General features: G+C 33.6%; 5 protein-coding genes across 10 annotated transcripts; 2 read left to right on the top strand and 3 right to left on the bottom strand.

Annotated features, from left to right (window-relative positions):
- Positions 1 to 1,883: 1,883 nt before the first annotated feature.
- Positions 1,884 to 7,332, top strand: LOC110708012 (putative chloride channel-like protein CLC-g). The gene is made up of 7 exons (XM_021886108.1): positions 1,884 to 2,298; positions 2,428 to 2,628; positions 2,746 to 2,923; positions 3,464 to 3,726; positions 4,000 to 4,269; positions 4,417 to 5,545; positions 6,835 to 7,332. The coding sequence occupies exons 1-7, from the start codon at positions 2,150 to 2,152 to the stop codon at positions 6,964 to 6,966; spliced, it is 2,322 nt and encodes a 773-aa protein (XP_021741800.1). The 5' UTR covers positions 1,884 to 2,149; the 3' UTR covers positions 6,967 to 7,332.
- An 843-nt stretch (positions 7,333 to 8,175) lies between these two features.
- LOC110708010 (calmodulin-binding receptor-like cytoplasmic kinase 3) lies at positions 8,176 to 13,897 on the bottom strand. Of its 2 annotated transcripts, none has more exons than XM_021886107.1 (7): positions 13,655 to 13,897; positions 12,107 to 12,875; positions 11,565 to 11,881; positions 10,044 to 10,203; positions 9,867 to 9,956; positions 9,058 to 9,356; positions 8,176 to 8,818 (listed from the first exon to the last, which is right to left on the bottom strand). In XM_021886107.1, the coding sequence occupies exons 2-7, from the start codon at positions 12,420 to 12,422 to the stop codon at positions 8,612 to 8,614; spliced, it is 1,389 nt and encodes a 462-aa protein (XP_021741799.1). In that variant the 5' UTR covers positions 12,423 to 12,875; positions 13,655 to 13,897; the 3' UTR covers positions 8,176 to 8,611. The 2 variants fall into 2 exon arrangements, with proteins under 2 accessions (XP_021741799.1, XP_021741798.1); XM_021886106.1 differs by having other exon boundaries at positions 12,107 to 12,799.
- A 5,246-nt stretch (positions 13,898 to 19,143) lies between these two features.
- LOC110708009 (probable sucrose-phosphate synthase) lies at positions 19,144 to 27,612 on the top strand. Of its 3 annotated transcripts, XM_021886103.1 has the most exons (13): positions 19,144 to 19,608; positions 19,807 to 19,896; positions 20,538 to 20,764; positions 22,169 to 22,232; positions 22,316 to 23,029; positions 23,931 to 24,044; positions 24,242 to 24,373; positions 24,477 to 24,653; positions 24,775 to 24,828; positions 24,919 to 24,981; positions 25,094 to 26,017; positions 26,103 to 26,230; positions 26,981 to 27,612. In XM_021886103.1, exons 1-13 carry the CDS (start codon positions 19,426 to 19,428, stop codon positions 27,258 to 27,260), a joined length of 3,150 nt encoding a protein of 1,049 aa, XP_021741795.1. In that variant the 5' UTR covers positions 19,144 to 19,425; the 3' UTR covers positions 27,261 to 27,612. The 3 variants fall into 3 exon arrangements, with proteins under 3 accessions (XP_021741795.1, XP_021741796.1, XP_021741797.1); XM_021886104.1 differs by lacking the exons at positions 19,144 to 19,608; positions 19,807 to 19,896 and having other exon boundaries at positions 20,639 to 21,537; XM_021886105.1 differs by lacking the exons at positions 19,144 to 19,608; positions 19,807 to 19,896; positions 20,538 to 20,764 and adding an exon at positions 21,552 to 21,699.
- A 1,303-nt stretch (positions 27,613 to 28,915) lies between these two features.
- Positions 28,916 to 33,328, bottom strand: LOC110708008. 3 transcript variants are annotated; one of them, XR_002508628.1, is made up of 4 exons: positions 32,694 to 33,328; positions 31,321 to 31,685; positions 29,598 to 29,631; positions 28,916 to 29,194 (listed from the first exon to the last, which is right to left on the bottom strand). XR_002508628.1 is itself a non-coding variant. In XM_021886102.1 (3 exons), exons 2-3 carry the CDS (start codon positions 31,682 to 31,684, stop codon positions 29,130 to 29,132), a joined length of 429 nt encoding a protein of 142 aa, XP_021741794.1. In that variant the 5' UTR covers position 31,685; positions 32,694 to 33,325; the 3' UTR covers positions 28,916 to 29,129. The 3 variants fall into 3 exon arrangements, 1 of the variants encoding a protein (XP_021741794.1); XM_021886102.1 differs by lacking the exon at positions 29,598 to 29,631 and having other exon boundaries at positions 32,694 to 33,325; XR_002508627.1 differs by lacking the exon at positions 28,916 to 29,194 and having other exon boundaries at positions 29,328 to 29,631; positions 32,694 to 33,325.
- A 7,117-nt stretch (positions 33,329 to 40,445) lies between these two features.
- LOC110708007 (heptahelical transmembrane protein 1-like) lies at positions 40,446 to 47,085 on the bottom strand. Its single transcript, XM_021886101.1, has 4 exons — positions 46,500 to 47,085; positions 46,244 to 46,333; positions 41,356 to 41,413; positions 40,446 to 41,271 (listed from the first exon to the last, which is right to left on the bottom strand). Exons 1-4 carry the CDS (start codon positions 46,751 to 46,753, stop codon positions 40,606 to 40,608), a joined length of 1,068 nt encoding a protein of 355 aa, XP_021741793.1. The 5' UTR covers positions 46,754 to 47,085; the 3' UTR covers positions 40,446 to 40,605.
- Between the last annotated feature and the right edge of the window lie 8,942 nt (positions 47,086 to 56,027).

Raw genomic sequence — 56,027 nt, 5'->3', positions numbered from 1 at the left:
TATATATATATATAATGCTAACATTTCATATATTTTACTTTAATTATGAAGTTAATAAGAATATTTAACATCATTTTTTTAGCTCAGTATATCTACCAAGAGAGATCATTATTTTTGTAAAAAAAATTATTTATATTATGCACATAAGAGCAAAAAGTTTTATTGCTAAAACCGTGCATTGCACGAGACTAACCTAGTAATTAACTATTTATCCGCCCCCCCAAAACATAGTTATGCTTCAGACGAGAGCCGTCAAAGATTGTTTAGTATATATACAAGAGATAGCAATCTAGCTACGTACTTGGGTTGTCATAAAACAATCCTAACACCTTACTACTTTTCATAAGATAATACTAAATATTTTAATAATATAATTCACTAAATCATACATTTTTATATCATTTTTTTTAAGTGTTATATGTTCATCACAAACTTTTATATGTGGCTGGTCACATCGTGTGGCCAACCATTATGGAGGTTACTTTATTAGTGTTATAGGGGGTTATTCACTCGGTCAGGGATTATTCGCTTGATTAGGGGTGACTTGGTTGGTCAGGAATTACTCATTCGGTTAGGGGTTACTAAATCGGTTAGGGATTACTTGATCGATCAGGGTTTATTCATCAGTTAGAGGTTACTTGGTGTGTGTCAGCTGGCCACACGGTGTGGCCAACCGCACACAAAAGTTGCAGTTTTTTCATAACACGGATATAAATCTACATATCTGGATAGGGTCGAGGATCTGTTGCCATCCCTTCATATATTTCTAACATTACAAGGACTTTCGTGATTGAACGGGTCGGAACCACCCCAAAATGGATCTAGCATAAAAGCAAGAGTCCTTATCATGTTATCAATATACTACGAGTACTCCTTATCAATTAAAGAAAAATAATATTTCACCGAACCCCACATGGCCATTTTTAATGAAATTGAGATGTACAGTACAACATTGATGATCTTTGACCTTATTAGAAATATTAATAAGCAATTATCATGCCATTCTTATTAATCCAAAAATACACCAAATACCAAACTATTTATTTATAATTAATTTTTTTAAAGGTAGAGAAAACCACAAAATGATAGAATTACAAGTAGTCTAATGTAAACAAGATTGGATCCTTAATCTTAAACACAATTTCACTTTCGTTTTAAAACTATAACCAACTGAATTAATTGATATTCTTAACTCCAAAGAGTCCAAACTAGAAAAGATACAACTCATACAAGTTTATCTTTGTGATCACGGGGACAAAAATGTAACCTTTGTAATAAAAATGGGTAAAATCGCTACTTGAGGCAAAACTATTACCTTTTTTTTTTTTCGAAAAGGCAAACCCGCTACTAAAGGTGGGCAACGTGTTGTGCTGGGCCGCTGCGGGCCGTGCCTCGTCGTGCCCGCATCTTGGCGTGCTGTGTCGTGCCGTGCCGGGCCACCATTTAGCACACCCCCGCCCAAGGCACGGCACGGCCCATGTGCCTGGCGTGCCGTGTCGGGCACTGCGCCGCCCATAATTTTTTTAATTTTTTTTGAACAACTTTTAAAATAGATATACTATTTAAATAATTCTATTAATTTATGTTTATGTTTTTTTATATTATTATATTATTATTCTTATGTTGTTTTATGGCCATGCCTGGCGGGCCAAACTACCATGCCGCCCGCTGATTTGTGTCGTGCTTGTGCCGGATTCTTAAAATCGTGTTCACGGCACGGCCCACTCCTCAGTCACCGTATCGTGCCGTGTTGCTGGCGGCCTGGACCAATCTCGTGTTGGGCTTGTGCCACCCGCGGACCGACACAGCCCATGTTCACCTCTACCCGTTACTTTTACCTTAAAGTAATAATTAATAAATTGAAAGTTGTTTATCACGAAGATTAACCAAGAAAGTCTCGTCCATGGTATACTTGCTTCCTCAACCACTCTCCTTATTTTTGGTAAAAAAGATAAGTCAAGTGATATTCACGAATTTGTCTTTTGTACGCAAGTGTCTTCTCTACTTGATCAACCCCTTATAACTCCCAAATTTTGATTCTACGGCTTCAAATTTCTGGAAATTCTGCAAATTTTTGTTTCCTTGTTTTTTTTTTTTTTTTTTTTTTTTTTGAAATTTTTGCTGTGAAATTTTAGCAAAAGTTTCAACAATGACATCACACATTAATGGAGGAGATGAAGAATCACTCACTGAACCTCTTGTGAATTCCTCTAGGCGTCAATTCTCTCTCAGCAACACCAATTCTCAACTTGCTCTTGTTGGTGTCAATGTTTGTCCAATTGAAAGTCTTGATTATGAGTATGTTTATCTAATTTTATATTTTTCTGGGGTTTTTGCAAATTTCAGAGGGTATTGGGTTTTTGGTTGTTAGTATGATTATTTATAAAGATTGAATTTTTTTGGGTTATTTTTGGTTGTTATTTGCAGAATTATTGAGAATGATTTTTTCAAGCAAGATTGGAGAAGTAGAGGGAAGATTCAGATTTATCAGTACATGTTCATGAAATGGGCATTGTGTTTTCTTATTGGCTTAATTGTCAGTCTGATTGGGTTCTTTCATAATCTTGGTATTGAGAATATTGCTGGGAAGAAATTTGTTATCACTTCCAATATGATGTTGTATAACAGGTTAATTTCCCTATCATTTATTTTTATCCTTACATTATACTAGTAATTGGTTTTAAGGTTTGTGATTTTGGACTGTTTGATCAAAAAATTTACTGTAGTACTTTTGCTTTAATGTAGGCATTTGTCAGCATTTTTGGTATTTACAGCTTGTAATCTCGGGTTAACTCTATTTGCATCATTGTTTACGGCACTTGTGTCGCCGGCGGCTGCTGGGTCAGGTATACCTGAAGTTAAGGCTTACTTGAATGGTGTGGATGCACCTGACATATTTTCTCCAAGGACTTTGATAGTTAAGGTTAGAAAATTCACTAGGATTGATGCTTGATTGTTCAACTGAAGTAATTGTATTGATTTGCATCACCCTTTATGAACGCTTAAGCTATTTTGACATAAATGCAAATTAGATAATTTCTTGTTGATGCTTCTTTTTGATATCTTGGGGGCATGTTTGATGACTACTAGTCTGCTACATTTTCTGCATTGGAATACTGTATATTGCTTCAGCAAGAAGAAGCATCCTTTCCTTCAACCAATCAAGACTTGTGTGGTACCTAGTTAGTTTGGAAAGAATGTAAAAGGAAAAAGTTTCAACTTGTAGCATGCTCACATTGTATCTAGAATAATAAAAATTGAAGTGATTATATTTCACATTTTTTTCTACATAAACTCTATTTCCGTAGGCTTGTTATTAATGAGTTTGGACAGAGATATTAGCTCTTTTTGAGGATAAAGCTAGGAATGTAGAGCTTACCTGGATTTGTGCATATTTTATGTGCAATATCACTTCTGGTTTTATATGGAACTTTCTTCTCACATAAACATTTTTTGGTTACAGATTATTGGCAGCATCACTGCTGTTTCATCTTCCCTTATGATTGGAAAAGCAGGCCCCATGGTGCACATGGCTTCATGTGTTGCTTCGTTGCTTGGTCAGGGTGGATCAAGGAAGTATGGTCTGACATGGAAATGGCTTCATTATTTCAAAAATGATCGAGATAGAAGAGATCTTGTAACATGTGGTACCGCTGCTGGAATTGCTGCTGCTTTCCGTGCTCCTGTTGGTGGTGTGCTATTTGCTTTGGAAGAAATGGCTTCTTGGTATTGTGGATACTTCTATTGTTCAGTTTCTTGAAACCCTCTTATCTTTTCGTTCTCTAATGCCAGTCCATCTCACTTATCCCATTATAAAAGTGTACTTTAATATCCAAGCTAGTATTATAATATGCTTTTCAATGTAGGCTAGATTCAGAGTTTCTTGATGATTATAAAGCCCTCAACTCTATACATTTTTCTACTTCACATGGATGAGCATATTTTCAAAAATTGGGGTTACTTTTCAGACTAACTTTTCCTTGTTATTCCAATCTTCAGGTGGAGAAGTGCACTCATGTGGAGAGCATTCTTTTGTACAGCAGTTGTTGCTATCATGCTTCGAAGTTTCATGGATTTGTGTTACAGTGGCAAGTGTGGACTCTTTGGTACTGGCGGTTTAATAATGTTTAACGTCACTAAAGAGAATGTGGTATACTACCTCTATGATGTGCCATATGTGCTGCTGCTTGGAGCCATAGGGGGCTTATTAGGAGCCTTGTACAATTTCATCCTAGAAAAGGTTCTTCGACTTTACAATTTTATTAACAGGTAAGTCCTGTTTTTTCTTACCAACAACTAAACTAATATTGGAGACAGATAATTGATTTTTGGTTATGGTTGATTTGATCATTTTGGAACTAAGGCTTTGTTGTTGTTGTTGGTTTGTTGACCCTTCCATTTGATCTACATTTTCAGGAAAGGCATTGTATGCCAAATAATTCTTGCTTGTGTAGTCTCTTTATTCACCTCCTGCCTTCTGTTTGGACTTCCATGGTTTGTAGCTTGCCAACCTTGTTCAGGTGATTCGCCTGAGGCTTGTCCTACTATAGGCCGATCTGGTAACTACAAGAAGTTCCAGTGTGCACCGGGACACTACAATGATCTTGCCAGTTTGATTTTCAACACAAATGATGACGCCATTCGAAACCTATTTCGTCACAGCACCGATTCTGAATTTCATGGCACATCCATGCTTATATATTTTGTAACTTGCTTTTTCTTAAGCATTTTTAGCTATGCTATTGTGCTCCCTTCTGGTCTCTTCATACCTGTTATTGTGACGGGTGCATCGTTTGGGCGTTATGTTGGGATGTTGATTGGTTCAAAGTCGAGTCTGAACCATGGTCTCTTTGCTGTGCTGGGTGCTGCTTCATTTCTTGGAGGGTCTATGAGAATGACGGTCTCATTGTGTGTTATACTTCTTGAACTAACCAATAATCTGTTGCTACTGCCACTTGTAATGTTAGTCCTACTTGTCTCTAAGACTGTGGCCGATAGTTTTAATGCCAATATATATGACATCATGATGAAGCTGAAGGGCTTCCCTTACCTAGAAACCCATGCTGAGCCATACATGAGGCAACTGAATGTAGCTGATGTAATTACTGAGCCACTTGAGTATTTTCATGGGATCGAAAAGGTTGGAAATATAGTTGATTCTCTCAAAAGATCAAGACACAACGGGTTTCCTGTGCTCAATGTACCAGAAGAATCTGCAACTCCTGTTTTGTTCGGCTTAATCCTTCGAGCTCATCTTATTGTGTTGCTGAAGAAGAAAGCTTTTGTTCTTGCACCAGTGTCAGCTGGTGCTGATGTACTTGAGCAGTTCTCTTCTGTGGACTTTGCAAAAGGTGGGTCCAGCAGTATTGATGACATTGAAGATGTAGAATTTACAGACGAAGAATTGAAGAAGTTTGTTGATCTTCGTCCATTTACAAATACTTCACCCTATACAGTTGTGGAGACGATGTCTCTAGCAAAGGCTCTTGTACTTTTCCGAGAAGTTGGTCTCAGGCACATGCTAGTGGTACCAACGACAGCTGATGTAAGTTGCTTGTTCTCCTCTTTGTCCCCACTTTTCCAAAGATTATATTTAGTGTATTATCGATTGTAGCTCCCCCCCCCTCCCCCACCATTTCCAGCCCACCCAACAAAGAAAATACAAGCTTTCTTAAACCATCAATAAATAGTTAAGCTAAAACCTCCATACTTAAATTGCATCATCCTTGCAGAAGATTTGAAAAGAAAACATCTTAATTGCATAGTTGGTCCTTTTTATGAGGTACTTGGTCGAATTGCATATGTCCACTTCTTTTGGGGAACTTTTCACTTGTTACAACCGCCGCAGTGAGAAAACACTCCCCGGGGAGGAGGGGACTAGATAGGGTTCGCAAGCATTGGAAAGTAGTCAGTTTTCCTAGGAATAATATTGGTGGATATATGCTCTTTAAATTTCTCAGCTTAGTAGCAGTTGTTTAAGTCCCATATAAATTTCCCCGAAAAATTATTGGTGGATATATGCTCTTTAAGTTTCTAGTAGCAGTTGTTTAAGTCCCATATAAATTTCCCATATCTCACTGTGCAATCAAAATTTCTGTTGCTTGATACTCCCTCCGGGCTTAAATAGTTGTCATTATGTTAGTGTAATTTGAACTAGCAATTTCATGGCTGAAGTTAGACAGAGATATGTTAACAAGAGATGATAGACCAGTATCAATATTTCCCAATAAAAGAGCATATTGACCTAATGATCATCAGCTTGAGCTTATAGATGCCCATATGCTATATTTTGTATTTTGGACTTTCATAAATGCTCAAAGTACAAACATCTTTAAGTTGCGTCTCTGTTGTGTCAAAGCAACATTCACACTCTTGCCAATATAGATTCATCCTTAGCCTAGAAAGACTAGTAGAGTACCTTTCGAATAGACTTAGACTAAACTTTTAACTGTTATAACCTAACACTTCAGTGACTTCACAGTATAACAATCTTGTCTTCACACCCACATTGTATAAAAAGTATATATTCACTGAAAGACAATGTTATCATTTTTTGAAGTGTTAGGTATCCAGTAGTTAGATGTTTGCCCATTTTCTTTCGAAAAGAGGTTAAACAAAGAATTTTGATTATGGAGGATCCTTACCTTGAGGTTCAACTGCATGTTTATTAGTTTGTCATAGTTTCCATCCAAAAACACGCTAAGTTTTAGTCTGGGACCATGTGACAACTAATCCCTTTGGCAAGGACTCAAAAATTGGGATGAATTGAATAGCTTCCGTCTATTACTACTTATGTTCTAATGTCTTTTAACTGAATTTTACGACTTGGTGCAGAGACCACCTGTTGTGGGGATGTTGACAAGACATGATTTTATGCCAGATCACATATTGAGTTTGCATCCTTCCCTGGTGAATAAGAGGAAGCGGTTAAGATTCCAGCTTACTCCCTTTGCAAAATTCTTTTAGGCATCATCTCCCATACATTGGAAGACATCTTTTTTGTTCAGATTTGTAGTTATAGATATCTAGCTCAAGCAAAAACTTGTACTTCTCAGTATCTGTAGATTTTTGACTAATTCCATGTGGTTGAAGGGAACCAAGGTTGGAATTGAATTTTAACGCTGCAGCCTTGATGGCTGGATGTGCATTTGTTAGAAAGGATGGAGAAAGATGTTTAAGAGTTGTCGATCACTCGTCGCATTTTTCTGGTTCCTTCTGAAGTTCTGATATTTTGTAAAGGGGAAATGCAAAGGTTTTTTTACTTGTGCATTCTTTGGCTGGCCATTGTATCACTCTGAGCATTTGATTAATTGGAAATATTATTCTTGATCATGGTAATGAGTAGCAACTCCGCGCTCAACTGCTTTGTGCTGATTAAATAATGTATTAACTAAACTAGGTTAGTATCTGTGTGATGCACGGTCTATATAAAATCTATTTTTATAATTTGTACATTTTTAAAAAATGGATAAATATAATAAGAATTATGTACTTTGTACAAAAATATCTGTACTTTTGAAATTTTATTTTCAACAAAATTATGATATAATGCCTGTTTAACATCGTGTAATACATATTTCAATGTAGGAGTCTATTTATTAGTGTGCTACTTAAAATTATTTCATTTTTTAAGGATAAATTGATAAATTGTAGTTGTAATGTGGAAGCTTCTAATATTCAAATTTCAAAATTATCAAATATGATAGCTCCAAAAAAAATAAAAATAAAAAAATAAAAAGAGATAAAAAAAGATGACATCATCCTTGCATTTAGGCGGGAAATTTTTTATTATGAGAGTGACGTGTGGACGATAATGACGTCAACAACGTTTTGTTTTAGTAATAGTTTATAGATGTCATTTTCATGAATGAAGTCATTAAAAAAAATAAAATAATACATAATAATAAATTTAAAAAGTGAAGCTCATTTAAATAACAAATTAGTAGTGGCTTATTATTAATAATAATAATAATAATAATAATAATAATAATAATAATAATAATAATAATAATAATAATAATAATAATAATCTAGTAGTAGCTAAACATTGGAGCACAAGTAATAATACAAGTAATTTTTTGTGTTGGCTTTGGCTACTTAGTATTTGTCGGGTTACAGATTTTGACAACATTCTCTCTCCCAACTTCTTAAATATCGTGCAAAAGAATATCAATCAACAAAAACAAACCAACGTAGTTTTATAAAAAATTCAATCATTCATAAAGAAGTTGTGTCAAATTACATATGACCATTAGGTTTGCCCCAAAAAAAGAAAAAAAGACCATCAGGTATACAAAAAAAACCATATTTGTCGAAGTCGGGTTACATACAGATTTTGACCATTAGGCATACCAAAAAATGAGTAGCTTAGGTACACCCTTTGTAATTGTTATATTACATATTATCAGAGTTACACTAGAGGACTCTATTGAAGCAGCAAATTTCCATATTCCTTGTATAATGTAATATAACATCCCAATGAATGGTACTTGTATTTCAATAAATGTTGAAGCATACAGATCAAGCTACTTCTCAACATGAAACAAATGTGCGAGAAGAGGAAATGCACCATTATACGTCGAAGTAGGGAAGCATGAAAATCCCTCATCATCTACCCTCGTCTTGACCTCTGATACTCCATCCTTATAGCCCACAATTGTTCCCCAACCGATTTCATGTCTGGCCGATCAGCTTTTCCGGGTGCAGCACATTGAAATGCTAAACAAATGATCTTCTTGAGTATTTCTACATCTACGCGTTCATTCATTAGTGGATCAACCAGCCTCAGCACATCACCTTCATTGTAGTTAAAGAAAGCCTGCAGAAAGTTTTTTTTTAAAGGTGGCATTTTAGGATATCGAGATTTGCATATCTTCCACATAACATCCTGAGTTAATTTGGGGGGTGAGGGGAAGGGGGGTAGGGGGTCGGGATGAAGGGATACTTCAAAGATTTATGGGGTTGAGAATTAAAGCGAATATATGCAATGGTAAGTTCCGGTTTTCAGTCAAACTATCACAGAACCAAAAGAATCTGGCAAGAAAATAAGAGGCTTACCCATTTGATGGTTACCCTCTCTTCAATAGGTTTTTTGGGTTCCACAGGATGACGTCCAGTCAGAATTTCTATAAGCAAAACCCCATAAGAGTAAACATCACTTTTCGGGGTGAGCTGAAAGGTCTTCATATACTCCGGATCAAGATATCCGACAGTCCCTTTGACCTTGGTTGAAATATGAGTCTGCTCACCCTCAGCAGGACCAACTCTTGCAAATCCAAAATCGGCAACTTTGGCCCTTAAATTCTCGTTCAAGAGAATGTTGGAAGACTTCACGTCTCTATGGATGATTTGTTTCTCTATAATGATCAGCAACCAACGATTAGAAATGAGAATGTTGTAAGGAAAAGAGAAATCAATGGATGGACATGACAAGCAATCTATAATGAAAATATTACATGCTGTGAACATGCAACAATATGATGCAGGACACACCGATTGATTGCATCTCCAAGACCACATTTTGAAAACCTAGAATAATTTTCCCCAACTCCCCCCATCCAGAAAGAATTGTTAAGAACAGATCCACTCGTTTGTTGATACCAGATTTTTGTTTTGTAACATTCAAGTTCCCAAATTTGAAATCTATTAAATTAGATTATTTTGTATTTGTAGATGGACAGAAGAATGAGAAGATATATCCAATCCAATAATCAATAAAAATAGACATACACTTAAAAAGAGCAGTTTTTACCAATTAGTATTGTATCTTTATGTGCCTATATGATACACTATAGTTCTTCTAAAGCATTTAACTTTAGCGCAATTGAAAGGAAAACAAGATTTATATATACAATGGTTTTGCTTACCTGAATATAGATGAAGATACGCTAAACCATGTGCAATGTCTATTGCAACCTCAAGACGCTGCTTAAAATCCAGAATTCTATCCCGCACACCTGTCAAATATAACATCTTAAACATGAGTTTTACACTTCCAAGTACTGAAATTATAATGAAGTATCATATTCCTGAATAAATCTTACCATCCAGATGTTCTCTGAGATTTCCATTTGAAACGTACTCAGTAACTATAAGCCGTTCATTTCCCTTGTCTACATATCCAAGCAGCCTGACCAGGCTGCGGTGCTCAATTTTTGATAGGATCTCGACTTCACTGTTGAATTCAGCAGAGTCAAAGTGTTCCTGTGGCAAGGCAAAAGCAAGTTCTTAAATTAATGTCCTGCTCACTGCCAGGATAAAGGGACGGACATAACTAAAAGTGGGAGCGTTCACAGACATGGCCGAATCATCAAACTAAGTTTACACTTTAGATAACAACAGCAACATAAAAACGTTGTATTCTACTGCCAGGATAAAGGGGCAAAAGCACGTAGAAGTGCTAGTTGCTAAGACCAAATACTAATTTTACACTCTTCATAACACAAAAAAAATTTATATATACAAAAATAAAAAAATTACTCACTGCCAGGATAAGAGGTAAGACTAAGTTAAAGTGCTTGTTGCCAGATTAATACACTAATTTTACGCTCATTCATAGCAACAGCAATATAATTTGGCGGAGGGCCAATGGAAAAAGACAGGCTGTTAGGCTTATAGGATTACATCACAGTCGAAAATTAGACATAACCAAACAAAGGGTTGGCTGAAACACACATGTTTCCAAGCTGTTGCATTTAAAATTTGAACAGTACAATTTTGACCTTCATTCATTTAGATATGGAAAATTCGAAGCTTAAGGAATAGACATGGAACTCAACACATCAAATAACTTTATCCCAATGACTTAATAGAGGCTCCTGCCTTGGGTTTTATGTCCACCAATCCGCAATCCTTTCCCTTTACGATTATAGAGGGACTGTTTTAAATTTAACCTTAATCCAATAGACCAATACACAATAATTATCTTCTACAACATGCTTCCCCGTCTTTTTTAGTTGCATCATGAGGGGGGGGGGGGGAGAGGGGCACAAATGTGATGAGTAGATGAAGAGAGTAATCACATTCATCAGTTACAAATATTCCTTGTAATTTGCAAGGCATGCCAAGAAAGAACTTGAGGATAATATCATATGATCACATCTATAACAAACTCTAAGATTTTCTTATAGACTGTGGAGATCAGACTTTATCCCACTTCACTTTGACATAAAATCCTTAGTTCCTTAGAATCCTATTCAATATAATTGTCAACAAAATAATCAAGCTGACATGCATCAATTTCAACTATCTTGATCTTTAGAGGTCATTTAAAGTCACCAAAAAATCAGACATGTTCTTAGTTACACGTCAGAATTCAATGTGATTGAACAGAATTGTACTGTAAATTGAATTCTGACTTAAAGTAAGTCATCTAAGTATCCTGTTTAAATTTTGCAGAGGTATATTCACGTCAAAGTATGATTAATCTCTAGGTAAAATTCCCAAGTTTTCTTAGGGTTGAACCTCTAGCACAAGTTGATACACAAAGGCTTCTCAATCCATAATGTTGAAAGATATAGATTCATAAAAATAAAATAAAAGAAAAAAATTCTCCCATTCCATACCTTTTTAGCTCTCTTTACAGCAATCCACTGTCCACTAGGTAGCTGGGCCTTGTATACGGTTCCAAAACCACCTTCACCAATCTTAAAGGATGATGAGAAACTATGTGTAGCCTTTGCAATCTGGCTAAAATTAAGATGAACTGATCCAAACCTATCGAGCCTTGGGGACATTGCATATCGAGGACTAGGTGGAGGGTGTCGCGATGGATTTGGACTTGATGGTGGAAATCGCGATGGAGAGGGGCTAGGTGGTGCATGTCGCCATGGACTAGCAGTAACCTTTTCTGGATTTGCCTCAAAGGAGGATGATAAGTCCACTGCAACAGAATCATCAACAGTCAGCCATCTGACAAACTTATAATGCTCTGTATTTGTTTTACAGTTAGCAATAAACATAATATAGAAGATTATTTGAATCAGCATATGACATACAAGCAAAGATGGAAACTTTTCAATAAGTCATTGGGCATTCATTAGAAACGAAACAACCCGGAAAGAAATGATTAGTGGTAATTTTGCCATCACAAATAATTAAAACTTACTTGCAGTTAAATCCCTATGCGAATCAGCAGAGTGAATATCCTTCTTCTTAGGATGACAGCACGGCCACATAAGTAAACAGCCTAAAATTAGTACTCCAGGTGCAGCCATGGCCATAAACTTTGAATAATGGTAGCTATTCTGGTCTTTTTGTAAATGAGCTGCAGGTGGTGTGGCTTCTTCTTCTTTTATGTCATCCCGGAGAAGTTTCCTTCCAGCCTCAGAGGAAACATCAATGGCATACACTTGCAGCCATTGAATACAAAAAGATACGCATATGATGCATATCAGAATTTTTAATGTACAATGGCTACCCATACCTGGTGACCGCTACTAGTAATTGATTGTTTTTTCATACACTCATTTTAAATCAAAGAATGAATTTACAAACCACAACAGTCCCCAAAACTCCACATATACTCACAATAACAATTTAAAAGAACCAAAAACACCAGTACAAAATCAGCTACTGGCAAGGTCAATGGAGATATACAGCAGGACAGCTACAACTGAAATTGAATAGAAGGTCTCTCACTAGAGCGCAATGCCCCCTCTTTTTAGCAAATCATTAAAGAGCCAAGATCTGCAGCTTGTTGCAGTGAAAAATGCCAATTTACATAGGTAATGGATGAAGATCGAAGACTAATGACTGTCGTTTACACCCACAGTCTGAGTTGTCTGCCGCGGGAGCTAAGCTGAGATGAAGAAACCCCAAAAGGTCAGACTACTGGGGGGAAACATTGAAAAATAAGCTAAACCATATTGCAATACCTAAAAAGTATGCAGAATCACATGTTAAAACAAATTATAATGGCTCAACAACTCAATCATATAAAATTTAATGTTAATACAAACTATAATATCCTATTAAGAGTACAGAATTGCATGTTACCCACTGGCTAAACATGTACACATAAGCAGCCAGACTGAAAACACCATACATCAACCACCTCATTATAGTAAACACCCAACTTAATAATGCCTCATCATCACCTGCAAGCTAGAACAAAAACAATGCCTCCGCCCCACGTGCCCGGCCCTCGAGATTAGCTAGGCCGGGCTTAATCAGCCAACAAACTCTATATAAACTAAAATTAGATAACATTTTGAACTATAAAAAACAACCAGCTATAATTACAGGTATGAGAATCACATCTAATTACCTAAAAGAGTTCATGATTGAAAGCACACAAATGATTGCAAAACCCCATTTAAGGACATACATCCAAAATTAAAGTCCAATCTCATAATTGAACGACAATGCAAAAACCATGATCACCCAAAATACCTAAACTAATTATAAAATACACCAAATCAAACATAAAAACTTGCATTATTGATCAAATTCCAACACAATAGATGCTCAGAATCAAAATCTAAGATAAACCCGTATACAAAATCCTAAAAAAAGACAGCAAAAAGTGTTCAAAATCATGATTTGAGATAAACCCATGAACAAAAGTATCCCAAACATTGAATTTTAAGGATCAACTTTCACTTTTAATTGACAAGCAATACAAAAGAAGTGAAAATGGGTGATAGAAATAAACCTGTAAAAGAGGCGGCTGACCAGAGAAAGAGAGAAAATCAAGAACAATTTGTTCTTTGAAGAGTCTAAGAAGAGAAGATAAAGATGAAGAAGAAGAAAGAAGAAAAAAGAGAGTGACTTAGAGAAAAGCTTTAAGGGAGGCAAATAGCTGGAAATGGAGGTGGGGTTATGGTTGATGCAACACCCAATTGGCTGTTGACGCAAATTTTTGATTTTTTATTTTTAAGTCAAGTTGGAATATTTTGACTGTTGGTAGAGAAATTAGGAAAGTTTAATTCACGCAACATCAGGTTTTGATTTGGTATATTCACTTCCATCATTTTGTTTCTCCTTGTGCAAATGATTGATGGTGAATGTTCTTGTAGGGAAGGTATATTTCCGATCCATATCGTGACTAATTTGGTAACATTTTATCAAGTTATGATTAGATTTTTGACTTGTAGGTGAGATTTAGAAGTGATATTTGATAGAATAATAATAAATTTTCAAGTTACGGTTAAATTTTTGACTTGTAGGTGAGAAGTGAGATTCGATAGATTAGAGTATGTGTAGAGTACTAATTATCGAGTTTGAACCAAGTTTTAGTGAATAAAGCTTCTCTTAATCCAAGCTCTAGCAAGAAACCAAAAGCAAAATTAAGCCTCAAGGATAATATTTATCTGTTTGGCAAAATTAGATGTATGACATATTGACGTACATTGGTATAGAAAATTTGCAACAATAAAAAGTGTTACTTCCGTACGGCTTATTACCATTGTGTTAAAAACTTCCAAAATTCAAAGTGTCCAACAATTCAACAAAGGGGTGGCTTTAAAGTATTTCTTTAGTCTCTATATTTGCAATTTTGCATCTAGTCTTAATCTTATAATTACATTGGCTTATTTTTATTAACATCATCACAAAGTAACCCATATAAGTATTCTTATTCAAATTTGACGGTTGTAATATAAGAATTATAATACAAAAGTACAAACACAATTTGATTTTACGAGGTATGTCTCTAATAATTATTAACATGAAAAATCATAACAAAGATGCATTTATTGCAAATATTTGATTCACTGGTATATGTTATCGTGGTATAATATTCGTATTAATTTGATTACATCTTATACAAATTCACGTTCAAATTGAAGATAATGATGATAAAATTACACGACTCTATTCCAAAAGTTGACCTCCAAATTAAACAACGTTCAAAAAAATCAAAGTAGGTTGGGCCCAGTTGGAAACTTGCACGGTATAATGAGAAATTAACGGCAAACGAGTTGTCTATGATAATACGGTGTACTCGACTACATTGTAACAAACCTCAAATTGCACGTGGTGGCGGGAAGTAAACCAACCATTTAATGTGTACACACCCGCACACTTATACTGTTCTGTTACTCAGTATAACATACATGGTCAAGATATAACATACAGTACTTCATTCGTTTTATAAAAATTGCAATATTTTGACAAAATATTTTTATATTTTAGTTACAGGTTTTGTTTATTAAAGAGCTTTTTAACAAGCTTTTAACTTATTGAACACTATTAGAGGTTTGACCATTTTAAAAAGCTAATTTTGATGTTTGGTAAATAGCTTATGAAAAAAGCTTTTTAGGATCAAAAAACTATTTTAGAAAAGCACTTTTGGAAATTAGTTTATTGAACAATTATCTTTTTTAAGTATTAAATACACTGAAATAGCTAACAATAAACAATTATTTACCAAACATTTTTACACAATCAACTATTTACAATCAGCTAGTCAAATAATTTAATATAACCAGCTAGTCAAATCAGTTAATACAATCAACTATATCAATCAGCAGCTAACAACTAATTACAAAACAAGGCCAATGTGTTACAAAAATTTGTAAATGAAGGAAGTATAAGTTATAACCACTTCCGATTGTTTTTAAGTGTCACGGTCTGCTAGTGCATGTAATACTTTTTTAGTTTAATATTGTGTAATAAGCTCAAGGGGGGGGGGGGGGTATGGTTCTTACAAATCTATTAAGTGTGTACCGATCAAATTAAAGTACTTTTACATTATATACTTCACTAATTTACATTAATAAGATGTAAGTGAAATATAGTTGAATATGTATTGGCATTTAAAATTTCGCATCTTGCATTCGACTACTCACTTTGTCCTAAAATAGTTTACATACTTTGACATCCTTAATACGAAGTATAGAGTACTCCATATGTACATTTTAAAATGCTATCTTCGATTAAGCTTTGTTAATCATCATTTTCATCTTAACCCATTATATCAAAGTGTCTTTTAGTCTAATAGAGTATATAATATACTTCGTATGATCTTATTATTAGAAATAAATTTTGTCCAAACTTATTTGAGTTAATAACTTTTAGAAACACTGATAGTCTGATACATATTAGCTATATTTGTTTGAGATAAACGTACTTATTTTACATGGATTTATATTGTATGAACTTATTTGAATTTGTTTAGTTTTAGATATCAAGTCGAAAACAACAAAATGTATGTAAGCAAAGACCTAAGTCATGAATTTGCTCACTTAATATAATTGTCAACTAATTGATAATTAAGTTAATTGATAAACATCATAGATTCACAGTACTGCCTAAAACTACCTTTTTTATGGTGCAAATTCCAGTATTTATTCTGATGTATTGTTCATGAGTGGAGGAAATTCTTGGAACTTAGACAACAAATACATATCAGTTGATAACATGTCATATTCAAGATGCTATGCTTTCCTCTAACACAAAATAGGTTGACTTTTTTTTTTTGTAGCAATTATTGTTAATAACATGAATTTTAATAAGTTAATCAAGAGTCAACGTAACTACACCTAAGCCAGCAAAGTCGTTCCTTTATTTCTTTGCAACTAGTCTTCTGATATTAGCACAAGGTAGAAAAAACTTGACAGATTAATCTTATATTTCTCATACTACGTATATCTTATCTAAGAGTAACTATCAAGTTACAATGCTAGCTCGTCCCCACTAGAGATATTTAGCAAATTGAATAATAAGTAAAATAGAACTAATTGTACAAAATAAATACTCACATACATACGAATATTATTTTATTTATAATTTATATAGACAAAGAGATAACTAGTAGACATCAACCCTTCCGCTTGTTTCTTTTTTGCACGTAATTAACCTTACTAAATAGATGGTTTAATGTTCTTTTAGTGAAAGAGAGGGTTTTCATATGACACATACACTTTCACTGCTAGAGGGTTTTTGCACATAATTTTTTTCGTAATGTTTCCGAGATTTTATAATTTTTTCTAATTTAAAACCCAATTAAGACAAACATAATACAATTTTCAATGATTGAATAACCCAATAAAGAACCAAACTAGGTACCTACAAATGTCAAATACGTAGTACTTTACCACCAAGCTACCAATTGCACTTGATGACTAAATGTTTAATAAAAACTTTATATTCCAAATAGCAATCTACAATATAATGAATAGTTTCATGATGTATACTCTTATATAGTCTTGTTAATAATGGTTCAAAATCATATTGTAGCTAACATGTAAATGCTTGAAAGATACAGTATATGCTTTTTACTAATGATGATTAGATTCATATGAATTGTAATACAATCAACATTTAAATGCTAGCTTAGCATGATTAACACTATCACTTATAATAGCTGATATTACAAGAATTAAAGAGTTTATATTATAAATTTGTGACTGAAATTTGGGGTTCATGCATTATTCTCAACATTTAGTTTAAATAAAAACATGTCCAACAATAGTTGTATACAAATTACAAAATTATTATGTGAAGTTGAGAGTTTGCAATACAATCACGTCTTTTTATTTTGAAATTTATAAAATGTCAAAAATAATATAATTTGAATTAATATTTAGTGTTTTGCAAACCCTTTACTTTATTTTTAAAATTAAATCAATTTTAAGAAGTTTGCCTAACAAATCTTAAAAACAAAAATAAGTGGGGGGCAAATTATAGCACCATGTTTACAATTAATGTCAATTATGCATCATCGCCAAAACTCCGAATGGAATAATACCTCGAATGATTCCTTAGCTATTTTCTTTTTTCCTCGGACCGCTAATTTCAATCAAATATTTATAATACTCCAAACATAGTACGTGGCAAAAGGATACAAGTATAGTCCAAAATTAAAATATCAAAATGGTGAAAATTGTTTATTTATTTAAAACTTTTACGTATGGAAAATGACTGTTCATCTTCCTTAAATTGCGTACGAAGTACCAGGATCTCATCCTCACATATTAGTGGACCAAATTTCAGAAATTTTGATTTACTATTGCATTATTCTTATAGGGAAAATTAGCTAAACTAAATATAAAATGCTAATTAATCAAAAAATAAGAGTTGTTTATTGTAAGAGGACACTAATGCACGGGTATAATATACGGATGTTAATTAGTTCAATTAATTAAAGTTTTGGGTTGTATTTAGTCTAAGATTTGAAATTAATTGAATCCCATCTTTATTAGTGAATTTAATTAATTTTGTCGAAATTTTATAATTTGAGAGACGTGGTTTTATGGAGCTTTTGTCATACCTACTTTGAATAATAATAATAATAAGTATTTGATCATACTATCAATTTATTTAGACCAAAATTGAAAAAATATAATAATCAAAGAAATTACAACACCAAAGACCCCAACAAACTTGGATGATTATTCGCTCAAAAGCGATTAACATAACATAACACATGACATGTTACCTAAAATCATTAATGGTTCCCTCTTTTTCTTTTTAGAATTCTCATAAAACACAAAAATCAGTATTAGTTTATACTATTAAGTTTATTCATAATTTGTTTAATCTTATTTTTTATACACAATTACTTTCAGACCAGCTAAAAAGTCACTAATTGACAAATGCTTAATCACTAAAAGACCCCAACAAACTTGGTATAGTTTCTTGCGTCCCTTCTTTTTTATGGTTTGTGAAAATTGGCATATAATTTCATACAATCATACTTTGCCACATAATCATATTTTAAAATTATAGAATCATAAAATAATTTAGCTTTTACCCCTACATGGTTTTGAAAAACACTTAATATTCATGCTTCAATTCATAATTCAACTAGCTACTTTTTCCGTTTTATAAAATCTTATGCATTGTGTCTTAGATATTTTGACAATAATATTTATAGTTTCATTCTCCATATATCATTATAATGTGTAATTATTAAGATCCCATATGGTGAGATTTTTTCTTATAGAACGTACATAAATTAAACACATTTGTAAGATAAAATATAAAAAATTTCGTAATTTAACTAACTCTCATACATGAGTAGTTTATACTTTCGAAGTACTATTCACTTTTTTTTTGTTCTAAAAAACCAAATTACTTCACTAGATTTACTTAAAATAACTATAAATATAAATAAAAATCATAAATACATCCACACTTTAAATTTTAATATCAACTCGATCCGTGACTAATAATTTCAGACAAAATAAGTCTTTTTTTATATACCATAATAATCAAAATTACCATAATTATACACAACAAATTAATTGCCACTCTCCCTTCTCAACACAACATTTCCTACAACTCTGTGGCACACATACAATTACACACACTCCCCAAAATCAAATCACCTTCTTCTTCTGCTGCACCTCCTCTCGAAAAAAGAACCCATCTTTTTTATACCCTTTTTCAGAAACAAAAGAACCCAGAAAAATCTCAACTTTAACAAGAAGAAAAATCACAATTGCTAGTATTTGGGGTAGTTTCTTCTGATTGACTAAAATGGCGGGAAATGATTGGATTAACAGTTATTTAGAGGCAATTTTGGATGTGGGTCCTGGTCTTGATGATGCAAAATCATCTCTTTTGTTGAGAGAAAGAGGAAGGTTTAGTCCTACTCGTTACTTTGTTGAAGAAGTTATCACTGGTTTTGATGAAACTGATCTTCATCGTTCATGGGCTCGGGTAATTTTTCATTATTTTCATCGAATTTTTTTAGATTGCTGATTTTAGTGTCTTGATCTTTTGATTTTTTATGTGAATTTTGGTAAATTAATCATTTTTTTGGAGTTTTGATTGATCTGACTAAGTGCGGTTGTAATAAATTTAATTTTTTTGATGAAAAAAAAGGTTTCATTTTTGGATGATTTGATGGGTTTTCAGGCACAAGCAACGAGAAGTCCTCAAGAGAGGAATACTAGATTGGAGAATATGTGTTGGAGAATTTGGAATTTGGCTCGTCAGAAGAAGCAGGTAATTGCAATTTTGTTAATTTGATTTCCATTTTGATGATATTTGGGTTAATTGTTGTGCGTTACTAATTATTTGAATTTCATGGAGAAGGCTTTTAGAATGACCGTGAATTTTGGAAAAAAAAAGTAGTAGTAATTGAGACCTTGATGGGTATTTATAATTATGATTTGGGTGTTTGATTATTGGGTTGGTTGGTTGTTCAGTGTTGTTGGAATCGGGAGTGTCGATTATACACTCAGGTGCACCTGATGAGAGAGGCTAGAATGGGTTGTATAAGGGAGGTTTATATAGGGGAGAGATGTGTGATTTTTGTGCTAGTGGAACATGTACTTGGCTAATGGGTAGTGTATAAATACTCCGTACATCATATGGTTAGTCAATTGCTGATTTTGACACTTCTGCCTTTTTCAATAAAAAAGTTTTTTGGTCAGTCAAATTATTCTTGTGCATAAAATGGTGTTTAATGTGTTAATTTGACTTTTTTATTTATATATTTTGAATTACTGTTTTAGCTTATTTTGACTGATATGTGGCTGTTAAGTCAACTCTATTGAATTAGTACTATTTGGGCAAGTGATGCTTGGCTTCATGTTTGGCTTGGTATATACATGTGTTTTTCATGTTTCTTGCTTGATGTACAGCTTGAGAATGAAGAAGCTCAGCGAAAGGCAAAACGCCGCATGGAGCTTGAGAGAGGTCGTCGAGAAGCAACTGCTGAAATGTCGGAGGACTTGTCCGAGGGAGAGAAGGATGTTTCGGCTCATGGTGAAAGCAACCGTCCTAGGTTGCCAAGAATAAATTCTCTTGATGCTATGGAGACTTGGATCAGTCAGCAAAAGGGGAAAAAGCTCTACCTTGTTTTGATAAGGTAATACTCCATGTTGCATCAGAGTTAAGTAACGTGAAGTGAATCTTGAAAGCGGTTGCATAGAGAGCTTTTTTTTTTTCTGCTCGGGATACTCCATATGGTTCTTACTCTCTTAGCAAGCAGAAACTCTGACAAACTTGTCCTAGCTGGCGAATGTACTGTTGTTATTGGGCCCTCTGCAACCAATTTCAGTTCAATTCTACATGTTCCTCAGGCTAAGAATGGATAATCATTTTAAGTATGATAAATTCCTAGAGTGTATTTTGATGCAGCTTTTTTTAAGTACCTGCCAATTGAAAGTGTGTAGAAACTAGAAAGATAAGTTAGCTGAAGCAGACCCTCTATAAGTTTCTCCCTTGTAAAATGGAATTTAATCTTCATATGCTTAGCACGCTCATGATACATTGGGTTTTTAGCTGTATGTACTGTAGACTGGCTATTACAGTGCAGAAGAACATGATGTGTAGAGTCGGACTTATAATTCTCTAGTAACTTGGCAAGCCAAATGAGTTTTGCAGCAGCTTAAGGCATTTTTCTGTATTCAGCTTATGAGGAAGACATGAACATGATGGGTTACTAATTAGATTTTTAGCTGATTGATGATTTTCCAAGCTTGGTTTTCTTGAACTGGACTGAAGTATGTGATCTTAGTAGCACCTTGAAGTAGAATTCCTTGATGAACAGACCCGTTCACGTGTGATAGCATATGATATAAAGCATGGAGATGAGAAATTTAAGGATGCTACTTGAACCGATTCAAGGTCTGTAACTCTGTAAGTAAGATCGAGTTGCTCATTAATTCTTGACTTTGTTTTGTTCTGTTTCAATCTCACCCTTAAAACACCATCATTATCATTCAAGCCATGAGAAATTGCTAGAGCCTCTGATTTTGAACCATTATGCCAGTGCTTTTGCAGCTTCACATCTATATTCTGGTAAGTTTACAACAGAAATATATTCATTCCTAAGGGTTTTTTTTTATTTTTTATCTTGGTTAGGTAATCAGTCACTGACTGATTGTCTTGCTCCATGATAATAAGATCCTTTTGCGCATGATAAATTCTTGCTCCATAGACATCATTATATCTCTTTTTCAATTTATTGTAGATTTTTGCAATACAGAGTGCTTCTTGCAATATTATTTCTTACATCACAGGCTCACTGTGATCCCTCTTATTGAATATAGAATTAGGAGCAGGTTTCTTGTAAGTATTTACAAATATTTTAGGTGTGCTTTGGAATGTTTTGATCCATGCTATATATTTCTTGCAGCTCATTAACTGATAAATTTGCAAAATATTAGGGTGCTTTTTTTTCTTTTCTTTTTTTTCTTTTTTTTCCTTTTTCTTTTTTCCCACTTTTATGTAGTGTGGTTTAATTTTCTCCCCACTTGTTTATATGCAGTCTTCATGGTTTGATACGAGGTGAAAACATGGAACTTGGTCGTGATTCTGATACTGGTGGTCAGGTAACATTAATCCAAGTTTGTGTGATTCATAGCTTTATCTCATGACAAACAGACTTATAAGTTTTTCTGCCTTTGGATTACAGGTAAAATATGTAGTTGAGCTTGCAAGGGCTCTTGGTTCAATGCCAGGAGTTTACCGAGTTGATTTGCTAACTAGGCAAGTTTCATCTCCTGATGTGGATTGGAGTTACGGAGAGCCAACTGAGATGCTGAATCGGACAGATTCCAATGGTTTTGACGATGATAATGACGATGATGAGATGGGAGAGAGCAGTGGTGCTTACATTGTTCGTATACCTTTTGGACCTAGGGATAAATATATCCCAAAAGAAGAGCTTTGGCCTTATATTCCAGAATTTGTTGATGGTGCTTTAAACCACATAGTCCAGATGTCCAAAGTTCTAGGTGAACAAATTGGTGGTGGGGAAACAGTTTGGCCAGTTGCTATTCATGGACATTATGCTGATGCTGGTGATTCTGCTGCTCTGCTCTCTGGTGCTCTAAATGTTCCGATGCTTTTAACAGGGCATTCTCTTGGCCGAGACAAGTTAGAGCAGCTCCTCAAACAAGGTCGAATGTCTAAAGAGGACATAAATAATACATACAAAATGATGCGTAGGATAGAAGCCGAAGAGCTATCACTTGATGCCTCTGAGATAGTCATAACTAGTACAAGACAAGAAATAGAAGAGCAGTGGCGGCTCTATGATGGGTTTGATCCCGTGCTAGAACGTAAACTCCGAGCAAGGATGAAGCGTGGTGTAAGCTGTTATGGAAGGTTCATGCCCCGTATGGTTGTAAGTTTCACTGAAACTGGTAGTGGTATATAGATCTAACGTTTATGGCCAGTTGGTTGCTGGTTTTTTATATATTGAATTTTTGGATGCTTGAATAACCACTATGATAATGAGATTCATGACAACTGTAATCTGAAATCTTTTTGGTCTTGTTGATCATTCTTTGAATCAAAGCTCAAAACACTTTTCCTAGCTGATTCTTTTCAAAAAATTTATTTTCAAATTAGGATTTTGGCTGACACATGTGGCTGGTGAATTACGGTGCATGTGTGCCATGCATAGTATAGCATTCAGGCGATTTGTAGCTGTGATCACATATTGTGTTACTCATTGTGTCCTTAAAAAAGTCTGGAACTCTACCAAATCTTTCCACATGATTTGCGTCTTTAGTGCCTGATGCTGAGTTGCCTGATGCTGCAGTTGACACTTCTAGTATCTAGCGGCAGTTACATTACACTTTCACCTGTTAAGCTTTCTGTTATGCTACTCAGTATATACTAGTACTCATTACGGAAAACAGGGCTTTTTACAATGTTTCATAATTTTATGTCCTTTGTATCTCATCCCGGCATCTCGTGGCCTTTCCTCCAGATGTTGCCACTAAAATTCATCTTGTACAGAATAAATAACCTTTATTTTTTATAAGCTGGCAAGGTGAAAATGTTTGGGACACTTGATGAGACATGCATTGGCTAAAAGATCTTTGCTGATCAGATTTGGTCTGTCTCAAATGACATCATTGAATCGCTGTTTTTAATGAATATAAACTTTTTCCCTGATGGATTTAGGAAAACATGTTAATATTTTGCTCCATCTGAGGTCACCACCCAAACTGCTGGGTTGCATATTACTGTACTTCACTTTTTTTTATCTGCTTTTGAAAGTTTGTCATGTTGTGCAGGTTATTCCTCCTGGAATGGAATTCCATCATATTGTTCCACATGAGGTTGATTTGGATGGTGAAGCAGAAGAAATTGAAGAACATCCCACATCACCTCCGCCTATCTGGACTGAGGTCTTATACATGCTCTCTTTTTCCCTTTCGCAGCACTAACTTTCCTCCTTTTCTTTTCTTTTCTTTTTTTTTTTTTGGCTATTTGTTTATGGTTGGATGCTGTTTCTCTAACATTATGCACCATAGCACCAGTTTACACCCTTATATTGCACCTTCTTGTTTCTGAGTTTAATTTATTGTATATATTTGTTTTGCAGATAATGCGCTTCTTTACTAACCCAAGAAAACCAATGATCCTTGCCCTTGCTAGGCCTGACCCAAAGAAGAACATTACGACTTTGGTCAAAGCATTTGGCGAATGCCGTCCATTAAGGGAGCTAGCTAACCTAGTACGTTTACTTCCATGATATTATGTTTTTATAGTTGAACTTCTTAATGATGTCACCTCCATTATTTTTACTAAATTGAATTTTTTGCCTTTGATATTTGCAGACTCTTATTATGGGTAATCGGGATGGTATTGACGAGATGTCTAGCACCAGCTCTTCAGTTCTCATGTCAGTGCTTAAGCTAATTGATAAATATGACCTTTATGGTCAAGTTGCATATCCCAAACATCACAACCAAGCTGATGTTCCTGAAATTTATCGTTTGGCAGCAAAGACGAAGGTACTTAAGCATAACTAAGTTTTGACTTTTGTATGATCCCTTATTTTGTCAGGTAATGTTTTATCCTCTGTCCAAAAGTAGCAATCCGATCTATTTTTAAATGGTTTCTGTATCGGTGCAGGGAGTCTTTATTAATCCAGCTTTTATTGAGCCATTTGGGCTAACTTTAATAGAGGTACTTATCTAACTTGGCAAATCTACTTATAACTTTTTTTGCACATATTTTTCTCTTGTGGTTTTGGTCAGCGTTTATTACTTCTTGCAGGCAGCAGCTCATGGTTTACCAATGGTCGCTACAAAAAATGGAGGCCCTGTTGATATCCAGAGGGTAATTTAGCTAATGAAACCAGTTCACTTTTCTGAAATCTGTTGCTTTTTCTACATTAAGGCTGTGTAATTGTGTATTCTGAATTTTCATTTTAACATAAAACTGTTAACAGGTTCTCGACAATGGCTTGCTTGTGGATCCTCATGAGCAGCAGTCTCTTGCTACTGCTTTGCTGAAGCTTGTTGCAGATAAGCAATTATGGGCAAAATGTCGGCAGAATGGACTTAAAAATATCCATCTGTACTCGTGGCCTGAGCATTGCAAGACATACTTATCTCGAATAGCAAGTTGCAGACAAAGACAGCCTCAGTGGCAAAAACCTAGTGATGAAGGGATTGAAAATGAGGAGACTGAATCTCCAAGTGATTCGTTAAGAGACATAAAAGATATATCTCTAAATTTGAAATTCTCAATATCATTAGATGGAGATAAGGGTGAAGATGTTGAGAGTCTCGGAAATGATGGCAAAAACAATCTTGAGAATGCTGTTATGTCATGGTCAAAGGGTGATCCCAAAGATGCTCGTAAGGCTAGGTTCTCGGATAAAGGAGATCTGGCTTCTAGTAAATATCCAGCTTTTAGAAGGAGAAAACATATATATGTTATTGCTGTAGATGGAGATTATGAAGATGGACTTTCTGATATTATTCGAAGGATATTTGATGCTGCTGATAAGGACAAGACTGAAGGTTCCATTGGGTTTATATTGTCAACCTCCTATTCTATGCCAGAGATTCAGTCATATCTGCTATCGAAGGGCTTCAATCTTAATGATTTTGATGCATACATATGCAACAGTGGCAGTGATTTGTACTATTCATCTCTGACCCCCGAGGAGAGTCCTATTGTAGCAGATTCAGATTACCATTCACATATTGAATACAGGTGGGGTGGAGAAGGCCTCCGGAGGACTTTGCTTCGCTGGGCAGCTTCAATTGCTGTAAAGAAAGATGATAACGAAGAACAAGTTGTCACTGAAGATAATGAAGTTTCTACGGATTATTGCTTTGCTTTCAAGATAAAGAACCAAGATAAGGTATTTTTTATAAGATGAAACTTTGAATTGGTGTTTAAACAGAATAGTTGATGTCGATTATCATCTATTGCTTTCCTCATGGCAGGTTCCCCCTAGCAAGGAGCTCCGCAAGTCGATGAGAATTCAGGGTCTTCGCTGCCATGTGATCTATTGTCAAAACGGGACTAAAATGAATGTGATTCCCGTACTGGCATCTCGTTCTCAAGCCCTCAGGTAAAACTACCCCTGTAATATGGAATTGCATTTTTTGGTAATAAATCTAGGGGGTTTTACTATAACTTAAATTTAAAATATCGTCTACATCTATTAACCTCTTCTGCATCCCTTGACGAAGGAAACAAAGCTTTACTATTTGATGATATACATTTTTTTTGCTGAGAATCTCACTTTTTCTAAAAACCTCAGATAGAACCTGTACAATTTAGGATATGTATAGGCAAACCATAACATAGTGAGATTTTAGGAGCTGATGAAGTTATATTTCTGTCCCAGAGCTAATTTAACAGATACTGTTCTTCATTTGATTTCATGGTCTCATTGTTTAGGGTATGTTTGATTTACCTAATTTTCTTTTATATGAACTTGTCAAACCTTGTTAAGAGTTGGAAATTGAATTTGGGTAGCCCTTATTTTCTGTGAACTCGTTTGTTTGTACTTAATCTAAATTTAGTGCATCTGAATCTATCTTATTTGATGTTGTTAACCCTTTTACCCCTAAATTAGTGGAAGAAATAAGCCTGTAGTCTGAGTACATTTTTTTTTACTGTCATCAATTAGTTCAGCCAAAAATCCTCTTATTTCTTGCTTTTCTAATGTCAGAACTCTCAGAAGGTTATTATTTGGGGTTCCCTCTCTTGTTTCAACCTCATCCCCCCAAAAAGAGATGAAAAATATGATGTCCAGAGACCTGGTAGGTTGGTGTTTTAAAATCCGTCTAACCTGCGAAACATAATTAATATTCAGGTATCTATATGTTCGTTGGGGCGTTGATCTGTCAAAGATGGTGGTCTTTGTTGGAGAATGTGGAGACACCGATTATGAAGGCTTGCTTGGTGGAGTCCATAAGAGTGTAATCATGAAGGGAGTCAGCAATAAAGCATTTAAGTCTCTCCACGCTAACAGAAACTACCCTCTTACACATGTTGTGTCGCTTGACAGCCCCAATATTGGAGAGGTGGGGGAAGGGTGCAGCAGCTCTGAAATCCAGTCCATTGTGACAAAACTCGGAAATTCCAAAGCCTAATCAGAAATCTGCTGTATGGTCCAAGTCCCAGAAACATCATGTACTGCTTTTGATATAATTCAGAATCACAGTTTTTACAGTTGGTTCAGTAGCGATTAGTCGCTTAATAATCATATAATTATACTACCACTGTCAAAAAGTAGCATCGGCCCAAGTGTAACAATAAAGGTGCAAATGCTAGTATGGAAAATGAGTACTAGCTGCACTTATTCTATCCCTCCCCTGGATTATTTCCCTGTTTCATGTACTAATTTTCTGAAAATGTACAGCATAGTGAATTTTCTTTAGATTTGTGTTTATTTCATTCATTCCTGTAATCCGAAAATCTGTTCGACGTGGTGGTTTCAGTTTTCGAGTGAGCTCCAGTGCTTAGTCTGGTATAATACTGAAGCATTCATTATCTCCTGTTTGGAATAAGTGTCAAGTTGATGAAAACAGTATGCTCAATGTATCTCTTAAACGTTTCAATTTAATACTACGTAAAATGGTTTAGTAAGGTGGAAATGATGCAAGAATATAATCAGAATCTTAATAATGTAATAGCGGATTTACTACCTCAGTTTTAAGTTAATATTATAAAACTACGAGACGAATTTCATAAGATCCTATTTGAATATATTTTTACTTGGATATATATCTTAAATCTTGGTTAAAGTGAACCATGTAAAAAGTGAAAAAGTCAAATAGCTGCAACAAAAAAGAAACAGAGATAGTATGTGAGTTTCTCCATGTGCCAGCTTGGCTTGTGCTTGGGAGATTTGTGTGATAACGTCGGACTTAATTTGAGGCCGAGTCGCAACTGACTGTCAATATTATGAGAGATTCGTCACCTACAAAATCCCTTGCATTTCTTTTTTATCTGTCGTAATTATTTTTTTTAGTTTTGATTTTCAAATATATTTAAATAAATCCTACATGTCATACTAATAATTAATTGTCGCTTACGTGTAACAATAAACGTGCAAATGCTAGTATGAAAAAGGTGCAAATGATTTATATATTAGTTAGACCCGGCAATCTTGACCCAGACCCGATGACCGGACCAATGACCCGAAATTGACTCGAAAACAATGACCCGAAATTAACCCGGCCTGACCTAAACCCGACTCGATGTGGAGTTGACCCGACCTTGACTCGAAACTCGAAGTTGACGATTATACTCGACCAAAGTTGACCCGATACCCAAAGTGACCCGACCCGAATTTGACCCGATACCCGAAATGACCCGAACCGAATGGACCCGATACCTGAATTGACCTGACTCGATTTTAACCCAAACTAATTGACCCGAATATACCCGGAACCCAAAATGACCTGAACTAGAACTACCTTATACGCAAAATGACCTAAATCGATTTAGCCAGTATTACGCGCGTGACCTGAACATGCCCAAATTGAAATAGCTTGAACCAAACCGACTTGGTTATTAAAACTTTGTTAGTAATGTGTAACATTGTAAGTGAATAATTTACATATTTTTTGTATTCCTTTTCTTAATTCTTTTCACCATTGTGTTAAATTTATAACAAATTGGAAAAACGATTGAAAATTAATGGCCATACTATAAGATCTATACACCAAACTTGTAGAGTTTCACCACAAGATTAATAAAAAGTTGCTAAAATTTCAGTGAGTAATTGTATGCAAAAATAAACTTGAAAATCAAGCTCCAAAACATTAGTTCAATAGCAAATTAATGCTAATTAGTCACAACTTTCACAAGTGTAGAAATAAAAGTGGTACAATAATTTCCACGTCAACCTTTACATAACAAAATGTTCAATATTACAAGTTCTAATTGACAAAGATAGCAACCAAACTTATATTCTAACTACTGTACTCCAATATTCCACCCTAAAATTGTTGACATCAAGCACGTGTTTCGGTTGGAGCCCAATCCACATAAGAACCAACAAACCCATCATCTTCATTTGCTACATAAACATAAAAACAAAAATTACTATAAATTTACAAATATAATGTAAAATATATAATTTAAAACCAATAATATAATCAAATACACTATAAGTGCAACAATAAAGGTATACATATGTTAAAAAAAAAAAGCAAAAGAGAACATCCAACTACGAGTTGTTATTAAAGCCTCCACATTTTTAAGAATGTAAAAACTTTTCCATTTATTCAATATTCGACTTCCTATGCTAAAAGTTGATTCCGAAGCAACTGTTGTCAAGGGCACAGCCAAAATATCTCTAGCAAGATGGGAAAGCTCTTTATATCGATGTTCATTTTCTTTCCAAAAAGCTAATATGTTAAGCTCCGCCGTTCGACCAAGTTTAGGGTCCTCGAGATAAATATCCAATATTGACCTCTCACCTAAAGTAGAAGAGGCCTCTTTATCGTCATATGACTGAAATTAACATTAGAAAAAGCAAAATTTAGAAATTACTTAAATAAAAAACCAGAAATTGGAGACAAAAAAGATAAACTAAACACAACAAGAACATAATGGAAACAGGAAGAACACCAGATAAACTAGAAAAAACAAATAAAAACCAGAAAAAAGAAGATAGTTGCATAAAAAAATTAGAAAACAGAAGGTACATAGTTGCATAAAAAAAAAAAAAAAAAAAAACAGAAGGTAGTTTAAAAAAAAAAAAAAACTGAAAACATAATGTAGTTGCATAAAAAACCAAAAGACAGAGGGTAGTTCCAAAAAAAAAAAAAAGAAGGTAGTTGCAATGTAAAAAAAAAAAATTAGAATGTATTGCAGTTAAAAAAAACAGACGAATAATTTCCGCAAAATAGTCAAATTTCCGCTTGTAGTTTCCATATGAAGTACTTGTGGAGGTTTTGGAGCTTGAGGCATTTCCCGTGTTAGTGTTGATGTTCGGTGTCGTTGATGTTCCATTTTGGGTATATAGCTTGTAAAACTTCTCCAACTTAAATTGAAGATCACTAACTCTCAAGGTAGCCTCTACATCTCCAAATATCTTTCCATAACAAAACTTTAACAAATATAATTTGCAACGAGGATCAAGAATCACAACAAATGCAAATAACATGCTATAATTATCCTCTTCTGAGTTGAACCAATACTTGTCAAACTTGCTCTTCATTTCTACTGCCATTGTCCTCAAAATAACATCATCATCACGCTCCAACTCCATCAAAAGCATAAGAATTTTCCAAACATTCCCGAAATACAGATTTGAGGTAGGATAATCACTTCCCCAAAACAACTCAGTTATCTCATGAAACGGTTCTAAAACATCCCGAATTTTCTGAAGTAAATCCCACTCTTCAGAATTAGGACAACAATGCTGAACTTCAGACATTTTCCTAAAAGCCTCACGATATAAAATAGCCCTATCAAGCATCATGTATGTAGAGTTCCACCTTGTTGGAACATCAACCCACAACGATTTTGTTTCTTTTATCTTAGCTAAATTCACACAAGATCGGAAAGTATTTTTTCTTGTTTTAGAATATTTAACACGCTTCACACAAAGTTTTACTTTCTCAACAATATGTTCAATGACCTTAAGTCCATCTTTAACAATGAGATTTAATACATGTGCAACACATCGTACATGAAAAAAAATCACCATTGTACAACAAAGCTTCTCTTGCAAGTAGAGTTTCTTTGAAATAATCTTGCATTCTATCATTACTAGAGGCATTGTCTAATGTGAAGCAAAAAATCTTATCATCAACACAACAGTATACATGGTTTTTCCGGTGTGTGGTGAGACAATATGACTGAAATTCAACACTGTACTAATTAATTTCCATTTATCATCCACATAATGAGCAGTCAAACATAGATATCCCTGACAAGAGGTCCACATATCACATGTCAAAGAGATACGACTAGAGACTTTACGAAGAGTTTCCTTTAACCGAGTCTTCAAAGTTTTATGCATTTTTAAACAATCAGCTTTAGTAGTATTTTTAGAAATGAAATTTACTTCATCATTTAAATATGCATGAATTTCTCTATTACCATCATGTTCAACCCAAGAAAAAGCATATCCATGTTTTATTATGGCTTTAGCTACCAAGTCTCTATACACCTTCTAGTCAAAGATCACTTTACCTTTGTTTCCTTCTTGGTTTTTCAAATGTTTCGCATATGCGCTGCATTTTCTAAGATATCTTTGCATATTTTGGGTTCCATAATGGGCATCGGAAATGAAGGAAGATTTATGGCAATGTTTGCAAATTGACCTTTGTTTCCCATCACTAGATTTTGCCTTGTCAAGTGTGAGAAATTCTAGCCAAACTGAGCTCCGTTTCTTATCTAAAGCAGCAAGTACATGTTGCATAGTGTCAACATCCACATTATTGCTTTCAATTGTAACTACAGGTGAAATAGCAACATCGGCTTCTTCCTCTGGTGTACAATCATAGTTTATTTCGTCTGGTGAATAAACAGGTTCATCATAAATAATATGATCCATGCTGCATAAAAAAAAAGAAAAAAGAAATTAGATCATTAGTCCATTGTTAATTTGAATTGACGAATATTTCATGATACAGAGACAGAGTACATATTGTGAGTATATTTAGAGTACATCAGATTGCCACAAAATTAAGTTAAAAGAGTATATTAACATGATTTGATAAGATAACTAAATAAGCATAACTCAGTTTAATAATTGAGAAATATAAGAAAGGCAAAGGAAGCTAGCTGATGATTAAGAGTATTGCAGACAACCTTAAAATCAGCCTGTAATTACAATTAACTAGCGTTTAAGTACCATCCACATAAAACAAAATGCAAAGGATTTTTCAATAAACCAAGAGCAGGGGTGTAAAGAATACTTAGACCTTATACTAAGACAGATTATAGGAGCAAAAATTCAAAACTACTATTAGTTATTTAGTTGTAAAGACTCTAATTTATGAACTTAGACTAAAGACTCTCATTTCTTAAACCAAATAAGGAAACTACTATTAGTTGTAATTACAATAAACTTATTAGATTATCAAATTGTGTTTGGATTTTAACAATTAGAAAAATAGAAAATGCCAATTGCTTTATTATGTCGTGATTTATAAACCTTCTAAAGATAGTGGATTTCCTATTAATCTTCTAAAGTGGATTCCCACTAATTCGTACAAAGGGGGGGGGGGAAATGGAGTACTGCAATTGGTAGGATAGTAATAGAGGATGTTTCAAGCAACCCAAAAAATGATAGAATCCCTTCATAAAGCTTCCAATTTCAATAATTTCATAGTAATGAAAAGAGGTGGAACAGATTAGAGAAAGTGAAGAACGACAAGAAGCAAGGAAAAGACAGCTTCAATATAATGAAAGCCATTTCTAAGGTAAATATCACTAATTTCAAAAACACCAAACTGATAAATACAACCCTAACCAAATTGATACCAACTTACCCAAAATTAATTTAAAAAACCTAATTACAGATAATAATCAAATTTCAGATATAGAAGAGAGAAAATTACCTTAGATTTCCCCACAATAAATGACGGAAAACACTTGATCCTGAGGTGAAGCAGAATTGGTGAGGATCTAGCTTGGTAAGTGAGATGGAGTGAGTAAAGAGAGAGAATGGAGTGAAAAACAAGAACGACAGAACAAATTAGGGGTTTTGATGTTTTGGGTAGAATGTTTTTTTTTTTTTTTTTTTTTTTTTTCGGGAAATTTTGGGTGGGTAGAATGCTTTCTGCCTCTCTCTTAGTTAGTGGAGTACTGGAATATGATATTTTTACTTTTTTTGTTTAATTTTTTGTTATTTTTATTTATTTTGGTAAATTTGGAGTAATAGACAAGGAGAGAGTTTTTCCGCTAGTATTTCACTGTTTTGGTTCTTCTAAATGAATTTTGCTTTTGGAGGGATGAATTTCCCAAAAAAAATTAACCAAAATAAATCTTCACTTTTAACTTTTGCTGTTAATGATAAACATATCTAATTGTAACTTTATATCCGAATGTCTTGCTAATTAAATTTTAAAATGTAATATAGTTTGCAACAATTACCCGACATGTGGTCGTCGGTCACTAGACATATTTTAATTTAATTTTTTCTCTTACAAACATACATATAATACGCAACAATGATCATATATCCTTAAAATACTATATAAATAAATTTATTCATTACATTAGATGTAGTGTTGTAAACTATATAAATTATATAATTGAGTAATAGACAAGCCAAAAGTAATACGAGCATAGGACAACCTATACCGAAGACATGCCTTAAACTAAACAACCTTGTTATGATTTTTGCTTGATATACATAACTAGAATTAGATTGACTGAATAGGTTTTAGCAATAAGCTAATAATACCTTAATGGTGTTAATTTGCTTTATTATTACTCAAAACATGCAAAAAGCGTTTCTATTGTAACATCGTCTTAAATAATATGTAATTTTGTAATTCATAAAGATTTCCACTTAATTAAAAACTGACGCTTAGTCGCTTATTGTTATTGTTACTCACTTTTCTTTTTTTAAGTGCTTAACCGAGACTTTTTTTTTTTAAATATCTAAATTGGGATTTCATACTCTATTATAATTTGAGTTTATAATCAATGTTAGTGATTTACTCATAAGAAAAAATATAGTCTACTAAACTCTACTTTGTAAATATTTATTATTAAGATAATGAGATTGTCACATTGAATAGTTTGTTAAGATTCAACTATTTTATTTGTATACTTATTGATAATTACAAAATATTATTTGTCAAAGTTTTGCACGCATATGCATTATTGCATAAGTGTCCAATGAAAATGGAGTACGTAAATAAAAACAAAGGCACTATTATAGATGATAATAATAATAATAATAATAATAATAATAATAATAATAATAATAATAATAATAATAATGATTATGATGATGATGATGATGATAATTAATGTTACAATATTCTTGTAATAATGATGACAACAATAACAATGATATTAACACAAATAACTATATTTCCTATAAAAAAAAACTAATAATTAATCCGTATAAAAATTACAAATCTACTAATTTAAGCTTAATTGCTTGACTCAAAGTATCGACCCGAAATAACCCGACCCAAAGTCAGCCCGACCCGACCCAAAGTCAGCCCGACCCGACCCAAACTTGACCTAATATATGGACTCAAACACTAACCTGACTCGAATTGACTTGACCCGAACTCGACCCAACCAAAGTCGACCCGAAGTATCGACCCGATACCCGACCAGACCCGATAATCTATTGACCCGAAACCCGAAATGACCCGACCCGACCCAAACACGACCCGAACATTTGTTGACCCGAATTTGACCTGACCCGAAAAAATTGTAAATATGATTTAGAATTTAAATTATTAAAAATTTATCATTTCACATTCTAAATCATTATTCATTGTTTTACCATATATTTTATTTCAATAGAATCATGAAATGTTAGCCAAACTGAAATTGATATAAATTAAATCTTTACATTTATATAAAATAAATCAATATATTTACCAATAAATGAAAAATTATTGCGATATAAAATCAAATCTATGCATTGGAATTTTTCATCATCCCCAAAAATAACCAAAGCCATCCATATATTAAGTATACAACATCTAATCGTATGTCATTATATAAACAAATAATCGTTAAGTATCCTAAATAAATACAATGTAACTAATAATTACAAATATAAATTTAAACATAAGATTTTAAAAATTACCCGAACATTGATGACCTAAAACCAACACAAAATTCGCTTGATGGGGTTTTGTATTGATACGAAATTTTATTTGTGTTGTATGATGTGTTAGATCTGCATGTAAAAAAACATTTAGTAAATAAAACTAAACATATAATCGTTGAGTATCCCAAATTAATACAATGTAAGTAATAATTAGGATTTTAAAAATTAAGCTAAAAATTACCCGGCCATTGATGACCAAAATTAACACAAAATTTGCTTGTTGGGGTTTTTTATTAATACGAAATTTTGTTTGCGTCGTATGATGTGTCAATTTATAATGGTAGGTATCACAAATTTTTATTTAATTATAATTAACGAACAATTTGTATTTTTTTATCATAAACACTATCAAAATTTATCTTATAATGATAGGTATCAAACTTTATTATAAGCGTTTATCATTTAAATATTTTTTAGTATTTTTTTTTTTGGATTTCTTATACTCGTAGTATTGAATTAATAAATTTATATATCTTTTCCTATATTTTTACTTTATTTTTTCATTAAAATAATTTAATTCGTGGATTATAATCTACGTGGCATTAAAATTTTAGATATATCAAATTTAATTCGTTACTTTTATCTAGGTGGCGACATAATTTTTTAATTCAAAAATAAAATACAAATCTTTTGCCTTATTGGTCGAAATAAGTATATTTCTTATGTGGCGCTCCGAATGTTCCCCAAAAATGCCTACTTTATATATATAAATTAACAAATTACGTGATATATGAAATTATGTGTATTTTTAAAATTTTCATATTAAATAATTCAATCTTAAACAAACCATTATTTATTATCTTTTTCAAGAAGAATTTTTTTTATTAAAAATAATTTAATCAATTGACCCATTACCATGCCATGAATGATGAAGAAATTCATTCAATGAATGGGTATGAGCGATATCAGAGATTCGTGAATGAAGACGATGCAACCGAAGCCCATTGTCTGGTTTTGATTGGATATGGGTATCGATTTCGTCGAAGTATAGTCCGGAGGAGATGGGGAAATGGAAAACTTTTTTTCTTGGCTCAAGACGCGGCAGGAAAGGTTGATGGTGCATTTAACAACGGACTCTGTATTTTATTTCCAAGTGTTATAGTCGATGTCATTGTCCCCGTCTTGTGATCAGTTTTTGGTTCTAACTAAGTTCTAGTTTTTTGTCAGGAAGTATGAGTATGTTATTTAAAACAAAAGGTTGATGATATTTGTCCTGTTTGTGGTGAAATGGTGTAAACACTACTTCATGCCTTTTGGTACTTACTCACCTCTTAGATCAAAGGTTAGCAACTTCTCAGAACAACTTGCGCTAGGGTGAGATTGTTATGTACTGTTTTGGAGTATGGAATGCCAGGTATTTTGATAAGCGAGAGATTCATGTTGAGATTGTTATCGGTAGAGCGGTTTGCCCTTGCTACGTTGTTATGAATGAACCGCAGGCTAATCACAAGTGACAGCCTCCCTTGATCGGTATTCATAAACTGAACACTGATGCAGCCTGCTCTGAATGATATATTATCTACTATCTCATACAAATACTCTCCTATTTTAGCTACTATATATCTCATATGATGTTATCTCATACATACGCTCTTATTTTAGCTACTGTATATATTTTGGTTGCTATCTTTTATTCTTTGTAATATTTAATTAAGGCATTATTCTCTCTTAGCTGTACATAATATAAGGTATATTGGTTAACATAGCTTGGTCTTTCTTTGCGGCTATGTTTTAGATGGATTAAGTTATGACTAATTTCACATGGACTACTTATAATAGGGTGTAGGAATTACCTGCTGAAATCACACGGCTTATAAACAATATACTCCCTCTTTTTTTTTTATTTTTTAAATGCATCACTTTGATTTTTGCACTATTCACATTCCATAGTTGACTTAATTTTTTCACCTCTATAAAGTAAATAAATGTTATTATATAATATATCATTAGATTAGTCATAATGTCTAGTTTCGTAATATAATTTTGTTACAATTTTTACTAATAAATAATTAAAGATATTAATGGTCAAAGTTGCGTCTCGCCAAATATGCCGGTCAAACTGATGCATAAAAAAAAAAAAAAGAGGGAGTATATAGCTAATTTTTTGGGTTCTATATTGCAGCTATTAGATAAAAAAAAAATAATAAAAAAAAAAAAATTACAGTTTTTAATCTTTTCTCTTCAATAAATTAAACGCTAGGTGTTTTGTGAAATTGAATCATTTTTTGACAAAGAGCAGAATTCAAAATCAAATCAGCAATAACAAAATATTTTAAGACTTTGAATCATGAGAAATCGGGGATGACTTGAAACAAATGGTGGATTTTCCAAGCTAACTCTGTTTAGCGGAAATCACATTAATGATTTTGTTTTAATATCTTGAGTCTAATTGGACATTAAACTTGAGTAAAAACATATTGTTAGCCAACAACTCCTAATTGCATTCAAGATCCAATAGCGAAAACATGGCTATAAAGTGCTCTTGTGAAAATAAGGCCTTTACATTCCTGGAGCTTATGGCCTGTTATTGTTTTTGTTTATCAGAGTTACATTTAAGTTTGATGCTAGAGATGGCATTGTTAAAATGCCGTTCGCCATTGACGATACAGAAAGACTTTTGAAAATCAGCTGCTAAAATCAGTAGTATCGATACTGTAAGCATTCTACTGCTTGAGTGTACTTGAACATGACGCATGCTTTAATTTACCCTACGATCATCTCTTTTCTGTCACATATAACACTTAGCAGTATGTTAGAAAGTAGCATAGTAAGCCATGTTGAAATATATTCTCCTGGAATATACATGCCTAGAAAATACAATCTTGGAAACTAGGACAAAGTTACATCAGTAGTTGTGTTTTGAAAGAAAAAAGTATAAATATTTTGTTATGATAAAAATTATCATTATACTTTGAGAAATTTGGTGGTCAAATTTAACATGAATGAAATTGATCAAAAGTAGATGAAGAATTGAAAACATTGGGTTGAAGTAGATGTTACTTTCTACAAAATTTTCATTTTCTTAGTATTTGTGGTTATATATACAAAGTACTAATAAATAAGAAGATAAAAAAGAACAGGGAGATTATTTGAAATTATATGAAACGATTTGGATCCTAAAAATTAATGTGGTCATAATAATTTGGTTTTGATTAATCTATCATCTCAGAAAATACTTCGTATTTGTTTTACAAGCTGCATGCATTACAAATTTACCACATAACCATTGTTGACTTGTAAAATCTATTGAGTTTAAAGTCTTTAAACGTGGAGTATAACCGTGTTATCAATAATTGTTATTTTTTCCGAACAATTACCTTCAAAAATAACTCTGTATATTTAAACGAAATATTTTAGACGATTCTAGATAAATTCAAACAAAATAAGTCAAATAGAAACATATCCTGAATCTGTGATATGTTCCCCATTCCCAATTATTAAGCCTTGGTCTCCAAGTTTTACTTTATCCAAAAGTCAACGAAGACTTAGCTACCTTATAAAAATACCTAAAAACAACCATCAATCTGCTTGCATTCCCTATGAAACATTCAAACACCAAAAACCCCTCTCCACCACTCAATATGAAGATCACCGTAGTACCCTTAACCACCACCGCCGGAAAACCTGAATTCGTCGCCAACCTCGAACCTCGTACCACGATCAATGATCTCAAGACACTTGTCCAAGAAAAATATAACATCCCTATAAATCAACAACTCCTCCTCCTCCCTTCACCCTCCTCCTCACCCTACCACTTCACCTCTCCCTATGGCCCTCTCCTCCCTCTCGAACCCCTTGACACGGTCTCTCTTTTCGAATGCGGTCTTTCTGACCGCAACTCCACCATCTACCTCACCCTCCGCCTCCGCGTACTCGTGGAGGCGGATAGGGAATTTCTTATAGACCTTAAGTGGGGTTGCACCATAGGTAATTTACGTGATCAAGTTAAGTCCCTTACAAAAATACCTATAAATAATATGAATGTTTCTTGGGGTACTATAATTAAATTTGGGCCTTACAAAGATTGTACCCTAGAAAGTGTGTGTAATAGTCTTTGGGATTACCCTACACAACCTTTTCTTGTTGAAGTTGTTACTTCTATTGTAACACCACAAAAAAAGAAGGGTACATTGTCTGACCTCGAGGACGGTCATCTAGACACGGACTCTGAGGATGAGATGGCCGGCAAAAGCGGGTACATTACTCCAGGGTCCGTGTTCACCTCCGAGCATCGTCGTAAGTACAATGACATAGGTCCCTTGCGCGCCAAGCAAGTGTATGGAACCTTCTTTGGGCTTAAGTACAGGAAAATCGGTACTAGGCCTATGATCGTCGATGCCATTGACCTTCCCGGGACTCCTATCCCTATGCCGGAGGGTCTTTCTAGCATTGAATTTGTCAAGGATTCTGAGATTAAGTTTGTGATCTTATGGCTTGGAGGTGAAGGAGGGTTGGAAAATCTGTTGACACGTTTTAACTTTCATCAGAAGAGTAACACACGTTGTGTGGTTGTGAAAGGGGAGCGCGATTTAGCTACTTATTGTTTCCTTAGGAAGCTTAAGGCCGATTTGGTTAATGTTCCTATATGTGCTCTTACGGATTGTGATCCGTGCTCGTTAAAGGTCCTAGCGTTCCTTAGACACCCATTAGTCGATTTCCCTCCGAAATTGCAAAGACAATTGGGTGGTGAATGGAAGAAAAAGGCTACAATGTATGGAGCTAAGATTGAGATCAAGTGGGTGGGTTTAAAGCCTAGCTATAACAGGTTTTTTCAGATGGAGAAGTTTGCTATGACGGCGAAGAATTTGGAGACAGCAAAGGCGCTATTGGAAGAAGACGGGTTTGCAGGGATGTTTCCTGAGTGGGCTGAAGAGTTGAACCTCATGATTGAGTGTAAAGAAATGGCTAAACTCGAGGCGTTTTCTGAGTTTGGGGAGGAGTATCTGACTTCTGTTTTTCTGATTGAAGAACTAGGGAAGCATCGTTGCTGTAGGATTAAACATAGTCATGCTCGTTGTTGAGTCATTCATGCCTCCAGTTCTTGCAGTTGATGCAATGCAATGGCAGCAATGCTAAAGGAATTGTAGAGTCATGCCTCGAGTTTTTGCAGTACATAGATGCAAGGCAATGCTGAAGGGATTGTAGAGTCATGCCTCGAGTTCTTGCAGTAGATAGATGCAAGGCAATGCTGAAGGGATTGTAAAGTCATGCCTCGAGTTCTTGCAGTAGATAGATGCAAGGCAATGCTGAAGGGATTGTAGAGTCATGCCTCGAGTTCTTGCAGTTGATGCAAGGCAATGCTAAAGGGATTGTGAAATGTAAGTTAAGTCATGCCTCGAGTTCAATACAACTAATTAACTGAATTCGATAAAATTTGTGTGATTGTGCAACAAATTTGTACATACAACTGATACAAGTATTGTACAATTGCTTCTTGTCTTGGATTTCCTAGTTGTTAAAGATTACAACAGATATATAAGCAAATGTTGTGTTGCTGAACTAGTCATCAGAGCCTTGAACAGCTAATAAATGAATAATAATAATTTTTTGTTTATCTACAAATCCTATGAAATTTTCAAATATTTAATCAAGCTTACAATAAATTATAGAATATAATGAAGATGAATAAATGAAGGTGAACCCAAGGTTAATATTTGGGGTGATTGTCAACATCCAACCGCGTCTCTGTACTCCATGAAAAGCAGGGCAGCACCGTAGTGAGCGAGTGCACCCAACAGCACAAACACGTGAAAAATCTGATGGCTGTGACCTGCAAGATCAAACCAACCAGGCCTCCACCTCTCTGGGACACGGCTCACGTAGAATCCGGTCCCAATAAGGTAAGACAAGGCCATAGCAGACTCATATGCAAGAGTCAGATTCCTTCTCGGGTTATTCCAATTCAAGACACAAGCATGTACTGCAGGGATAAGACCGAATAAGCCCATGGACACGAAGAGAATTGCACGAAAGGCACGGCATTTTCCTGATGACAGTGTAGGAGATAGTAGGGTCGCGATTGTGAATGCACCAAAGATAGAGATCCCTGCAAGGTAGGTAATCTGCCAGAGGGGTTGGCATTGAAAGATGTAGTATATTGGAGGGAAGAACGAAGTGATGATCATGACAGTAATCCCGGTGTAGTCCATTCGTAGGAGCCATAGGTTCATATCGTGGGAGTGACAGCAGAAAAGATGGCAAACACTGCTCGAAAGAAGGCAGAACATTGAGCCAGCTAAGTATACATAAAATGGCCATCTTACTGCTTCTGTCACAATGTGATTAGCTCCTTGATGAGCTATGTTCTCCAAATTAACCATGTTTGTAACACCCTGAAACCAATAATCGAAAACAAGCTAAGAAAACCGGTTCCTGATTTACTAGTAAGTCGAAGATGAACCAAGAAATTTGCTTACCATAAAGAGTTTAGTCGAATCATGGGATGAATTTGTATCTGTTCCTGAGGGAAAAGTCCTGAAATTATCAAGAAATTGACAGGAAAATTTAGTTGATATCACATGATTTTTCGAAATAGCAAGCAAAAGCCTAATAGTACATTGCTATAATTGTGGATGAAGTGTAAGTATGTTTTTAGGATTGACAGCAATGTTGCTTTCTGTTACAAGAAAAATGTAAGTAGTTTAATTTGTTGCTTCATCTTCATTACCTACTCTGTTACCCTATTGTGTTGCATGAGAAAGTTTTTGCTAAAACTATGAATTTCTTGCTAAACGGTGGATAATTAATATTATATTAACAACGCGAAAACTTGAACGAGTTTCTAATTACATGAAGATGAACAACCCAAGTAGGTTAACCTACTCAGAGACCACAAAAACTACAAGATACTAAGTAGATTGTAAATTAAATAATTGTTAAGTATGGTTTAACAATTAACAGCCACCCTAATAAGTCAATTTTTAGCCTAAAAGAAGCATGTACACAAGAATTAATTTTTAGTATTTGCTACTTCATTACTTGTAATCCTTATTAGTGGTGATATATGTTAAGATAATACAAATTTTATGCATGACCTTAGATTTGTAATTTTGGATGTATATTAAAAGTGATTACGAAGTATAATATTTGGGAGTCCCACCATGGAATAAAAGAATGAAACATTGGTTCGAGAAGCTCCTAGTTGATCCTTGCATCTGATAGATTCAAACGTGTTTATTCCAATATTACCCTTCACTCAATCTAATTGTGAATATTCCAATATGAAAAAAAAAATTACTTTGAGATTGGACTAAAGCATATGATCCCTAAGAGTGATTTATCATCGCTTCATACAGTGGCGGACCCACGTGGCGGACCCACGTGTAGTCATAGTGGGTCCGCGGACAACCTATTATTTTCTATAAAAAAAAAACTAAGTATCAAGAGTTTTAGCTTGTAATCTGGTGGTTTGTTCCCCATCCTACCACATATGAGATACGGGTTCGACTCCCATTACTCTCAAACTTTTTTTTTTTTGGCTTTACAACCTCATTTTCACAATTTCACGATTTTAGAAAAGTCATAAGGCAGAAATATCCCCAAATCCCCAATTCCCCCAAATTGAAACCCTAAGTCTCAAAGTCACCCAATTACCCAAGCCCCGTCGCCGTTCACCGTATCGCCGCCACGCCGGCAGCCCGGCAGCCTTTTCGTGCTTCTCCGTCAGGTATGAGTGAGGCGTCCGTCAAATCGTCAATCCGTCTGTGAGTTTGTTAGCGTCGTGCTCGTGCAGTGGCTCCCCAAATTCGATTTTTTTGAGGTTAGTTTTAAACTTTTAATTTATATAATTACATTGCAATAAGATTATAGAGATTAGATTCTATATTTCTATATGAAATCATCAATTTAAATGTTTAAATCAAAATTATCAGTATGTTTAATATCACTATATCAGTGTATGAGTTTTTTTTTTTTTTTTTTTTTTTTTTTTTTTTTTTTTGGGTGAAATTTCTTGATTTGATTAGTGCTTGATTATTTGTATGACTTTATTAAAGCTTGAATGTTATGACTTGATTATCGTCACTTGATTAGAGCTTGAATGTTGTGAATTTGTGATTTGTGAATGTGAGTTATGGCCGGATATTTGACCATTTGAGCCCTATTATAGACTTATAGAATTATTTCTGTTTAATTGATAAATGATAATAGTTGTCAAACTTGCTTATTAGCTATTGAGAATGGTGATTGCTAATTTGGAGATTTGGGGTTGAAGGGTGGACTGAAATTGAGGTTAATGGGCGTTTTTTTTTTATGATATTATTAGTTTTAATAACCTTGAGAGAACCCTACTTGTATGATTTATCTAATTCAACCTAACTTCAATTTCAGAATGAAAAGAAAAATAACTCAAGATATTTCAAGTTTTTTTTACTAAAAAAGTGCCTACTCTAAATCCTCCTCCTCCACAAAATGATTTACCCTCTCAAGAAAGTGAACCAAGTACTCCTTTACATCATGCTAGTGAACAACATTCTTCCCCATCTCACAATTTCCCTCAATATGAAGATGGGCAATCTTTTCCCCGAGGTGGTTCGGATCCTAGTGCTGGTGAAGGAAGATTAAGTGCACTTGATATTATTAATCTTCCACAAGACCCCGGAAAAAGAAGAAGGATGTGTGATTTTCATCCCGATGATAGGGATTTAGTGCGGAGAACATACATTCAAAGAAAGCCATGTCAACCTAAAGATCATGTGTTTCCTCAAACACTTTTTGGGCCGAATAAAAAACGCCGATTTTGTGTTAAATGGTTTGATACTTGGCCAACATGGCTTGAGTATAGTGTTGAGAAAGATGCTGCCTTTTGTTTCATTTGCTATCTGTTTAAGGATGGTAACACAGCGGGAGTGGATGCTTTTGTTAATGGAGGTTTCAGATCTTGGAATAGAAGAGACACAATTGTAAAGCATGTTGGTGGACACAAGAGTGCTCTCAATAATGCCGTGATTGCTATGAACTTTTTCATGAATCAAATGAGTAGCATTGCCACCGCTTTATCAAAACAAACAGCGGAAACCATGAGTGCCTATCATAAGAGATTGGAAGCTTCAATCGAAACCATTAGATGGCTATTGTTCCAAGGGTTGCCTTTTCGTGGTCATGATGAAAAGGAAAGTTCATTATCTAGAGGTAACTTTCTTTCGTTATTAACTCTTCTTTCAAACCATGATCCTGAGTATTCCAAAGTTGTTTTTAAAATGGCCCCTGGTAATTGTCAACTTACTTCTCCAAGTGTCCAAAAAGATATAATCAATGCTTGTGCTAAAGAAACAACTAAAGCAATATTAGAAGAACTTGATGGTGGATTTTTTGCTATTCTTGCTGATGAATCTGCCGATGTTTCCGATAAGGAACAAATGGCACTTTGTTTGAGATTTGTTAATAAAAATGGGGAAGTGTGTGAGCGTTTTCTTGGTATTGTGCATGTTCCTGATACTAGTTCTTTGACTCTCAAAGCTGCTATTGAGTCATTACTCATGGAACACTCTTTAACTTTCTCTCAAGTTCGAGGTCAAGGTTATGATGGGGCAAGTAATATGCAAGGTTCAATCAATGGCCTTAAAACACTAATATTGAATGAATGTTCTCAAGCATACTTTGTTCATTGCTTTGCTCATCAACTTCAATTGATACAAGTTGCACTTGCTAAGAAAAACTCAGATTGTGGTTGGCTTTTTGTTGACGTACTTGCACCTCTCTTGAACTTTGTGGGAGGTTCACCTAAGAGGAAAGAATTTCTTCGAGAAAAACAACGTCAAGGGGTTGTAGAAGCATTATCTTTGGGTGAAATTGAATCGGGAACTGGTTTAAATCAAGAACGTGGCTTATGTAGACCTTGTGATACTCGTTGGGGATCTCACTTTAAAACCATTTTGAATGTGCTTGATTTATATCCTTCAATACTTTTGTCACTTGATTCCATTGCAGAAGTATCTGATACACTTGATTCGAATAAAGCACAATCTATTACACACTTGTTAATGTCATTTGATTTTGTGTTTGTGGCACACTTGATGGTTGATATATTTGGCATTACAAATGCGTTGAATGTGGCATTGCAAAAACATGATTAAGATTTTGTAAATGCAATGGTCATGGTTGATGTAACCAAGACTAGTTTGCAAAAGTTGAGAGATGAAGGATGGGATTCACATATGGAAAAAGTCACTTCTTTTATGGCTAAATATGACATTGAGGTTCCAAACATGGAGGGGCGATATGTGGTTCCTGGGAGAAGAATGTATAGAGGTAAAGGTCCACATGTGACTAATCTTCATCATTTAGAGTTGAAGTTTTTCTAAGTGTCATTGATCTTCAATTACAAGAACTTGAAAATCGATTTCCCGAGGTAAGTAAGGAATTACTTGTGTGTATGTCTTGCTTTAATCCTGCAAATCGGTTTCATTCTTTTGACAAAAGAAAGTTAGTTCAACTTGCTAAATTTTATCCCGATGAATTTTCAAGCTCTGAGTTATTATTTTTTGAACATTCACTTGAAAATTTCATTGTTGATGTTCGAAATGATGAGAGATTTTGGAATTTGAAAAGTCTAAGTGAACTTTCTACGAAACTGGTTGAGACGGGAAAGTTTGAAACTCGTGACCGAGTCTACTTACTTTTGAAGTTAGTGTTGATTCTTCCCGTTGCAACGACAAGTGTAGAAAGAGTATTTTCTGGAATGACGCAAGTTAAAGATAAATTGCGTAATAGCATGGGAGATCAAATGTTGAATGATTGTTTGATTACTTATCTAGAAAGAGATTTGTTTTACAATGTTAGCATGGATGATATTATACATCGTTATCAAAATATGAAAACTCGTCGAGAGCAATTGTAATAAAATTAGTACTTTTTTAGTTGTAATATGAATTTGAATTACTTTATGAAATGAACTTTTTATGTATTTTTTTTTTGTCCATCATTCAAGCTTTGACTATTTTTTGATATTTTATGCGGTCGGTGGACGATGGGATGGGACAACCTATTATTTAAATCCTGGATCCGCCACTGGCTTCATATGTATTTGTAATTCAAAAATTCAACATCTAGGTGATCCAATAGTTTCACTTTGAAATTTTCCCAACAAAATTGAACTTGGATCACTAAATCTACTCTATGAACTTCACTGCTTCTTAAATTAACTAAAAACAATGTGAAATCAGATGCACAACTCATGAGATGAATTCAGCTAATTTGGTCAAAGAAACCACTAATAACTTCAGATTTCAAACCTTAGACACAAATAAATAAATAAATAAAAACAAATTAAAAAAATTAAATTGAAATAAAATTAAAAAAAAGTACCTAAAAATTCCAAAAAGATCAACAGCTTGTGACACATGGGCTGCATTTACAACAGTCAATCCCACAAACAGAATAAATCCAAGTAAATGCCTGCAAAATCAAACCCAAGAAACACCATCAAAATCAAACCATAAACAGCAAACAACAAAGCCGAAATCCCAAAATGATCTACCGTCGGCTAACAATGAACCGTCACAACGAACCGTCCGAAAAAAATAAAATAAAAATATAAAGTAAGAAAGAAAGTGATACTCACGTCCAAACATTAAGGGTCTCATTATGCCATTGAAACAAGCTAAAAAAAGCTTGTTTTAAAGGCCATTCAGCTCTATAATACTTATGAATAAACTCATTATCTTTCATATAATCAGGCAACTCATGAAAACTCAAAAGCCTGCAATTTTTACTCTTCTGACCATATTTTTCGTTGCATTTTTTGCTGTTTTCACAGAAATTATTCCCATTTTCCATAGTTTTCCCCTGTTTTCCCCTGTTTCTTGCAGAACACATCGAAAATCACAACAAAAAACACAAAATGTGATTTTTTTTTTTTTTTTTTTTTGTTTTCTTGTTTGATCAGGAAGATGGGAAAAATGGGAATTTATTAAAAACAAAAAAAATCCCAGATTTTCTCTCTCCTAAGTTGGTTAGTTTGTTGAGAGAAGATGAGGGTAAGATGAATGAAAGTGTCAGTTTTATATTGGGGTATTTGTAAGAGATGACGCAACTACAGTGTGTTGAAATAAAAACGAAAAATAAACAAACATTTCTAGCAAAATTGCATTTAATAGAGGTTTTTAGTTGTGAAGGTAGTAGTAGTTGTTTTATATTAATCCAGTGATTTACAGGCTTTTTATTTATGAGACTATATATTAATATATGAAAAGAATGTGTATGAAATTTATATTATATGGTTAGGTCAGCAATAAATGTTTGGGTCACCTCCCTTAAGAAGAACACAACCAACTTACTTAATAATTTAGATTTTAGATAGATAGTCTTTTTTTTTGTGCAACCTTTTTTTTTTAATTTTTGGTTGCCATAAGTTGTGACTACTTATTGACCAAGCTTGTGTACACGCCTATGGTGTGTATGCCTTTGGACTTTGGCCATTTATTTGGTCAGCATTTTTAAGCAAGGTTATGGAGATGCTTAGAAGCACCTTAAGAGGAGGATTATTGTTGTTTTAGTCTTTGAAAGTAAGTTTGTGATGGAGTAACTTGTAAAGATTAAAATGATTATCGATCTTGTGGAGAAATTTTAAGTTATTTGTTTAACATTTAACCGTCGTTTCTAGTTTTGAGGGTTGTAATTTTATGAAGGGTAGAAGTGGTTAAAGGGTCAAGACTAGTGTTTATGGATCTGACAATCATGACAAGAACATGAAGCAATTGGTTAAGAGCTAAAGACAAAGGTCTACCAATAGTAAAATGGACTTATTTACTACTGAAACACTAGTAGTCGATGAACCGATCAAACAATAGGGTCAAGATAAAATTACTCACAGGCCACCGTTTTTACTCATTTGATGTCACTATTTTAAAAAACAATCACTAACAACATGCTTTTCCAATAAATTGTTGTCTTATCAATTGTCATAAATTCAATATAGGAATTCAATGTCAATTCTATCATATTCTTATCGATTTAATATCGTTTATTATATTACAGTGCTCATAATTTTCTCTCCCAACTAACCTAACCAAAACAAAAATTCTCACTAGACAAAACACATCAATGCTTCCTTAAGAAAGAAACACCTATACTACAAAATACGGTCGGTACAAGTATTTTGTTCTTTCCGGTTCATAATTTACGGTTTATGCGTCAAACGGGTCAAAAAACTAATTTTACTTAACATATTGGACCCAATTCAAAAAGCTTTGACCTTACTCATGACATCCCTGTTCCTGTGGTCTTATAACCGCCAACTACTTTTAGAAGTTCACCATCTTTTCGTTTTAGGACTTCCCCATTTTTTGGCCGCCTCTTAATGGATGACCGACCCGCATTGACTCTTTCCTGACGTCACGTATTAGCAACACTACTCCGTATTACTCTACTAACCTACTAGGTATATCCCAAAAACACATGCATTCAACCTTTTTTGTTTGAAATAGGAAAGGCTCACTCCAAGTTGATCGGACACCTTTAAAATTGCATTATTTTCAAAATCACGATTATGGAATGCAATTTTGACAAGAACGAAGATATACCTTGTCAAAATCTTCTACCACATATCTTCGTTCTCTGTCATAATTGCATTATATAAACTAATTCTCATAGGTGTCAAAATTAGTTTAGAATGGAGTGAAGTGTAATGTGATTAAGGACATATGAGATATGTCAAGATTATTTATTTGATGAAAAGAGTCATATCCAAGTGTGCACTAACAATAATCGATTAACATGTTTGATGGATATTGAGGCTAAAACCCTACTTCCTTCATTATAAAATAATTTTTTTCATCACATTAATCGATGTATACGTTTCGTCATTAATATCTCTAAATATTACGATTAATAGATAAATTGCAATCAGATTAAGCATAGGACTATGTACATTGAGTACTTGAAAATGGAGAAAGGAAATGAAAATCGAACCCCCAACACCTAAAAGACCCCTAGCGATATTTGATTCCTTAAGGTCTTGCTCGGTTTGACATTCAATTCAATTATTGATCAAAGGCTTATGACAAAATAAATAAAAATAATAGTCCGTAAGTATTAGCATCTCTCGACTCTTAAAGGATTAGTTTTTTTTTTTTTTTTTTTTTTTTTTTTTTGTGTGTGTGTCTAGAGAGGCACAAGGGCGGATGATGAGAATCGATCCCGAGATCTCCTGAAATCAATCAAGAGAAAAACTCTAACCACTTGAGATATCCCTCACTCTCATCGTAAAAAATAGGTTATTTACCTTATGGATAATGTAGCAATGTCCGTTAAATATAAATTGGTTGAGCAAAACAAAAACTCCAACCTCCGAGTAACAACTCGATTAAATAATGCGGCATCGCAATTAAAAGCTCATGCGCGTAAAAATTATTTCTTTATTGTACGGAGCATATACAAGTATGAAACAATAAACAGCCGTCAAATATGATTCTTTCCCCCTTATAAAAATTGAAAATTAAATGATTTTTTGTCAAATAATGGTAGTTACTAGTTATAGTCTTCAACACTGATGATATTCTGTAAAGAGCCAAAACATACACTGAAATTTGATAGTCCACCATATAAATTCATTACTACTACACATAGTAAGAGTAATAGATAGTTAGTTGGTTCACTTGGTTGTGTATCATTTGACGATGATTGACAACTAAGACAACTGGATTATCCATTTGTACAGTACTTGATCATTTTAAAGGACTACAACTTTGAATTCTTAGGCTTGCAACTGCCTTATAGTCTCCCCCCACCCCGGCGACCCGGTCTCTAGGTTTTTTCAATCTTTTTAAATTTTGTACGTACGGAGGTATAATTTAAACAATACACCCACCTTTTACATGGTTGACAAGCGCAATATTATGGAGTCATCGCAAACACAATTGAAAAGTGCCTGTGCTATATTTATATATTGTCTAATTCTAATGTTTCAATTCTCTTTATTCTCTTTGACTTGCATGTAAAATCACTCTGATTTCCACAACTTATTTTCACTTGATATAATTTGCGAGAAATAAGTTTAAATAAGAATTATCTAAATTCATTTTACAACTATAATAAATTTTAAAAAGTTCTGGTTAATTAGTTCGATCATATCAATATTAGTTAATTGAGTTAAGTTTATTAAAATCAAGTGAATATTTTCACCTAAGTGAATTAATATTTGCTAATGTTATTAGTACCTTCTTAAACTAATTTTTTTGAACAATAATGTGGCACTTAGGGTTTTGAATATAAATGTTGATTGTGGTAGTAGAGCAACTCCAATGGCAAGCTAATTGTCAAATTAGCTTGCCATGCCACATAAGCTTTTAAGCTAATTGTCATTTTAGCTCCAATGGTTAGCTAATAGCTTTATTTAAATGGACCACACCTCCTTAATTTACGTTGATAAATTTCATTTTAGCTCCAATGGTAAGCTAATAGCTTACTATTTAAATGGACCACACCTCCTTAATTATTTAATTTTAGCAAGTTTTTTTCCAAGCAAATTAGCTGGCCAAGCTAATTGCATTTTCTAGCTTCAATGGTTTAGCTAGTAGCTAGGGATTATTTAATATTGTAAGCAAGTCCCTAACTACAACCATTGGAGTTGCTCTAAGGACCTCAAATAAAAGCTACGGTAAAACACCTTGTATACAAAAAGAGTAAAGCAAGGTACTTAAGATAAAAATGTTTAACCTAATGCTCAATAACACTAAAAAATAATGTCCCGCGGAACCACAAAGTTATTTAGAGGGAACAAATTTTTCATTTGACTTTATTTGACTTTTGGAGGGACCAAGTAGGCTCTCTCTAATTCCCTCTACATATGTTTTTATTTTTTTTTATTTTTTTTATCGATAAATGATGTGTGATTAGAAAACCTAATTTTAAATATTAGTGCAGGTCAAAGAAAGAAATAAACTAAAGTTTTAGACTTAATTATAATAAGATACACAAATTCTCATATGAACCTTGTCCACAAATCCACAATATGAAGGATCAGTGTGAACGGCCACAGGATTGACATGAACATCTATATTTTCTTAATGATAAATTCTATTTAATATTATTGTCATGGTTTCTTGGGCTTCCTACCCTATCAAAATTCAACTAAATCAATTAAATGTGTATGTATGTGTCCAAACAAAGTAACAAATAAAGAGATGGAGGAAGTCTAGCAATAGGTGCATGATATTTTTTGGTTGGGGAAGATCATCTGTATTAATTTCCAGAGATACGTAATACGGTGTAGTATTGCCTCTACATACCCACTTTATTTATTTGTCAACGTTCAATATATGCATGCAAATTAACAGGAAATGGGCTACTTTATCTACCTTTTGATGTCTTAGGGGACACGTGTCCAATCAATTTATATTTTTTGTAATAGAAATGTTTATCCTTAGGCAACTCCAAACCTCTAACAATAATCCATCATAAATACATGAATGATTTCATACTCATTTGTGAGAAAAACAAATGAAATCTCTTTTCTGGAAAAAAATAATGTACCACTACTTATGTCACTCATTCTCGATTTGAAAAGGTCAAATTAGTAGGGTTAGTAAGAGTATATACAAGTTAATAAGGCTAATATACAAGTTAATACATTAGGGAGGGTATATTGGTCATTTCATCAATGAAATCCTAGGCAGATTTGTAACTTCTTCTTCGATTTCCCATTCTCACATCACGACCATGATAGCTCAAAATTTCAACTTTTTTCTCCACATGAGCCACCATTGTTGTTCATATTGAGATGCTACCGCGAAGGAGGTGCAAATCTAATGGTTTAGTAAGACCATACTTTACACTCTTTGCTACTAGGGTGTCTTTTTGTTTCATCGCGAAGCGGTGGGACCATTGTTATTGAGAGAGGAAGAAGAAGAGAACGACAAGAATACGGAGAGATGGGGTGCCTATGCGAAAATTCTATACCATTATACTAATTTTTTGTTGGATGATTATTTATTTATCATTTATGTTAAAATTAATTATAAATGTTTTTTCTTATTTTTAATTTTTTAATATTTGTCTAAAATTATTTTATCATTATTTTTTAATTTTAGTAATAATAAAAACTAAATATCGCAAATTAATTCAAAAAAAAAAATCAAATTTTTTTTCAAAATTAATTAATGAATTTTAAAAATTAGATAAATGAGTTATAATTAATTTTGAGATAAAAAAAGAATTCAAAATAAGTCACTAAAAATTAGTATATGACTACCATAGAATCATCCGTGGCTATGATGGGTTTTGGATGGTGTGGTGACTGTGATGATTGGTGACTGTGAATCTGTGATGATTGATATGGTTTATTTTATCAAAAAAAAAAAAAAAAAAAAATTGCAATTAACAGACTGAAATGTAAGCCCAATTATCAATCATGTAAGCCCAATAAGAGTATTTATGGTATGTTACGGTCCATTGCAAGATATGAGATTTGAGTCCTACATCGGTCATATGGGGGGTTGATGTGGAATTTATATCGGATAATACGCTCTCCTCCTCTCGAGCTAGCTTTTGGGATGACTCTCTTATTGTTATCTATTAGCTATTACTAAAAGAAAACATGCTGACATCATTAAGGGACACATGTTAACTTTTTATGAAAATCTTTCACGCTAAAAATACTTTTGACATCATCATTTGTTTTTTCTCTATTTTTTTCTTCCCAAATTCTTTTTTTTTAAGAGTTCTTCCTAAGTTCTAAGACTACATAAATACAATACTTCTTTCAAAATTAATTAATTAATGAGATTATAATTACACTTTTTCGAATAAAAAAATATACATAAATAATATCTATTTAATCTGTGCAAATGTGCAACGCACAGGACTAAACTAATGTATAAATAAACAATCACTTTGGTTTTAGTACTGTTGGAAGTAAAAGCCAACTAAATATCCGGCCCAAAATTATATTGGGTTCTTTAGGTTAGATTTATGGCCTACTAACAGACTGAAATGTAAGCCCAATTGTCAATCATGTCCAAAGGGCACAAACGTAATTTCCTTCATTTTCCCTTCTTACCGTCTTCCCTTGCTAGGATTTTCAATAATATTATAAAAAATACTCTGTATAAAATAAATGATATGCAAAAATATTTTATTTGGGTGTATATGAAATATGATTGAAAGAAAATATCATAAGATATAAATAGTTTATTTAAAAATTTTGAAAAAAAAAAAAAGCAAAATTGGCGGGAAAGTTTTTCACAAGGTAATGACAAGTATCATTGATTATTCGTTTTTAGTATAAGTTAATAGATTATTAGCTAAAAGACAATAATTACTCTTTCAAAAAAAAAAGGACAATAATTACATTGACAGAAAAAACTTTTAAGCCTAACGCACAGAAAACACAAATTTTAATTTTAATTTATTTTTTTTTTGTTTTTTTGTTTTTTTTTTTGTTTTTGAAAGATATTTTAAGCCTAACCTAATGGACAAGACTATCATATTAATTTTAAGCCTAACGTACAAAAAACACAAATTTGGACATACATCTAGTATGTTTCTCATATGATTTTGGTCTTTCTTTTCTTCTTAATCTTTTTATTTTTTACAGGAGATTTTGGTCTTATTTGTACCGTCAGAATCACATATCTTTCTCCAACAGCTAATAATTATGTAAATATAGTATGAATGGCCAAGGCCACTTTGATCCAATGAAGTACGCACGGTAGTAATAAGTACTTGTTGAATAATGTTTTCCTTCCAAAATCGCGGTCATGTAATACATCACCAAGCCATAGATCGGACTTATTGGCTAGTTAAGAAAGGCATAAACCGGGCTTGGTTTGTTAAAGTCTCAAGCCAAACAAGTTTGAGTTGACTTGAGCTTTGACCAATAAGCTAAGCTTTAAGTATTTACATAAGTAAGCTCGACTCGTTTAACATAACTAGTCAAACCAATAACTACTAAGCGGTATTATTATATTTACAATAAAATTAATTAAATTACTAGTGATAATTCATGTGATGGAGATAACAACAGCTGAATAAATAACCAAAATAGTTGTTTCGAATGTACGAGTAATAATTAAAATTCTGCATACGGAATAATCAAGATAGTATCGAATTTATTAGTTTTTAATATAGTAACTTACTTGATACAAAGAGAGGTCTAATTTAATTTAACTTATTGTACGCATTAGCTTTAAAAATATATTTGTCCCAACTATATTTTTTAAAGTACTTAGCTTTGTATATAATGTACAAATATATACCATCATCCTGAGCTTTCCAAATACAATGGCGTCCACCACATTTTCTATCAACGAATTCTTGTTCATTGACGAATGCATCAAATACCTTGCGTCCATGATTATCCCAAGTGAAACCACAAAAATAGAGGCGTTGTATGACCATACTAGAATGAATATCGAACGAGTAGTTTCCACTTTTCGGAAGTTTTTGAAGTTGTAGATCTTTATCACCCGATTTGCAATGCACCCATAAAATATCGTTCAATCCATTCACGATTACAACTTGATACTCTCCCGGCCCCATACTCCAACCTTCAACGTAATGAAAGTTGGCTAAGCAAAAAACTACGAACAAAAATAAGAATAACTTCGACATTGTTACTTCTTACTTTGAATTTTGTTACAAAAATGATATTAAAACAACTTTTCCTCTCCAAATTTATATGCTTAAATGCTCAATGTGAGCATAATTATGACGTTAGCCTTTAATATGATCTCATAAAAAAAAAAAAAAAATTTGGTAAGGAAACTTAGCTTGAAATTTTTTGTGTGAACGTTGCATTTTGTCTTATGTTTAGACTTTGAGGCTTAGAGCAAGTTCAATGCATGACCATGGCCCACAAATTTCATGCAATCCGTTTCCAACGATAATAGTTCTAACTTATAATTGTCGTGAGTCATTGATAACTACGATAAGTGACGATAATATTTGTTGGTATAAATTTAATTTTATATTTTTATTTGCGTGATGTTAATATTAATACCAAGTTATTTCTAAATACTAATAAATTTTAATCGTTAATGATTCAATTATATAAGAGGTCGAAAAATCCTCTCATGACGAACTTTAACTTTTTTATTTTTCAAAATTTGATTTAAATTTTTGAACAAATAGTCATACAACATCTAAAACAAATCTTTCGCAAGCAGTTCTCTTGGTCTAACACTCCAGTTACCTAAGATACTTCTTTGAATTTTGCTACTAAATTGGTTACAAGGTAAGCGAACTTCATATGATCATTTTTTGTTAAAATCTCTACTACGTAAGTAGTATATTCATAGTGTCATTATTTCCAATCAATATGAATTCATTTATGATTTTGACATCCAACATGATCTCATATTTATGACATGCACATTTGAGTTGATTTCATCTTGAAGATAGCTTATTGAATTTGCTCAGCTTCGATTCAATTTTATTTGCAGCGTTTTATACGATTGCATACACATTTATTAATTACTTTGTAATTAGTGTGTAGTTCAAGCAAGTCATGCATATTATTTGAATTAGAAAATAAAAAATACACAGTACAGTGAAATAGGCAAACAATAGATGTTCTAATAAAAAAAATGTTAAACAAAACGAAAAACACAAAACACAAAAGAAATTCCCTGAAATAACAAGTTACATATGTACGGAATATTATATTTGAGAAGGTATTGGGTGCGGACGTCCGCACGCAAATTTGGTGCGACAGGCTTGACTGATATATTTTACTTGTTGGTTGATATGTTTCATGTGTTGGCTGATATGTTTCAATTGTTGGCTAATATGATTTTTGTGTTGGCTAATATATTCTTTTTGTTGGCTGATATATTTTTTTAAAATTTTTTGATAGGTTCCTTTTGTTGGTTGATATCAGACTACATCATTTGGCTTATATGTTTCTTTAGTTGGCTGATATGTATATTTTAATTGTTGGCTTATATGTTTATTTTGTTGGCTTACCTGTTGCTTTTGTTTGCTGATTGCATCCTTTTGTTGGCTGCTATATTCCTTCTGTTGGCTGATAAGTACCTTTTATTGGTTGATATACTCCTCTTGTTGGCTGATATATTCCTTTTGTTGGCTGATACGTTTTTACTGATGTCTAATATGTCCCTAATGTTGACTGATATCAAACATTGATTGGCTG

Source organism: Chenopodium quinoa, unplaced genomic scaffold, assembly GCF_001683475.1.
Source record: "Chenopodium quinoa cultivar QQ74 unplaced genomic scaffold, ASM168347v1, whole genome shotgun sequence".
Classification (NCBI taxonomy): domain Eukaryota; kingdom Viridiplantae; phylum Streptophyta; class Magnoliopsida; order Caryophyllales; family Amaranthaceae; genus Chenopodium; species Chenopodium quinoa.
Note: the sequence above shows the minus strand (reverse complement) of the source record. Positions and strands in the feature narration are given on the sequence as shown.

What these genes read in the sequence shown, in the direction of transcription:
- LOC110708012 (XM_021886108.1), top strand. Translation starts at nt 2,150, where the DNA reads ATGACATCACACATTAATGGAGGAGATGAAGAATCACTCACTGAACCT. An exon ending in TTGGAAGAAATGGCTTCTTG is followed by an intron (nt 3,727 to 3,999) that starts GTATTGTGGATA and finishes TCCAATCTTCAG; the next exon opens with GTGGAGAAGTGCACTCATGT. An exon ending in CTTTACAATTTTATTAACAG is followed by an intron (nt 4,270 to 4,416) that starts GTAAGTCCTGTT and finishes CTACATTTTCAG; the next exon opens with GAAAGGCATTGTATGCCAAA.
- LOC110708010 (XM_021886107.1), bottom strand. Translation starts at nt 12,422, where the DNA reads ATGGGTAGCCATTGTACATTAAAAATTCTGATATGCATCATATGCGTA. An exon ending in TCTCAGAGAACATCTGGATG is followed by an intron (nt 9,957 to 10,043) that starts GTAAGATTTATT and finishes TATATTTGACAG; the next exon opens with GTGTGCGGGATAGAATTCTG. An exon ending in AGAGGGTAACCATCAAATGG is followed by an intron (nt 8,819 to 9,057) that starts GTAAGCCTCTTA and finishes AACTTTCTGCAG; the next exon opens with GCTTTCTTTAACTACAATGA.
- LOC110708009 (XM_021886103.1), top strand. Translation starts at nt 19,426, where the DNA reads ATGGCGGGAAATGATTGGATTAACAGTTATTTAGAGGCAATTTTGGAT. An exon ending in TGGCTCGTCAGAAGAAGCAG is followed by an intron (nt 19,897 to 20,537) that starts GTAATTGCAATT and finishes CTTGATGTACAG; the next exon opens with CTTGAGAATGAAGAAGCTCA. An exon ending in TTGGGCTAACTTTAATAGAG is followed by an intron (nt 24,829 to 24,918) that starts GTACTTATCTAA and finishes TACTTCTTGCAG; the next exon opens with GCAGCAGCTCATGGTTTACC.
- LOC110708008 (XM_021886102.1), bottom strand. Translation starts at nt 31,684, where the DNA reads ATGGATCATATTATTTATGATGAACCTGTTTATTCACCAGACGAAATA. An exon ending in AAACCAAGAAGGAAACAAAG is followed by an intron (nt 29,195 to 31,320) that starts GTAAAGTGATCT and finishes ATGTTTATGTAG; the next exon opens with CAAATGAAGATGATGGGTTT.
- LOC110708007 (XM_021886101.1), bottom strand. Translation starts at nt 46,753, where the DNA reads ATGTGTTCTGCAAGAAACAGGGGAAAACAGGGGAAAACTATGGAAAAT. An exon ending in GAGACCCTTAATGTTTGGAC is followed by an intron (nt 46,334 to 46,499) that starts GTGAGTATCACT and finishes TTGATTTTGCAG; the next exon opens with GCATTTACTTGGATTTATTC. An exon ending in GATCTTTTTGGAATTTTTAG is followed by an intron (nt 41,414 to 46,243) that starts GTACTTTTTTTT and finishes TGATAATTTCAG; the next exon opens with GACTTTTCCCTCAGGAACAG.